Source organism: Passer domesticus, chromosome 6 (assembly GCF_036417665.1).
Source record: "Passer domesticus isolate bPasDom1 chromosome 6, bPasDom1.hap1, whole genome shotgun sequence".
Classification (NCBI taxonomy): domain Eukaryota; kingdom Metazoa; phylum Chordata; class Aves; order Passeriformes; family Passeridae; genus Passer; species Passer domesticus.
The window spans coordinates 56,366,114-56,417,114 of record NC_087479.1 but is presented as its reverse complement, the minus strand read 5'-3'; the positions used below and the strand labels follow the sequence as shown (position 1 = coordinate 56,417,114).

The 51,001-nt window shown below is 47.3% G+C and overlaps 2 protein-coding genes and 1 long non-coding RNA gene across 22 annotated transcripts in view; 2 read left to right on the top strand and 1 right to left on the bottom strand.

The window, feature by feature from the left end:
• The window catches only part of ELP4 (elongator acetyltransferase complex subunit 4), a 135,343-nt gene extending 122,629 nt beyond the window's left edge, over positions 1-12,714 (top strand). For both annotated transcript variants that reach the window (XM_064426005.1, XM_064426004.1), the window contains exon 10: positions 12,158-12,714. In XM_064426005.1, the coding sequence (XP_064282075.1) occupies positions 12,158-12,289 (132 nt within the window). In that variant the 3' untranslated portion in view covers positions 12,290-12,714. The remainder of the gene's footprint in view (positions 1-12,157) is intronic.
• Positions 12,715-23,455: 10,741 nt separating this feature from the next.
• On the bottom strand, positions 23,456-48,295 carry PAX6 (paired box 6). Of its 19 annotated transcripts, XM_064425988.1 has the most exons (14): positions 42,109-42,303; positions 41,862-42,004; positions 38,383-38,459; positions 37,972-38,026; positions 35,275-35,405; positions 34,346-34,387; positions 34,037-34,252; positions 33,306-33,471; positions 29,052-29,210; positions 28,203-28,285; positions 27,799-27,949; positions 27,561-27,676; positions 25,427-25,577; positions 23,456-24,562 (listed from the first exon to the last, which is right to left on the bottom strand). In XM_064425988.1, exons 4-14 carry the CDS (start codon positions 37,979-37,981, stop codon positions 24,477-24,479), a joined length of 1,311 nt encoding a protein of 436 aa, XP_064282058.1. In that variant the 5' UTR covers positions 37,982-38,026; positions 38,383-38,459; positions 41,862-42,004; positions 42,109-42,303; the 3' UTR covers positions 23,456-24,476. The 19 variants fall into 19 exon arrangements, with proteins under 19 accessions (XP_064282058.1, XP_064282055.1, XP_064282062.1 ...); XM_064425985.1 differs by lacking the exons at positions 37,972-38,026; positions 38,383-38,459; positions 42,109-42,303 and adding exons at positions 44,208-44,306; positions 48,158-48,295; XM_064425992.1 differs by lacking the exon at positions 34,346-34,387.
• Positions 42,498-43,551, top strand: LOC135303820 (uncharacterized). Its single transcript, XR_010365204.1, has 2 exons — positions 42,498-42,586; positions 42,929-43,551. It is a non-coding gene; the product is annotated as an uncharacterized LOC135303820 (long non-coding RNA).
• Positions 48,296-51,001: the final 2,706 nt, after the last annotated feature.

Sequence of the window (51,001 nt, the reverse complement as noted above, 5' to 3'; positions counted from 1 at the left end):
AACCTTTCCCCTTCTCATTCTGCATTTAAAGTTCCTTAAAAGCACGAGTTTTCCAAAGGGTGCGCAGAATGACTGCTTGCAATTTTTCTCTCCTTTCAATAAGTAATATCAATCACTGAATAAAAATATGAGTTTTCGTAGCAAAAACAGGTTGAGCCAATATTACAGAGATTAAATTACACTTCAGGGGTTTCTGAAGTCCAAAGGTTATTTGGAAGTAACATTACAAAAGGCTTTGTTACCTGGAGTTTTAAAGTGAGTCACAGGGGATTAGTGCTGCAGAGATATTAGAATATGAATTATGTAATGTCTGCATCCTTACCTGGGAGTTACAGGAACCGAACAGGATTCATGATAGTAGAAATACCTTTTGTTTTTTCCCTCTTCTGGCCTGCTTTTTGCCTTAGCATGAAGTGTCTCCCCGTGGCATTTGCCACTAGAGAGCTGAAGTTTCTAGCATATGAAAAGCTGCAAAAATAAACTGGTTATCTGTTTGTAAATGTGCAGAGTTTTATAAGCCAGCAATACATTTATCTATCTAAATGATACTTGCTTTTAAAAGAGAGCTTAGTAGCAGTAGTGTGCACTTACACAGCCCTTTTTCACTTCTCTCTCACTGTTTTAAGGTGGTTGAATAATTTGTGTTCCTCCACTCATAACAATCCTGCAAAGCAGACCCAAAAAAATACCTGTAGCAAAGAAGAGCTTGTCCATGCATGAAAAGCAAAACAATAAAAAATACTTAAAAAAAAAAAAAAAAAAGGATAAGAAGCTCCAGAAAATTAGCCTGCTTCAAAAAGCTATTAAATTGTTCCTATCCCTGAAGCTTTACAAATGTGATAATTGTTGTGTTCTGGTCGTGCAATATGTTCCTGCACCAAGCTGAGGAGCCAGCCCTGTGTCTGGAGGAGGGAGCAGGGGCAGGGAATCCTCCCGTGGGCTGCCTGTGCTCCAGGTCTGAACGCCCAGAAATGCTTCCCAGCCCCGCTGAGCTGCCTAGCACGGGAAAGTTTCTAATTCCAGCTGACTTTAAAAAGTAAATACACAGCGCAGGGCTGTTCCTGCTATAAAACAATAAACCCCCCCACCCCTCCCCAGCTAACATTTACTTTTTGAGTTGGCAAACCATCATTGAAGTGCTCTTGGAATGGAGACTTGCCAGTGTGGGTTAGCTGTCCTGGAGCAGAGCCTTTCTGTGAAGAGTTTCTGTGAACTGGATGATTTTATCAAGAGGCAGGATACATTTGATCAGTTATTCAGTGCAGTTGCACACCCTCAGTAATGGCTTTTAAAGGAGGGTGTTAATGAGTTTTCTGAAACGTGACAGGAGCTGAGACAGAAGCCTGGCAAATTACAGTGAACTTTAGATAGTTTTGGATGCAAACTCAAATATTTGTTGAGGTTTTCAATTTAGCTCAGATTTTCAAGGGTGACAGTAACACTGTAATCCTGGAACAGATGCTTCTGCTCTGAATGCTGTTTCTCCCTCCTCCCCACATCCACAGCTTTTGTTTGCACACACAAACAAAAAAAAAGTGCCTCCAACACTCCTCAAGCTTCCCAGTAGAGAGACTCAAGTTGTTGTAGAGCATCGTGGGCATCACCAGCAGCTCTGGAACGTTTCCAGTGAACCATCTGTGGTGTGACAGGAAATCTGTGCTCCGTGGCGTGCTGCAATGCCATTCAGAGAAGGAGCAGACACACTGCAGGCACTGATTCAATGAGAAGCTTCACGGAGTTGTAGGCCTGAATTCCTCCCCTTGACCTCTTATAAGGGAGTCACTCAGGTTTCCTGAATAATCAGCAGATATGGCCAAGGAGGGTTCATCCCACCCTGATTTAAAATGTGGCTTAGGCTGAGTGGCTGACTTGTAGACAGCTGCAATTAGGTTGAATGAATCCATCAGGGAAGAGAATGTGACATGAACATCAGCATCCACCCGGGCTGTCCTGAGAGCCCTGGAATTACCCAGGCTTGCATCACGGGGCCCACACTGCTCTTACGTAAGCTCAGGGAGGAGATCTCCAGCAAAAAGAGCAGATCCACAGCAGAAATGCCCTTGATAGCATCAGACTCATGAACTACTGCTTGAATTTAGAACAGTATTTCCTTTCAGGATTTAGACAATATATTCCAATCTCAACAATATATTCTCAATCTCATGCCTAGATTATATTATAGATTATAGAACTAGATTATATGAACTCCTGGCCTCCATCTTTCCCTTTCATCACTCCCATCTTTTCTTCAGCCATTTGTTACTTAATTTCTTTCCCTATGGCTGTTCTCTTTCACTCACCTTTCTGAACATTACTTTTTTAGTTAGAGGGGGAAAAACCCTTTAATAAAGCATTAATGCAGTATTTTTATATCATGACATTTTTCCTTCTGCCTTGATATTTTGTTGTTTTCCTTTTTACCCATTTTGTGTATTCAGACCATAAACTCTTCCAGACAGGGACATTCTTTCCATTTGTGCCTGCTGAAAGCTGTATCAGTATTACTAATAGTGTAAGTATTTAGCCCAGTTCTGCTTGTGAGATTACCACAATCTGGGTTTCTCTGAATTTTGGATCAGACAAGAGGTTGAACACCTGCAGTCCTTGGGCAGCCTATAACCATTACTGATGGATCCAACCCTTTTTAAAAGACAGGGAGCTTTTTCATTACCCAGAGACTTCAGCTAGAAGGTAAAGGCTCTGTATTTTTATCTTCCACCTGAGTCCCTTCACAGGCAACAAATCCACCTGTTGGAATTTTTCTTTGGAATGGGTTTGTTTGGACAATTGTCTGTACTTTCCTTTCCTGACACTGAAAATAATGACTGGAGCTGCACATCCATGAACCCACCCATCTCTACTCAGTCTGGAACTGGAACTTCTTCAGCCACCCAAAATACCCCAGGGATGCATTTTCACACAAACGTGTGCAGAATTGAAGTGTACTGGTACAAGCAGGTATCTCTGAATGACAGCCAGTGTTATAAAACCAAGCTTTAAAGTCAGACTCAGGAATCCAGATTTCTGGTCAGAAAACAGAAGCAGTACCACGTGGCACATCCAAACAAATCAGCAGGGTTTGAATTTAATTCTCCTGGATATTATCATATCCCTTCTGTAAAGCAGACACACTGGAAAGCTCAGTGTTCTGGAATGTTAAAAGGATTTTTGCAAAATCTATCATTAAAGGAAGTAGGTTTATTAATGGTTTTTAATTTTGCTGCATGTCCTTAAAAATACTGTTTAAATAATTTGTTTGTGCTATTGGAAACCCACAATAAAACATCACTGTTCTGCAGATGAAGTGAAAGTGAGAGCAGCCCTGGTGTTATTTTACATTCTCTAAGTGGTGGAAAATAAGAGCTTTAGAATTGTGTTCAAGTATTCTCAGTGGTATTATCTGTCCTTCAGCAGACAGACTTATGCAGGTAGAAGTTTATTTCTCAGTTATTCTTACTGGAAGCCTTCTCTCAACACCTGGTGTTAGCAATAGTTAACACCATGATGGCTTTAAAAAAATAAATAAATAGGACTTGCCTATGCTAGATGTGATCATTTTAACATGAGTTGATATGGTTGTAATTTCTCATAAACCCATCACAGTTACCTGAAATGTAGAAAATTTTAGAATGCTCGTTTTAAAAGTCAGGTCTTTTGTTCTTTAAGACCAGTTTAGAAAATGTATCTATTCCTATGATCTGAAAATGGTGATGTAGTGCTAATGAATGTAGCAGAACGAGAAGAAGCTGAGCTCATGTCCATTGTATAGAAAATAGTTACCAACTGGTTTATCTCCTGAATTTGTTAAAATACTGAGCAAAATGTAACATGAACCTAAAATATTCATAGTGAATGGTTTAAGAAGAGTTTGTGTGAGACTGAAATGCAGCTATGAGAGAATAGCTTGGCTCCATTCTCTCCACAAGCTAAATGTTGCAGTTTGTGAGACCCCATCATTATTTGTGAGCCAGATTTGACAGCAGCCACATGATTTCTGCCTGACACAGGCCTAGGCCAGTTGGAATGGCTTTTCTGTTCCTTGCTGAGAGAGCTGTTAATGTCTTCAGTGGCCAAGTGCTTATTGCTTAGCCATTGAGAAGTGAATTTATATGAACTCAGAAGTTGTGTTACTGTCTGGCAGGAATAATATTCTTGTATATTTTCATTGCAATGTTTTGCTATGTAAATAATTACAAAGTTATGCCAATATAAGTGATATGTCACTCCAGTAGACCACATGTCCTATAAAAGAGAATTAATTTCATCAGAATACAGATATCTGGTGCCCCTCAACTTGTGAGCTTAGTTAGAGAAGAACCCAAAACTTGTAACTTCCACGTCAAATATTTGAGAAAAACCTTTCTCTTTAGAAGAAATTTAGTCTTGTACCTGCACATCTTTGTGTTTACATTAAACCCAAAGGTAGAAATTACTACTGGTAATTAAAAGTTAGGTGATAATAAATAGACATGAAGTGGAAAACATCATGCAAAGCATCTGTCTTGTGGGGGCTTTTGGGGATGGGGAGAGTTCTGCTTCAAAGAGAAGCAAGTGGGACATAAAGCTCCCCAACTAAGAGTCTGCATCTTTCATTTTCCCAGCATTCCTAAAATTCTTCTCCCCACCCCCCCTCTTCCCCCTGAACCAAATCCCTTCAGCTTTGGTGACTTCAGTCTTCATGGACTTGTAGCAAATGGAAGTAGAAGGGATCTGGAGAGGTCATTAACCCATCTCCCTGCCCCAAGGCAGGGCTGCAGCCATACTAGACTAATAAGCTTCTTTTTTCTTTTTTTCTTTTTTCTTTTTTTTTTTCTTGGCCAAAGATCCAAATAAATGAATTGTAAAGATTTTTGGGAAGTTTGGGCCCAGCTGTTAAAGCTCTTTGTGTAACTGTTAACAGAGCCACAAGGTTGGCTTCAGTGAAATTAATATGAATCAAATGAAGGACAAACTATCACCTCGTTTTTAATGAGATTCAGTGATTTTGCAACACTCATGTTATTATGTTCGGGTTTTTTTGCTACAGTATGACACTTAAAATAGGTATGAAAATATAAGTTGAACTAATGTACAGAATTACTTGGGGTTCAGATTTCTGCCAATACACATTTGTCTGCTTATCACATTGTTGCTAAAAAATGGTGGTATTCTTCATTGTTTAAAGCATTTTACAGAATATGTGATTTTTGTAGCCCTCTCTAAAACAATCCCCTTGATAGAGTAAGAGACACTGGCAAAAGCACTTGCTAGTATTTTTGTATAGCAGGATTATTTTAAATAAATTAAAAATATATATTATTTCCTAAATAATATTAAAAATACAATTATTTTAATAAAATTAATTCTTTAGTTACAAAACTATTATTTAATAAATATTTCTTTAATAAATAAATAATTTAAATAATTGTTTTAAAATAACTAATAAATAATATTTATTTAATATGTAAACCAAAAGTAGCAGCCCACTGAAAGCTCCTGGAAAAGCCATGATGTAGATCTTTGCATCCCAGAAAACCATCAGTGAGTATTTGCCCTTCTGTGCTGGGACTGGACTCACTGATTGCTCTGTGTTCCTTCTGAGCTGTCCTTTTCCATCATCTAATCTTCCACTTCTGCCTGGGTTATTTTTTCCCCCAGCTGAGAACAAATAAAGTAATTAGAAGTTTTCTTCAGGCAGAGGGAGGAGCAGACACAAAGTATGTAATAAGTTTTGTCTAAACTGTTTTCCTTTGGTAATGCATGCCCTAAAGCTGTGTGCTTAGCTGGCTTCAGTGGAATTGTTCCTACCCTGCAAAGCCTTCCTGAGTGCCCAAAACAGCTCCAAACTCCCACCAAGCCCCTTCCCGGCTCTGCCCTGCTCCATCATTGCCTTTTTCTTCAGCCACTGAATGAAAGTTAGGAGTCTGATTCTGTAGATCCTGAGTTTAAGATTTTGTGATCATGTAATTAAACACACTGTAATGATGCAGATACACAATTACCTTTGCACAGAGGGAGTTTACTCCAGCATTCCCTAGTATTTCACTGATAAACTTTACCTTCCTTTGATAAACTGAGAAATACCTTAGTATTTCACTGATAAACTTTCCTTTGATAAACTGATAAATACCCTAGTATTTAATTGATAAACTTTACTTTCCTTTGACAAAGTGATAAATACCTTAGTATTTCATTGATAAACTTTACCTTCCTTTGATAAACACTGATAAATACCTTAGTATTTCACCGATGAACTTTACTTTCCTTTGAGAAACTGATAAATACCCTAGTATTTCACTGATAAACTTTACTTTCCTTTGATAAACTATAAATACTCTAATATTTTACTGATAAACTTTACTTTCCTTTGATAAACTGGTAAATACCCTAGTATTTAATTGATAAACTTTGCTTTCCTTTGAGAAATGGATAAATACCCTAGTATTCCACTGATAAACTTTACTTTCCTTTGATAAACACTGATAAACTTTACTTTCCTTTGGTAAACTGATAAATACCCTAGTATTTCACTGATGAACTTTACTTTCCTTTGATAAACTGGTAAATACCCTACTATTTCACTGATAAACTTTACCTTCAACTGATATATTTCTAAGTTATCCCAAGGAGGGTGATTATAGGATCCTATTTTCACTTGCACATTTACTTTTGCCACATTATGGCCATTTTGCCTTAAAATATGGTTGCCCTGCCAGCTTGCTCTCGGCTACAGAAAGTTTTGTGGTTCTGGAATATTTTAGTGAGAATGTTAAATTATTTAAACCAATTTTATGTCCAGCATTTGTGCCATGGATGGGTTTTTGCTGTCTTGTGAAAACCCACCTGTTTGGCACACTCAGTGCATTAAAATTGACTCTTCTCCAGGTGTTTTCCTGCTTTTAGGAGCAGGGGAGCCATGTGTCCACAGTGTGGGCTGGGGAGAGGGGCAGGAAGCAGGAATGGGAAGCAGTGCCAGCAGGGGAAAGGAGGACACATCCAGAAAAGGTGAGGAGAAGGAGAACAAACAAACATTCTGGAAAAGCAAGTCCTAACTGCCTGGGATTCTGCGTCTGAGATTAGGAGATACCTTTTGTCGTGTGTTTGATGTGCCTCGATTCCCTGCCTCTGAAATGGAGGTAACTTTGCTGCCTTCTCTCACAATAATATTTGGGAAATAACACAGATGGTGTTTGTGAGAGCAAGGGAGGCAAGGAAGGGGAGCCTGGTGCTGAGTTTGAACTGAGGATTTAGGAACAGGAGCAGGTGGAAACAGAGGCAGGAGAAATGCAGGAATGCCAGGGGCAGGAATGAAGAGCTTCGGTGCAGAAAGATGAGACTGGGGACTGCAGATTACCAGAGAAGGGACATTTTTGGCATGAAAAGCAGTTGTGGGATGGAAGGCCTGGGCAAGGACTGGGGTTGCCAATGTGAGCAAAATCATCCTGATTCTTGCCAGGCTGATCAGAGAAAGAGAGCTAGAAAGGGATGGAGGACAGAGCCTCAGACATAGCAGAGAAGTCTGTCCACCAGAAAACATTTTGTGTTTAACTGGGGCTTTAAATGTGATTGTTTCTCTGTGGCCAGCAAATATCTGTGAAAATGTGGTGCTGGTGTTCCAGGAAGATCACAGCCTGTTCATAGCATCTCTTACTGCCTTAGCTCAAGTGACCAAAATGTCCTTATTGGTACCAAAATTAAAGGCCAGTTCCTTAACCTATAGATGTCTGTATAGTGCCATGCCATGAATTTCCTCTTTGTTTGTGGCTTAACATTTAGAATATTTTTAAAAGGTGTTAATGTATTTATTAGGATTATTTTCAGCCCTGTATATGGGCACACCAAAAAAAAAAAAAAAACTCCCCGCATAAAACTTGTCCACACAGAAGATATAAGGAATGATAATTTGAAATACCTGTGCAGGGAAGGAACATGTGTGTGTCCAATGATTCTGATCTTAATGACAGGATAATATTCAGCTGCTTTCAAAGGACTCCGGTGTGGTTTGTTGTTCAGAATAGGTCTGGTCTAAGGATGAATGTGGTAGATGCAGTGAAATGTGCTTCCTGGAGAACCAGCAATTTTTTATAATGTTTGAAAGTTGGGATTGTAGAGGGATGGATTGTAGAGGAAAGGCTTGCAGGAGGCATGGTCTCATAATTAAACATAGAAGGTGTGGTGTGTGTCTCTGCTAATGCCACTGAACTTCTGTGTGGTCATGTTGCTTCAAAACAGCATTTTTGTTTCAATACTTTTATTTTGTGTCTCTTGCTTTCTAAGTGCCTGACTTGGGGATTCTTGAAGAAATTCTAAGCACCCAGTTGCAAATGAAGTTAGCATTTGCACATGTGAAATTCTGTAAAACGCTAAACATTCTGGAAAAGCAGCTCCTAACTGCCTGAGATTCTGTGTCTGAGATTAGGAGACACCTTTTGCCGTGTGTTTGATGTGCCTCAATTCCCTGCCTCTGAAATGGAGGTAACTTTCCTGCCTTCTCTCCCAAGAATATTAGGAAAATAACACAGTTGGTATTTGTGGAGCATTCAAGTGCTATATACTGACATGTGCTATTGAAAAGCCATTCTGTCTTCAGAGCAAGGTTTGAATAGTGCACAATAAATATGTCAGCAAAGCTCAGAGTAAACAGTGACAAGAAAATACAATACTGGCTAGCCAGTCACTAAGGAATGGCCAGTCACTAAATGAGCACTGTGCATCCTCCTCACTGAAGAAGATGGGGAAGGAGAGTGTAAGGCCTGTATAATGAAATTCTGTATCAAAAACAATACATCTGTAAAAGCCTATCTCACTTCCAACATCCAGTCTAAGGATCTTGACTTTTTTACTTTTCCCATCTAAATCTTGGCAAATTTTAGACATTCTTCTGTCTATTTTCTGAAATAGACAGTATTATAGTAGTACATATTCTAAAAATATATATATGTTTATATATATACTATTATAGTATATATACTATTATCTACTACTATATATTCTGAAAGTATATCTTTATTTATATTTAAAATATATTAATATATATTCTAAAATATTTCTTTTAGAATAAATATTAGGAAAGGAACGCAGTGTTGACATAAAAGATGTTTTTTGTTTTCTGACCACAGTTTAAAGTCCAGGGTGGTGTGTAAATAGACAGCATTATAGTAGCATATATTTTTAAAGTATATATATATACACACACTATAATAGTATATATTCTGAAAGGATATATATTATTATATATATAATTATATATACACACTATAGTAGTATATATTCTGAAAGGATATATATTATTATATATATAATTATATCTATCATATATATTATAATAATGTTATATATACTCTATTATAGTACTATATATTTTAAAGTATATTTATATTATATATATACTGTTATAGTAGTATATATTGTAAAATATATATTTACTTATATTTAAAATATAGTTGTATATATTCTAAAATGACATCTTTATTTTGTACTAAATATTAGCAAATGAACACAGCATTGACATGAAAGATTTTTTTGTTTGTTTTCTGACCACACTTTGAAGCCCAGGGCAGTGTGGCAGGGTTTGCAGTGGTTCCCTGGCTGTGATATTTAGCCAGGGATATTTAATCTCTGAGTGAGATGAGTTTGCTGGGTCTTGGTTCTGTTTGCTCCTCATGACAGAGATGCCAGCAGGGAGCGGGAGAAGGTGGGATTCATTCACTTGTCTCTCCACCTCCCACACCCCCATGCCCACAGCAAAGTACAGTGCACTTTTTCAGAAAGAAAATGAGATTGAGGGATCTGCCAAGTGCCCCCCTGTACTTCCCAGCTTCTCCTTCTCTGCTTTTCAGTGCTTACATCCCCTCCCACACCACCCTAGTCATACCTTGACTCTTCCCAGCAGACCTTTTGCTCAGCAGCCAGAGGAGAAAGGCTGGTGCCCTGTGTGCGATGTGTTGAGGCAGAAATGAGGCATCATCAGCCACAGCCAGAGCCAGGCTTAACCTGCCTTGGAGTAAGGGCAGAGCAGTGGGTGCAGGATTCTCTGCCACAGCACTGGTTTAATGCAGCTGAAATTCAGAGCTGCACTCACTGTGTGGTGTTTACAGGTGTGTCACCGTCATATTTTCTGGAAAAATCCCCTTGCCCAGTATTCTTCTCCTGGGAAGCTGAGAAGCCTCAGAGAAAATGAAAACTATTAGTATCTCATGTGCTTCTCCTGCGTTTTGCTGCTTTGGAATGTGTTTGAAGATTGTTTACCCACAGGTGATTGTTTCATTGGGTTCATGTGAATTGTTTTGACTTAATGACCAATCAGGGCCAAACTGTGTAGGACTCTGGAGAGAGTCACCCGTTTTCATTAGTATCTTTTAGCCTTCTGTAAGTATCCTTTCTGTATTCTTTATTACAGTTTAGTTTAGTATTCTTTAATATAATTTAGCATCATAAAATAATAAATTAGCCTTCTGAGAACATGTAGTCAGATTCAGCATTCCTCCCTTCATCAGGGCACCCTGCAAATACAGGACAGGTGTGTGGGTTGTGCTTCACAGGCAAGACACTGTCAATAAATACACACCTCTGTCCTTTTCCAGCACTGGGCTATGGCATCTCGCCCTGGGCACAGGCTTTCCTGCTCCTCATGCATTACTTGATGCATTTCCTTGCCTTGGAGAAAATAACAGCACAGTTCTTCTGCCAGTGCTGCCCACAGCCAGGAGTGGCCAATGGTGGGAAGCCTTTGGGAGCATCTCTCAAGTTACACCCAGCTGCACAGCCTCAGAGCCAGCAAGAATTCTGCAGGCAGCTCACTGAAAATTCAAAGATTTCCTATGCTTTTTAATTGAATTGTTATGGTGCAGAAGTTACAAAAGTATTGAGGAAAAGGAAGCAGTGTTTAGGTGTGATAAAATCAAAAATGTAGCAAAAGATGAGTATGAGGATAGCTCACAGAGCCTCCTAATTCAGTTTTGCAGCCACTGCTGTTCTCCTGTTCCCTTTAGGAGTGTGTGCATTTTAAAGGAACCACCCAGTTTAGCCTTTGCCTACTAAATCTTTCAAGAAATATGTTCCTTCCATGGTACCAGTTTCATAAATTATTGCACTGTGCAGAAGATGCTCAACTGTCTCATCTGACCCAGCTTGGGTCCAAAAGCAAGCCAGTCATTAACCAAGAAAAGCCTCAGTTTTACATTAATTTTCACCTTACTTTACAAAAGCTAAATGGTAATGTCATGTCTTTTATATGTCTCCCTCAGAGGGAAGGTGGAAATATTTTTGCCATAGTTGGAAAATAAGATTTATTGTACAAGGACCATGTGCTTGTGGGCAGCCATGTAACCTCGGTCTGTTTCCCCTTCTGTAAACTGCATTTAATGTTCCTACAACTCACTGGGGAGGGCAGGCTTTGATTAACATGTATGATTGCCTTCTACAAATGCAACTACTGTCACTGCTTGGTTTTATTAGCCACCACCAGTAGAATTTGAGGAGGAAACATGTAGCAGAATAATGTGCAGCCAGGGTGAGCCCTCTGCATCTTTTGACCATCAATCTAATTTTTTTTCAGACTCTTGTCACCCTGTGTGCATATTTAAAATAAAACTCTACTTACACCGTAGTGCTGTAGAAATCAAGTAATTGGATGTAGAGGTTGACATGCAGAGGAGACACTGGTTTTTAAAGGGAAAATGCCCGTAGATATAATTAAATACCTTGAGCAAGGTATTTAATACAAAATTTGTATCTTATACAAAAAATTATACAATTTTTTTATTTTGTTTAGAAAATTTTCGTAAGGAAAATTCTATTCCAATTTACAGAATCAAATATATTGAAAACACGAACCTGATCCTTACAGAAATTGTGACGCACGGTCAAGAAAGCAGTAACAAAATTTAAAACGTTGTGCCTTTAATATGTCAAATAAGAATTCTTTATATCATTCCTGTTGTGTTGAGGTTTTCAAAATATAAGTATTTAGAACATGAGAAGAATATTAAGGCTGATAAGTCTTTTTCTCTCTAGAAGAGTGTCAGGGAAGTGTTTTATTTGTGCAAGTAAACACAGATCAGTCAGGGAGAAGACAACATTTCGAAATGCGCCGTGCAAAACGAATTCATCTTTTTTTTTCTCCATGTTTTTCTCCCTCTCTCCCTCTCTCTCCCCTCCTGAAAACCTCCTGCCACAGCGGCTGCATTTGCCTCCAGACTTGTCAGACACAGTGAGCCGCGCGAGCAAACAGGATCTGGCAGGATCCGCCAAACTGCTGAGCTCAGGATGTGGCGCCATGGCCATCGGCGAGAAGCACCTGGACTTCTAGTGATTTCTGCTTAGCAGCTTCACTCACATTCAGCTGACACTCTCATTAGGAGTGTTAATGACTTATATAAATATTTTTCTTAATGATTTGACCCAGCAGTCTTTAAAAATACGTGTTGTCATATGATGCCTTTTTTTTTCTTTTTTTCTTCTTCTTTTTTTTTTTTTTGTGTCTGTTCTCTTTCTCTGTACTAAATTTGGTCTTGTTTGGGTTTTGCTTTTCTGTTGAGTCCTGCCATTGTTCTGCTCCACTGGAAACAGGTAGTATTTTGTTCCTTTACTTAAAATACAAAAAATTGCAATTACCCTTTCTTTTTTTTTTTTTACATTGAAAATAAAGGGATGTTTTTCCCAAAAGATTTTTTATATACTTGCATATAATATTTTGTATCAATAATGGGTTTATTGAAATAAAGGAATGGAACTAAGAAATTCGTTGTCATGTGTTATTCAAACAGCAAAACTGCACATTTTTAAAAACATTCATTTCTGTAATGGAAACACCATTCTTAAATTTCAGGAAATCCCTACCTTGTTTTATTAAATATGTTATAACAAATTTGTAATATATAAGATAGTTTTTATTCTAATAGGCCAGTAATTGAGGATGGGGGGTGTTTAAATCAGAATATATTATAGATAATTACTTTGCCTTGTGGCTTACTACATGCATTAAAATGCACTTGAACGGAATTTCCTAACCAGAGAGGAAAGAATTGATTTCCTTATGTAGTTCAAAACAGTAATCCTAAACAATTGAAGTCAGCACTATGAAATTATGTCAACAGACATAATTCAAGATGGAAATTCAAACCGACAGCTACATTAATGCTGGGAAACCAGAAGAGTGCACTGGAGCTGGGGGAAGGATATCACAGCGAGCTGGTCTAAAGCAGGGCAGAATACACAAGTAATTCAGCCTTTTGTACCCTCAGATACACAATTTGTGAACTCCTAACTCTTCTGCACGTTTCCCTGTGTCTCTCTCATCAAACAAAGGAACAGGGAAGCAAAGCTGACCTGGGAATTAAAGTGGTTTGCATTCTTTCTTCTGAGGCTGACTTCCATTTTGAAAGGTAATATCTTCTTCTCTGTAGAACTTCTAAGCCACCCAGCTGTAACATTGCATTACAGTTTCAAAATTTAGTCTTTATAATAGTGTATTACATGGCTGGAGTGAAATTGAGTCTTCAAAGAACGTGTTAATAGGATGCAATAATGGTAACATATTTTGATGGGTTTGGAAAACCAAGACTTGGGAAAGTGGTTTGCTTTTTTTTTTTTTCCCCTCTGCAATCCAGGTTCTACTTTATTTTTTTCTTGACAACGCTGTGTAAAACAAAGACATAGCTTTTAAAACTGTCTAACTAATATGATGAATGTCAATCACTTAAAAAACTCCACTGTAGCATAAACACATACTGTATACAGCTTTTATTCTGAATTAGAATAATTGAATCAATGACAGTGATTTGCCAGGATGTCAAATCTATCCATCATATCCTGTCACTACCAGTTTATTTTTTGTGATCAAAATCAAAAAGACTACTATTTTGTCATCAGCTATTTCATTAGTAGTAACAATCAGGTTTTCTCTTCTATATTTTTTAGATATGCCTGTTATATTTTTTATTTCTAAAGACACAAATCCTTTTTAAATCTTTTCAAAATAAAGTTTCAGAACTGAACTGTCAGTTTAGTGAAGAAAAAAGACATCTACTTTCCTCTGCCAACATATTTAAAATATTATCATTGATGTCTCAAACATTTTTTCCCTTTTTGTATTATGAGTAACACTGAATGGAAGTTCTCATTAGATACATAATTGTGCCTTTTGAAACGTGAAATAATTTAAATACTTAGGATAAAGTGATTTTTAACAAAGGTGAAGTTTTACATTGTATGTCTTTTTAATGTAAATAACACAAAACACAGTATTTCTTTGTCGAATATAAAGTCACAAGGCATATAAATTGCTGCCAACATATTTAAATAGGTCATTGACTTAACGTACAGAGGAGAAAATATCATTAAAGTCACAGGCCCATTTCTAGCTAAGATATTACCTGATAATTGTTGGTGTGCATGCCACGTGTGCATGTCTGCCTGTGTGTGCCCTGTGCATCTGCAAGGCTTCAGTTTCCAAAACTTCAGCAGGGTAATATTAAAGCTGACAAACAGGTTGAGTAATAAAAGGAATTCCTACAAATCTGCAGTAGTTTGGGTTTTTTCTGAGTCACCAAATGTGCTTTGTAAAGTTTTGCAGTGTTGTTTACCTCAGGCAAAGACATGGAGTGCTGGAAGATTTTTAGTTTTATAAAGATGGGGTAACTGAGAGGTGTTTCAAAAGATTTTATTCTATTATTAGTCTCATAGAAGGGTGAGATGTAAGAGATGTAATCTGTTTAATCTCTCTCTTCCCAATGCCATCTCTGTTCTGTAGTCCTCTTAATACACTTTATCCCAGTATTTATATACAGATATACATAACCATTCAAACTTTCAATCAAGTTTTAAAAAATCTTTTACAAGTCCATTTCTCACAATGGAGCAAAATTTCTCTTCTTTTCCTCCAAAATCTCCAATATCAGTTACAACTACACGTGACAGTGAGTGTGCTAATCCAGCAAGCTGAGAGGTGAGACAGAGCTTTGGGTGTGCTACCTGATAGCAGGTGGAGCGAGGGTAGATTTGGGTAGATATGGGGCAGATAGAGGGTAAATATGGGGTAGAGAGAGGGTAGATAAAGTGCAGATAGAGGGTAGATGAAGTGTAGATAAAGTATGGCTAGAGTGTGGATAAAATACAGATTTCAGTCATTGCACCAGCAGCAGTTTTGACTTGGGAATCCAGAGAAATGTTCACCTGGTGATTTTCTGTGCCTTTTCCCCATGACCACTCTGTGCCTGTCAAGCTCCTGTGTACAAAATATCCTTTTTCAGTTCTGTCTTCCCTTGACTTGAAGGCAAATATTTACCCAAGGGGAGCAGCTCAGGTAATCGAAGAATGGGCACAGCCTCCTCTGCCAGGCTGTGGCAATGTGCTCCCTGCTCCTCTTGGCACCTCCAGAGGCCCCTTGCTGGCTTGGAGGGAAATCTGTGCCATGCTCACTCCTGCTCAGAGATTGCAGAACGAGGGGGTTTTGTTTATTATTTGTTTTTTAAGCTGAATTTCCTACTTTTTAGCAGGCTACAAACTGAAACCACCAAACTCGGCAGGGAAACAATGGATTCATCCCAGTGAAGACATTCCCAATTCAGCACAAGAACCTGATCTTTACAGAAATTGTGACACACAGTCAAGGAAGCAGTAATGAAATTTAAAACATTGTGCCTTTAATGTGTCAAATAAGGATTCTTTATATAATTCCTGTTGTGTTGAGGTTTTCAAAATATAAGTATTTGGAACATGAGAAGAATATTATCGTAGGTAAGTCTTTTTCTCTGTTTGTAAAGACATTTCAAAAGCAATTTCCAGGGTGCAGCTGAATTCAATTTTGTGTAACAGTAGCTACAAGAATCTGGAAGTGGGCACTCAGCTACTCCAGATTTGATATCTGTGGTAGTACACAACTGGTTTAATATTTAAATTTAATATTAAGTAGTGATGCTGTTCCAAACACAGATTTGGGGAAAGTGGAAAAGTCTTAAATAAGAAAATAATCTTAAAATAATCTTTTACCATGCCAGTATTGGAAGGTGAGCTGCTAATCAAGTTTCTCTGAAACCACAAGGTTAATTAAAAATTAAGATTAAAAATATGGCTGTACTACCAAAACTAAACTCAAACACACACTCACATGTATTAAACAACTATTTCTGCAGGATCATCTATTAGAAATTTAGTTAAAGTGTTCTTCTTTTGCCTGTGCTGGAGAAACATCATAGCTACAGAGCACAACAGAAATAGGAAAGAAGATGCTTTTATGCCTTTAAGAGATGGTAGAAGCAAGTCCTATCCCCCATGCCATCTCTTGGGATTTCTGTTTTCTCTTGTGAGCTACATGAGTGCAGGACCTGCCTACATTTCTTTTTTTAATCACACTGAGCACATGATCGTGCTTATTCAATAATAAATGTACCTGTGCAGAAGAAAAGAATGAAAGTGAATCCTCTTCATCCTCAGGAAAAATGGCATCTCACATGGCAAGGGGGTAAGAAAACAAAAATTCCACCACTCTTTTTTTTTGGGTTCTATTTAAGCAAATAAATGAGGAAAAACCCCTGTATTTCAGCACCTGAGTAGATTAATATTTCAGGACTGTTGGGCATCAAGCATCCTGGAGCATCTGCTGGAAACTTGGCTGCTTATTTAAACTCTGCCTTTAAACAATTTTGAAAGTTATCAGACACATCAAATTAATTTACTCCTGTTCATATCAAAACCAAGACACCTTTCAGGTTTTCAGCATTTTATTGCATGAGAATTTTCTAGACCTGCAGAACTTAATCTGAAAAGTCTTCCAGAGAAGTCAGTGATAGTTTAGACCAGGAGCAATCTGCTAGGGTAAGGTCCAGAGGATCTTTTACAATTTAGCAGATCTAGAGAATTTTTAACTGCATATTCCTATATATATTTTTAAAATGCATTTTAATGTCTTCTGGCATTGAAGATAAATGTAAAACCCAACATATAGCAAGATTTTTTTAAAAGGTGTTTATGCTGGCAGAGTTTGAGTCTGAACGTTCATAGCCTCAGAATCTTCTCAGCACTTGAAGTCTCAGAGGCATTCTCTTAAAAGTCCTGAAATGGCACTTTCAGATATTTCCTTTGAAGTCACGTTGAAGCAGGTGCACTAAAGAAACTCTTGCTGGAATTTCACAGGGCTGGACTCAGAGAAGAACAGAAAGGATGAATGGAAGTGATTTAGGTATGAAATCAAGCAGTTTTCCGTGCCTACATTTTGATATCGTCTATTGTGTGGAGAAAGAGCTGTAAATCTGTTTAAAATATATTGCTTGAGTGAAACTTTTCAGCAGTTCTTAGAATGCATTTATTCAATGCAAAGCAAGTCAGAGCTTCTACTCATAGGCCAGGGCTGTTTGTGCAGGGCATCATTCTTGGCCTGGAACTTGCATGACTACAAAACAAATTTGTCTTCCTGACCTGTTTTAAATCAGGACAGGGATTCTTCTAGCAGGGCTTGACACCAGTTCTAGCTCCACTGTCTCCAGCTCACAGCCACAGCTGGGAACTGCAACTGCAGCACTTCATTCCTGACCAGGAAAGTTTTAGTGCATCCCTTTCCTTCCTGGGCACGTTCAACTTCTCTGTGGATCCAGCAGGTGAATTTGTCAGACACAAAGATTCCTCAGCTGTGTAATGAAACTCCTGCCAGCAGCAAGGCCTGGCACTTGGAAAAGGAGAGCTAAGCACAGGAACAGGATGGGTCAGGCTGGAAGGGACCACAGGGAGCCAGCAGGTCCAGCCAGGGCCATCCCTGAGCACTGGACTGTGTCCAGCTGGGTCTGGAATATCTCAGTGAGGGAGACTCCACAGCCTCTCCGGGCAGCCTGTTCCAGTGCTTCATCAGCCATGTGGGAAGGAAGTTCTTCCTCATGTCCAGGTGGAGTTCTCCATGCATTTCAATTTCTGCCCGTTGCCTCGTGTGCTATTGCTCAGCACCACAGAAATGCCTCCCTCCAAATACTGACAGACACTGGCAGGGCCCCCTCTCAGCCATCTCTTCTGGCCCAGCTCCCTCAGTCCATGCTCACAAGAGATGTTCCATCCCTTCATCATCCTTGTTACCCTCACCTGGATCTGCTCCAGGAGCTCCTCGTCTCTCCTGTGCTGAGGAGCCCAGAGCTGGGCACTAACAGCACTAATAAATAAAACAGCTCAGCCAAGGCCAGATAGGGAGTGACAGAGAGAGGAAAGCACTTGGAAGAATTCTCCAGCACGATGAAATTTCCATTTGTGGTTCTTCCCAGCCTATGTCCAGGATAGTTCCGCAATTTTGGAAGATTACTTGAGTGAGAAGGATTTTTGACAGCACGAGAAGGATTTTGACAGCACACTCACGGAGACAGTGGAGCAGTGAGTCCATCTGTGAGGGAGATTGTGTGGGAGCCTTCCCAGGAGCCAGCTCAAAACCAGGGGGATCATCCCAAATCACCAGGGTTCATGGCTGAGGAGCTCCAAACATCATTGTGGATTCTCCAACTTCGCACAAGCAAGTAGAACTCGTCCAAACAAAATAGAGGGGGAAAGGATTGAAGCACAAGCAGAGTGGGTGAAGGCACAATTACTTCATGGGAGTGATTTTGCAGTCCTTGACTGTCTAACTCTCAGTGAAGTTTTAAATATACCCTAGCCCAAACAGGTGTAAACCAGCAGAAGTTCACTGAGAGGAATTGAATCAATTGAATCAGAAAATCATCAGAACCAACAAAAACTTAGTTTAAATAAGAATCTAAGGGTTTGAATTTTATTACTTTGCTTTGCAAAGTAGCAGTGTTGACTTAAATTCAGAGAAATCAAAATGGACAACTTGCTTCTTTAAAAGCAAAAAAAAAGTATAAAATTTAAATGGTGAGGTTTTACTTAATCCAGTTTGACAGGGGAGTTTTAAAAATAAATAAACCCTCCCCTGCAGTATTTGAGGCACAAAGCTGCAGAATACAGACTGAGCTTGAATCCATCTTTTCCAAGTAAAATCTAAAGGGTAAACCATACACAGTTACAGAGAGAAATACATGTTTTCTTCACTCATTACAAATTAACATATTTCTTGTAACGAGCTGAACATGTTTATCTGCTGTATGCAGTTCCATGTAAATCAGAGCCCTTCTGTTGCCCTGTAGGTAATTTCTGTGGAATAACTGTTCATAAACTTCTCAAAATCCACTGGTGTAAGCCTGACCTGAAGGAGGTTATCTGTGAATCTACAAACTTCTCTGGTGCAGCTGGAAAAGCTTGTATGTCCCAGGAGAGGAAGAGCTGCAATTTGCAACCCTCACCAATTTTAGCTGCCAGAGAGTACGTGAGGTCTGTCAGGTGCCTGGAGGCAACTGCAACCTCTGCTGGAGGATTCCAGGAGACTTCCAGCTCCTGTCAGGCACCTGAAGGTAACAGGGATCCTCCTGGGGCACTCACAGACCTTCTGCTCACCATCTGACCCACCTACAATTTGATCTGGGCAGTGAGGCTCCAGCACCAGAGACCTCTACCAGCCCAGCAAAACCAGTGTCAAAGTCCTTTGTGGGGGCAAACCAGCCCTGCCCCAGCACACAGCCCACCAGCATCAGACACACATTTTCAAAATCATGATCCTCTCACCAGGGATACAACCAGGATGGGGAAAGGGAACAGCACAGAAGGCCCTGAGATTCTCAGTGTGCAAAAACACAGTCAAATCTTGAAGGAAAGCAGGTTTCTTGGAGACTCCCACCACCTTCCAGAGATACAGCAGGGGTTCTGGCAGCTGGGAGGATTCATGGAAATCTACAGCACGTCAGCAGCACATATTACCAGACTGATCAAATGGCTTCATTGCTTTGGGGTTTCATTTCTGCAGACCCTATAAAAGCACCTTCATGTTCCACATGACCACTTTTGCAAACTATCTTAGGATAGTGAATTACCCAGGGTAAGCTACCCTAACTGTCTGCTGATGCTCTGGGGTTTTCTTTCTTCACAGCTAAGAAGAGAATGTTGGGGGAGGAATTAATTTAAGCTACGTTCTAAAGCACAAACCTGCCAACCTGGCTCCTGTCCAAGCTGTGCTATCTTTTTACTACTGTGCACCTCGTGCAGCTTCCTCCAGCCTCTGTTTTCTCAAAGAAATACTGAATGGTAACGTATGTGGGAGACTTCCCTCACACCATTCTCCAGCACTAATCCAAAAGGAGCTACATTCCATGCTTTGTTTTCCACCCAAAGAGGAGGAACATGCCTCTGCCACTGGGCAGTGCAGGGCTTTAGGGAAAAGAGAAACACTCCCACAGTGCCTTCTCTCCCTCTGAGTAGGACCAGGCAGCCACCACAGACTCCCTCCCACACCTGTAATTCCAATTCCCTCCCCTCTTTCCAGCTGAGGAGGGTGCTGTTTGGGGTGTCTGTAGGTGCCAATCACACTCTGACCAAAAAGAGGGCTGCACAGAAGAATTATTTTAAAAGAAGACCCTACACCATTCCCAGAGTGGAGAAGCCTTATCAGCCACACGTGGCACAAAGCTGAAACTGTGCGCAAAAGCAAACAGAAATGAACTCGGGGGAAAAAATTTAAAAGAACCACAAATTTTCAGTTTTTGCAGTGCCGTTTTACCATGGGAAAGTGGAACTAATTTAATCCTTAGCGTAGCTCTAAACTGCACATATTAATTACCCAGAGAAGGGGAGATAATATATTTTAGTCGGTAACACCAGAAAAATCAATGTTAAAAAAAAAAAAAAAACAAAAAAAAAAAAAAAAAAAAAAAAAAAAAAAAAAAACAACCAGACATGTTTGGCCATTGAAAGGGAAGGAAATGGGACTTCCAAATGGCTGGAAAGCCTGGGGGGGGGGGGCAATGTCTGCTGCTGTAATCTTGCCCCTACAAATAAATCCCGTGTTAGGCTGGCATTTTGCTCACTTTATAAATAAAAAGCCTGGCTAAAAAGAAGAGGGGAAGCCCCCTTCCAGCGCTCTACCCCGGGTGAGAAGGCAGCTCTCCCCGCCTCCTGCGGCAGGGCACAGGCTGGCCGGTGCTTACCTTTTAAAAGCGATTAAAGGCGGTGTGTGCTCGGTGCGAGGCGGCTCCAGCACGCGTGTCACCCATGCATGTCTGCTTCGCCATCAGCACGTATGGCTCATCATCTGTCTGCTCTGAACAATAACTGTTAGGTTAGCCGCCTTTTCACTTGTAAATGTAAATATTGTATCTAGAACACAATATTTGAAACACAAAATACAGTGTTATTAAGACAGCACTCACACATCAATTCTTGTGTGACTATAATTTGTGAAATGCCTTAGAAGGGGCTTATAAATAAAGTATAAGGTGTTATTATGAAATACATTTTAACCAAATGCACAGAAATGTCTCATTCCTATTGAAATCAATAGCAAAACTCCCACTAATTTCAGTGTGAAAAGAGGAGACCCTTGGAAATCGCTGAGCAAACAGATCACAGCAGATTTCAGTCTTCACAAGTAACACAGCTCTGGAAGAAAAAAGCGGGTGAGTATGGGTGTTAGAGGCTGTTTAGGTCACGCTGAAGATTTTCGTGCCCCGCTCCTGCTGCCGGACGCGGAGCCCGGCGAGGCAGCGCATCCCCAGGGAGCCGCGCTCCATCCCTGCCCGCTGCCCCCGGGAAGGGCCCGGCATCCAGCGCCGGGGCTGGGGCCGAGCCAGCGGGGCTTCCGTGCCCGGGCCCGCCCGGGGAGATGCCCCTGGGCTGCGCTGGGGCCGCGGGAGCAGGGCACGGCTGCCCGCGGAGCGCACGGCTGCGGCCCCGAGCGCTGCCCCGCTGCGCGGCCCGCCGGGCGCTGCTCCCCTTCCACAGGGCACGGGAAGGAGCCAGCGGGCCAGGAATGCCTCCTCTCCTCCGGCCGGCATGCCGCTGACATGATGGTCCACTGGTCCATCTTTTCCCCCCCACTGCGGGGCCGGGAAAAGCCTTGGGAAGGGCAGGGAAGGGCTGTGGGGAGCTGCCTCTGCCCGCCACCGGCACCTGCAGGAACAGCGAGCGCAGAAGTTGTCGGGTGAGGAAGGGATGGGAAGCTCTTTTTCGTTCCTGCTTGAGCAGAAGTTGGCATTTCCATTACGAGCTAGTAGGTGTAAACACGGTGATTAGCCGTTGAAGTGCTGGGCTTGTACCTGTAATTAATTGTTCCCGGATTCAAGTTAGCTGGGTGAGGAGGGACCTGCCTGTTGTGGTGTTTAATGCGGTTTATCTCTGTCTTATAAATACATAACATGCAGGTCTGATAAAAATATGTACCAAAAAAATTTAAAGCTGATGTTTCTTTGACAATTTGTGGGTTGATGCCATAAAATTTAAAATATACTTAAAACTGACCAGTATCAAAATCAAAGCTCGTTTTTCCTTGCTTTAAGCTCTTCATTTTAATAACTATCATCTCATGCTTTGAGCAAAGCTGCTCTTTTCCCCGAGTTTAAGTGCATTTAATCTCATCTGCAGCACTGCAGCCACCTCAGCAGCACAGCCCTGCTGCCCCAAGTCTCCAGTGAAGTGCTATCTGCGGTGACAAATATGCCAAAAGGAAAGCATAACCAGCCTAGATGGTATCTGTGCTTTACAAAGGCTGCTTGTGATGCCTGTGCTTTGACTCAAAACTCCCCGCACACTGGCTTTTTAATCATGAGATCCCTTTTTCAGCACAGCATCGAGAGTAACAACTGCAGCACAATGAGCCAGCTTCATAGATATGGGAATGTTTAGATTTCCCTGCCAGTGACTAAAGGCCTTTAGCTTTCACTAGCCAGTCCCAGCTCGCATTGTTGCTGCCTGTTGATTTGTCTTCTCTCATTATTCCTTGACATGCAGCTCTCCACCCACGCCCACACTAACAACCCTCACACAAAGCGCATTGAGGTATTAACCAGGTTACAAGTTCAATGGAAAATTACACTAAGATTGTGCTGTGTGGCAATATAAAGGGATGGCATTCACTCTCCCAAAGAGCCTGTTAAAAACACAGCTGGGTTGGTTTTTTTCCCCTTTTAAGCATCCTAACAAAAACAATTTTTAGAAGTGGGGGGTGTATATCTGGGTGTACGTGTGTCCATACGTCCTTTAGGTACAATGGGGACAGACAGACACAGGCCTGGCACGGTGCAAATCCCCTCTGGCAATTCTGCTGGATTCTGGAGTTCGTTTAGAGCATCCCCAGAAAACCCAGCTAAATAAACAACCTCCTCCTGCTCTCACTTAGATCCATGAACCTATCTTCTTTTTGTTAGCCCAAATTACAGGCTGGTGGAAGGGATGAAAGTCTGTAAAAGTGTTCCTTAAGAACCTCTCCTTACTGAAAATAAAATCAAAATTAAACTTAACATTGTCTTCTTTTTGTTAGCCCAAATTACAGGCTGGTGGAAGGGCTGAAAGTCTATAAAAATGCTCCTTAAGAGCCCCTCCTTACTGAAAACTGAAAATAAAATCAAAATAAAACTTAATGAGATTAACCTAGCACAGTAACAAAATTTGCAACACCACACTATAAGGTTAAAAAGAAAATAGTATAATAAAGGAAATACAAAGGCTTTGGCATGGTTTTTACAATCAACAATGGTTAATCTTGATATGTAGTTGTGAACAACTTCAAAACACTTAAGTTTAAAACTCTTGCAAGCACTTTTAATTGATTAGGAATGAATTCTAGATGCACAAAGATGATTGGACTGTGAACAGTAGTACAACTATATCTAAGAACAATTAACTCTTGCCGACCAAAAAAGAAACGTATGATGCATGAAAATGTGTATAAAACATCTATAGAATATTCTTGTCAAATATAAATGAAATTAACTTTATTATAGAAATCATTCTGGGAGATTTCTAGGGAAGACAAATACTTACATTTCGACATAAAACAAATTGGATTATATCGAAGACACAATCTACCTTTTATCTATCAAACTCTTTTCTTCATCGCAGCTCTCTCTTAACCCCTGTTTGCACATAGCTTCAGCCGTTAACAACCTTTGGAAATACCAACAGATATTTTTCTTACATAAATCTAGTGCGCATTGTTCCAGGTTTAATTATATGCAATGGAATGATACAAACTTGGAACATCAATCCATAATCTATGAACAGATTGGTAGAAGTATTCGATATATCTTGATAAAACTCTTAAATTCGTGGCAAAGCTTGTTGATCATGGCTTCTTTTTTTTTTTTTCCTTTTCTTTTTTTTTTTTTTAAACAACTTCATGACCAACACAGATCAAACATCCATCCAGTCTACATTGTTCTTTTTTTTTTTCATTATAACATACAAATGCCCATTTACAAATAATACACCAAAATGAATAAAAGTTTGGATACCAAAATGAAGATTTGTTCCAACTGATATAATGCCTTCAGTGTACAAAGGTCCATGTGAAAGTCTTTTCCATGTGTTACAGCATAGGGCACAGTTGCAGTACAGAAGTACTCTGAGAGCCATTCTTCCTTTATAAAATACTGCTGAACATCCAACTGTTGTCCATATAGTCATTTACGGAATTAACACATGTTTTACTGTAATCTTGGCCAGTATTGAGACATATCAGGTTCACTGCCAGGAACTTGAACTGGAACTGACACTCCAGGGGAAATGAGACCTGAAAATTGAGAGGGAAAGTGGATATTTTAGTTTTTCTATACATAGCTCAATTTTTGCTTTACAGTTTCACAGATTTGAGCTTGTATTCCAGTAAACATCAAATCTCACCCTCTAGCATCCTGTGGGACCAGGGGTTGGGGGTGCATATATTTTAAAAATTATGCACATCTCACTGATTGTTGTGATAAATAAACTTTCATGCTTTGAGATAAATGCCAGAGCCTCGACTCATTTGTATCAGCTGAGAATTCAGCCCAAAATACACTGAACAGTTCTATTATTTTGAAAAGTGCCTGGATTGCTTCTGTTTCTGCTGACACTTGCCCTTTTTTACCCTGATTTGCCTTTTTTATGCATGGGCTAATATTTCTGCAGGTTCCCTGCCTCTTTGATAACTTCAAACCTTTAGCAATAAATACTGTCTGACACAGACATGGTAAAAATGTGCCCAGTACTACAAACAGTTTCACATACACTTAACCTCACCACTGTGGATATCTCTGCTGAAGTTTAATGCTGAAATAAATGCTGATTTAGAATTTAATTATACAGGGAAGATTTTTTTTTTTTGAGGGATGGGGGGCTCACTAAAGAACTTGCCTCTGTCCTGCTATTTCCACACCACCTCTCTTAATCAGCTTTCTTTCCATCTAGCCTTCCAAGAAGCAGCTTAAAAATCAGAATTTTTTGCTCTAGTTTGCAGGGTTCTACATTTTTGTCTTCTGCCTGGTATGGCAGCAATGAATCCCAGCGGAGAGACCTCCCCCAGCAATGGGGGGAGACCCCTCACAGGGAGCACAGGTGGAAAGCCTGATGCTGGAGCAGAGAAGGAGGCTGGCAGGGGGAGCAGGGGGTCACTCACCTGTGGAAGTGGTGCCAGAGGTGCCCATGGGCTGGCTGTTCATGTGTGTCTGCATGTGAGGAGGGGTGTATGTATCATAGCTCCGTCCATTCACCGATGGACTGGTGGGCAGCATGCAAGAGTAGGAGGAGGTCTGGCTGGGAACCGGGGGCTGTGGGGGCAAAGCACAAAGTGGTCAGTGGCCCTGCAGGAAAACACAGCATCACGCTCTTGGGCATGGACGTGCCAGCCCTCAGACAGCAAAAAATGAGCTTCAGCTTTCAAATTCAGGCAGCACGATGTAAAGACCTATTTAGGAGCCCAACCAAGCAGGCCCTTCCTGGAGGCTTTTGGGCTAGAAACCAACATGGATGGTTAATGGTGCTTTTTCAGACGTGCTTGGCAAGCAGATCCCTACATCCAGATGCTGGTGGAGGTGTTACATCCCCAAGCCTGAGTGCTGCCCTCCTTTATACCCACGTAAAAGGAAGATGCCTTTTTTTACCGTTTGCAGCCAGAGACAGGGTCAGCATCTTACCTCGCAGTCCATGCTGTAACTAAATTGTAACTAACATTTTAGTTACCTCACACTCCACTGAGGCACAGAGGCTGGACCTGCATCTGCCAGCGTGGGGCACATACACACAGACCACATGTGGGGTTGGGGGGGACCAAGGCTCTGAAGGGGAATCCCCTAACCCCATACATACATGTGCATTGATCCCCATCAGAGCCTCAGCCACCCCAAACCTGTGCCAGCACCATCCCAGAACAGACATCTCCATTCACCTCAACTCCAACCCCTAAAACCCAGTTTGCCAGGGGGAACAACAGCTGGGGGCAGGGGCTGAGGGAGGGACCAAGCAGGGGCTTCTCCTGCTGCAGGCTGCTGGGTGAGTGGGGACCAGCGCAGCCTTGACCTGGGGACGCAGCGAGGGAGCAGGAAGCAGGATGAGTAATTCCCACCCCGAGCGCACAAGACCCAACACGTCTGCACATATTTCCTGTCTGCACACCCCTGCCACACTCCTTCTGCAGCAGCACTGAGAGCCCCACTTGCTTTGGGAGAACACACGATGCTCCGTGCACCCGCACAGAGATGCCAGTGGCTCTCCCTCTGAGCCCACATGGCTGCCCTGCCACAGTGACCACGTAGGCAGTGTTTTCCAGCGTGGCTCACACGTGCTGTGTCCCTGCCCAGGTGCCCAGTGGTGAATCAGGGGGCCTCCTGCTTTCCCAAGGGTCCCCTCCTGTATCAGCCTTTTGATCTTTTGTCATCTGCTCCCGGCCCGCTGCTGGGGACGGCGCCGCCGGCTCCCAACGTCACGGAGCAGCGACCTAGCCAGCGCCGTTCCTTTCCATAGACTTGCAAGACTCTAACTTTATTTGGTTAATTTTGGTTCAGCAATTAGTAACATCGTAATTGCCGCAGCGAAGGAGTCAGGCTCTCTAATCTGCTCGCCTGTCTCTAGCAGTGGTCAATGCTGTGTGCCTCAGACAAAGATGTAAAACTCCCGTAATTGGCCAGCACCTTCCTAGGCCAACCCCACCATTAAAAAAGGAGGAATTTTGCATCTGAAAGGTCTATAGAAACAGACCCCAAAGGAATAGATTTCTTCCTAACCCAGCTGGTGATCAGCTAATGCTTTCAGGCATGAGGATTGACAGCTCTTGCAATTCTGGCTTAGCTGGCATAACCACTGATGCTAATCACATCCTTCCCTCTCTCAGGTGTTCCTAATGTGCCGCTGCCACGTTACCTACATCCAGAAGGTCGGATCCCTCCAGCAGCTCGTTCAGGCAGCAATTTCCACAATATGGCATCAGCAAGTTCCAGAGGTTAACCACATTTTTTTTCCCCAAATGGCATTTTTTTTATCCCAGATTTGTTGCCTTGCAAATCTGAGGACTTTTCTCTTTGAAAACCTGAGAAAAGTGCTTGTTGGCCACCACATCTTTCAGCACCCTTTCCCTTCTGATTCCCCCAGTCAGGGCATCTTTTCAGATGCCAAGGAAGTCGTTGGGTGCAGGTTTCACAATTTGGGTCTGTAATCCCTCATGGCATGGAGGAAGGGTCCCCAGCCACACTCCCACACAGGCCAGGCTCTGCTGAATCCCCAAGGAATGTCGTGCCCTGGCGTGGCGCTGGACTTACTTGCATAGGCAGGTTGTTGGCCATGGTGAAGCTGGGCATGGGGGGCAGCGCGCTGTACGTGTTCGTGAGCGCCGTGTCCGTCCTGCCCAACATGGAACCTGATGTGAAAGAGGAAACTATAATAGAATAGACAGACAGATGAACACATTAGTTTAACCACAATTACAACTGGCAGCACAGCCCCAGAGTCTCGTTTGGCCCGGAGGATGGACGGACGTGAGCGGGTTGGTGGCATTACCGGGGGTGGTTGGTTGTGGGATCGGCTGGTAAACGCTTGTGCTGAAACTACTACTGATGGGAATGTGGCTGGGAGTGTTGCTGGCTTGTCTTCGCTGGTTCCTCAGCTTCTCTTCCCTTCTCCACTTGGCCCTTCTGTTGGAAAACCACACCTGGAAATACAGCATTTGAGAGATGTGAGTGACCTGACAAGGACTAGAGGCACGGGGCCTCCCCCACGCTGCTCAAGAGCAAAGCAGGAGATGAAAGCAAAGCCAGCTGTTGCTATTTCCCTGAAAGAGGGGTATGGGCAAATACCTGATCACAAATAAGGGTTTGCCCCATGCTTTGAGAAGCCAGGAGTAACAAAATCAGAGGAGTAACAGTAAAAATAATAGTAGTTAGAATTGCAGAGCAAATCAGTACCTGTATCCTTGCTTCAGGCAGGTCTATTTTAGCAGCTAGTCTCTCTCTTGCAAACACATCAGGATAGTGGGTCCTCTCAAATTCTGCAGAAGGAAATATTCTTGCATTAGCTGCGGAGTTGATGTGGCTGACTGTAAAACCAGAGCTGTTCCTGTGCTCTAAATGCTCCTAAGAAGCATCACTGTAAGGGCTAAGCTGAGCTTTCTGCCTGTGTGCTAGCAAGGAGGACGCCTTGCCTGCTGGGGAGCATTGCCATGGGGATGGGCAGGCTTGGGTGCAGTGCTGCATCTCTCAAGAAGCAGCGGGGGCTTCTCTCTCCACTGAGGGGGTCCCCAAGGCAGCTCTGACCCTGTCACCAAGAAGCGAAATGGCACGTCGCTGAATAACAGCGCAAAATGAGGACAAAGCTCCGCGGCGGGTCAGAGGCGAGTGCGCCCGGGCTGGCCAGGGATAAGGGCACCTGCTCCCAGCCCCGGGCACTGGGGATGGGGAGTGAGCGTGGGGGCAGGCGTGGGGGACTCTGCCAGCCCCCTGCCTGCCCTCACCTCCCAGCAGTGCAGCACAGAGGAGAGCTATCCCCCCCAAGAGAAGCCCGGGGTGCAGCTTCGGCGTGATGTGTGCCCTGAACGCTTCGCCTTTGAAAACCATTTTAACAGCTTTTCAGGGCACAGCACGGCCAGCAATGAATATTTGGAGCTCTGTGAATAAAAGAGCACGGAGGGAGCCACAGAGTTTAAATATATACATATATATAAGGCGCAGGAATGCCGTGCTTACATTCAGCTGGCGATGTGGTCGGGGCACATTTTGTTTTCTCTCCTGCTTCAGCCGTAGGAAAATGTCACTCACCTTTCTCAAGGGCTTCGATTTGCTCTTGGGTAAAGGATGTCCTATTTCTCTGCAGCTTCCTTTTCAGCTGGAGTCTCATTTGGGCCTCGTCTGAGTCTTCTCCATTAGAGCTGATGGAGTTAGTGTTCTCCCCTCCTCCCTCCTGTTGCGGACAGCCATCTGCGGAACCAAGAGAGTCGGAAAGTGAAACGCAGGTACCCTTGTTTGAAGATCCCTATCAGAGAAATAATGCAACTGGAAACGAGTTCAGCCATGTTTGCTGACACCCTCCCTTGAAAATGTCTCAGGTATCAAAGCAACACGGTGCTAATGACACAGGTAACACGGAAATATTTCGGTTTCCAGCCTTATGTAAACATCGGAGACGAGGAATTATGATCACCTGGTCTTAATTTCATTTTGTTTTCCCTCTGGAATAAAACCTGCATAAAAATACTTTCCCCTGAATGTGATTCTTTCCATGAATCCCTGCTGGAGTGCCATGGCAGTCTCCTCCGTCTGCTGCATTTATTTACCTATTGCTATATTTAAAATAGTGATGTTCAGTATTTCAGATTATCTATAATCAGTAATTCCTATCTAATCAATTAGATGTTGATAGGTTTGCAGAAAATGCTATTAAGAAACCAAACCAAGCTTGTAATCTTTTTAAAAAAATATTTATCCAGTTTTTATTTGAATTCTGCACAGTCAATTTCATTTTAAAGGTTGTGAATTTAGAAGTGCCTGCATTGTTCTGCAGTTTTATTCAACTATTGTATGAGTGTGCATTGCCTTGACACCTATTACTGAGCACAGCTGTAATTATATCATCACCAAGAACAGGCTATAATTGCTGAAAATGGAATTTTATATTTAGATAAAAGGACTGTCCATTCTTTGTAATGTGTTGCACCAGAGAAAAGTAAGATTTCTTTTAAATTTTTAACATGTAATTTTAAAAGAAATAGTAGCGAGTTCACTAACTAGCTAAATACGCCGTTCTGCAGCTGAGCGCTTGGCATATCATTTAAGTGGTACATTTTTAATTAGGGCATTTCCACCACTTTTAATGCAATTTCTGCCATTAAACAGGGGAAAGTTTCATTGTGCTGGGCGCCCGGGCGGAGGCGGCTGCGGCCCGGGGCCGGCTGCTCTCGGGGGGCTCCGCGGGCACCCCCGGCCGCCGGGCCCGGAGGGACGGAGCCTGCCGGCGAGGCACAGAAGTCGTTGTCCTGAACGAGCTCTCCCTCTCCTTTCAAAGCATATTTTTCGAAGCGTTTTGATGTCGCATAAAGAGGGAGCCGGGGTGAGGGACGCATGGGCTACTTATGCTAATTCCCTTGAAAAGTTACGCCAAAAATAAATAGCGACACTCCCGCGACATCCTTTAAATATTGTGGGAAATCAACTTTAAAGTAATATCATTTATAATCGGCGAACAATGGCCCCGGCCTTCAAAGCTCGGGGGGAATTGTGACAGGATCTGGTGGGACCCTTTCAACCACTTTGAAATGTTTTAAAACCCGAACTTTCTCCTCCATTTAAACACGGGGATTCAGCGGCCGTGGTCACCATATGGGCGGCCGCAGCCCCATTGAGGCGGCCGGCGGCGGGTGAATAGCGGGGGGGCGGGGGGAGCCGCCTTTCAGGGCACACAAAGCCCCGGGCCCGGGGACGGCCGCCGCGGCGGGGCAGCGCCCTGCCAAGCGCGGGTGGCAGCGCCGGGGGCCGCGCCCGCCCGCGGAGGGGCCGCGCTCACCTCCGCCACCGCGCTCATCCATCACTGTCCGCCCGGGCCGCGCCCGCAGCGCCCCGGGGCCGCGGGGGAGCCCGTGGGGGATGGCCGCGGCCCCCCGAGCCGGGAGGGCTCGGCACAGAGCCCCCCGACCCGCCGGGGAAGCGCGGGGAGCCCGCCCGGCCGCCCCCGAACCGCGCGCTTTTTTCTCGGTGCGCGCTCCCCGTCTCCCCAAAATCTTTCAGCCAAGCTAAAGTTTCGCCTAAACTCGCTTATGGTCGCTGCCAACCCCGTCCCGGACAATTAAGATATCTTCTTTTTAGGCACACACCCCTTCTTTTCTTTTCTTTTTTTTTTTTTTTTCTTTGAGTTTTGGTTGTTTGGTTTTTTTTAAAGCCCCTAAAAGAAGCTATCTCAATAGGGCTGTTCCACCTTCCAGACCTAATCCGTAAGAAAGCAAGTGAATGTCCGTCCCTATTATCCTATAGCCAGACCATCTGACGCTGGGTATAGGATTTGTTTCCTGGAAAAAAAAAAAAAAAAAAAAAACGCTGGGAAATAAAATCATTCCTTAGTTTCTTAGTGTCTTAATCAGTGAGGCGGAAAACAAGCAAAAAAAGATAGCAAACCAATTGCAGCACCTCTCAGCTATAGAGCCGGGATCAAAACATTGTAGCATCTGTTGAAAGAGAAAGTGTCTAAATCCTATAGAAGGCTTTAGTCTTATAAGAGAGGGAGGGGAGAAAAAAGATAAGAAACAGTGTCTCGGTGATCCCTAAAACCACTAAATCACTGGAGAATTTCTCCCGGATAGAGATGTCTCTTTTTGTTCTGTCAGCCCTCATGTATCCATTATTTTATTCACTGCTGCATGGCGTTTATCAGATTGAGACCATATTTGTACCCCTCTGAGACCTAACCTCGCCTTATGCTTTTTGAGTAATGGACTCTTAAAACCCAGTAACATACCCCTGCAAGGGAAAAAACATTAGAGGGAGCATGAATATTCCAGAGGAAATCCATTTTATTAATTTTAATTTTGCCATGCGGATGTTTTAAGTGCCTGCCTGCCTCCCCCTCGCCTCTGCTGCCCACGCACGCCCGCGGCCCGAGCAGCGCTGCCCGCTCCGCACCGCATTTCGGACCGGGCTCCCGAGGTGCTCCGGCCGCGCACCCTCCGCCCGGCGCCCGCCTTGCCCTGCGGAAGCTGCGCCCGTCCCCACGCCGCGGAAAGGGGCCACCACCGGCCCCCAAAGAGCCCCCGGGCCCCCCGGCCCGGGCACAGGCGGCTCTGCCGCAGCGCGGGCGCGGCCGGGAGCCGCCGGGCCCAGGTGTGCCCGCACCGCACCCGCGCAAGGGCTGCGCCTCCCGGCACCGCTCTGCGGCGGGCAGCCCGAAATTCCTCCATTTAACGCCTTTCCTAAGAGGAAAAACATGAATAACAACGCCGAAAGCGCTCCCCGGCTGGAGCGCACGGGCGGTGGGTGCGCTCCCCGCGCAGCGGCGCTCCGCGGGTGCGGGCAGCGAGGGAAGGGGCCGGGCCCGCCCGGAGAGCCCGGGCAGGGCCGCGGAGCCGCAGGTGAGGGCGAGACCAGGGCGGCCCCGGCCGCTGGCGTGGACATGGGGCAAAACAAAATGCCAAAAGACAACCCCGCAACCGAACAACAAAAAAACACCAAAGTGGGGGTGGGGGGCAGCGAGGGCTCCGCTCTATCTTTCTAGTGTCCTTCATAGACTGTTTTCTTCTCTTAAAACTGACATGTCTAATTGGCAAGCGGTGCCATATCGTGTCCAGAGGTCTCCTGTGGAACATTTCTACAGCTGTCTCCTTCAACTAGACGCTTATTCATGTCGCCTTAATGAGAAACAAAACGATCTCTAATGAGCAATTACATAGCGACAGAATTGTTCCCATAACAAATTCTTGCGTGTGACAGAAACATCCTTTGTACCAGATATTCCGCACACTGTTACCGATTTTTTTTTCCTTGCGGGGTGAAAACAAAAAGCAGGTTGTTGTATATAGACACCTCTTCTAAAGGAATGACCAGAGCCGGGGAGAGCCGAGCCTCAACAGAGCCCGCATTCAAAAAGAAGCCATTAACCATCTTAAGTATGTAACGTAACATCCCATTATCCTTCATATTATCCCCTTGTCATTCCTACAACAAATACCTATTAATCTTCAGGATAAACAGTTTCCTATATTTACAAAGTTGTTTCGGGTCCATTGAGGAGGAATTACAATCAGCCCTACGGAGGATAGTCACCGATGGCCCCGGCTCTGGGGACAGACCCCGGCGCGGGCAGGCAGCGGGAGCCCCAATTGCCGGGCGATGGGCGAGGTTAAGGCTCAGCCCCGGCTCCCGGCACCGCAGCTCGGCGGACACGGCTTTGGCACCGGGGCTGGACGCCCCCCGTGCCGCCGGCCCCGCACCCCCCTGCCCGCGGAAGGACCCGCGTCGGGGCCGCCTCGGCCGGACGAGGCCGAACCGAGCCGATCCGGGCCGGGGAGCGGCCGCCGCGTGGTCGCTTACCTTGTGCGGGCTGCCCGGGTACCGAGGTGCCGGGATACCAGCCGGGCCGGGTGCCCCAGGTCCCCGTCTGCCCGTTCAGCATCCTTAGCTTGTCGTACATCCCGTCGGCACCCATCTGTTGCTTTTCGCTAGCCAGGTTGCGTAGGACTCTGTTTATCGACGACACCTGGAAGGCAAAGGACAGGAAAGGCAATGGTAGTGCGGTAGCGCGCTCCCCACCAGGCACCCGCGCAACCCCCGCGTCCCCCCGCGCAGCGGGCGGCTCGACCTGGGCGCAAGTCGAGGCTTCCCTGCGCGCTGCGGCCGCCCCGCACGGCCGAGTCCCTGCCGCCCCGACTGCTGCTGGTGGTGGTGGTGGTGCAAACAAACAAACAAACCACGGGGGAGGGGGGGAAGGAAGAAAAGGAAAAAAAAAAAAAAAAAAGCAAAGGGCAAAAAAAAAAAGCGCCCCAAACCCAACCCTGCAAAACCAGAGTGATGGCTCCGACTGATGCTTGCAGTCCTGAGGCGCCAGGCGCAGGGGTGACCCGCATATTGTTTTTTATTTTTTTTTTCCCCTCCTTAAAGGCATTTGTCAGATTCTGTATGAAAAAATGCGCCTGACCCTGCCACATGCAAATGATGTGAACCTGCTATCCTCTCTTCTGATACCAAAACAAAGGAAGCAGAGGCTCGCTACGGCTACCCAGCATTGTACACGGCACACGGGAAGGTTTTTTTCATGAACTTACACTGGGTATATTATCGTTGGTACAGACCCCCTCTGATAGTAATCTGTCTCGAATCTCCCACGCAAAGATGGAGGGGCACTCTCGTTTATACTGCGCTATTTTGCTTACAACTTCTGGAGTCGCTACTCTCGGTTTACTACCTCCGATTGCCCTGGGTCTGATGGAGCCAGTTTCGTAATACCTGCCCAAAATTTTACTCACACATCCATTCGACACCTGGATAGGGAAGCGGACAGAAAATCACATTATTAATAATTTCAAGACAAAAATAAAATTGTTTAAGTATGCATTAAACAATGACAAGCTTACGTTTTGATTGTCCAGCACTTGGACTTTTGCATCTGCATGGGTCTATAACACAAAAATATACCTTAAATGGTATGAGAACTTACTTAGAGAGTCTTTTTTTTTTTTTTTCTTAAAAAAAAATTACATTCGTGGCCCTACCCTCTACAAAAGTGATACTTTAAAAACATTTGGAAGGAAAAAAAATCATCTGGTCAAAACGTAATTCTCTTAGTATCAAGGTTAAAATACGCCTTAAATGCGAACAATAGGTAAACCAGACTAGTCTCCATCCTTCTCACTGCTCTTAGCCAAAGGACTTGAGGGGGAAGGGGTGAGTGAAGGGTTTTCAAGACCTACGTTTACAAAATACCCCTGAACTGTGCCAGATTGCGTGAATGTCCGTAAGGACAGATTCCAGGCTAAACAGCGTGGCTTTGAGGGGGGGTCTTTTATCTCTCTCTCTCTCTTTTTTTTTTTTTTTTTTTTTTAGGTATTGTTCCGCTTTTTGGAAGAAAAAAAAAAAGGTAAAAATTAAAAAAAATAAATAAACCAAACAGTAAGCCACGCCAAATGCATACAGATATCACAAAATCATAAGTAAATACGGGGGGTACGGAGGGAAGGAGAGGAAACTGAAATTATGCCGAGCCGTATAATTCAGTTTATTACAGCAAACTAACTGTAACGACAGTGCAGGTTATCACCGGGTGGAAATAGGGGGGGAACGAAAAGCAAAAAAAATTCCAATATTCGAAAAGGCATATATATCTATATATACGCATCGAAAGGTCTATTTGCAGCAGCAACCGAGCAGACGGATCGTTTTATTAGGCTGGAAGGCGGGTGCTGGTGGTGGTGGGTGGGTGTGGGGGGTCGCATCAGCGCCCGGCGGTGACACAGCGGCGCTGGAGCGGAGCGCTGGGAGGACGGGGGAGCGCCGCCGCCTTCACCTGCAGGATCCGGGAGATGTCGCAGGGCCGGGCGCCGCTGTGAGCGAGTTCCACGATCTTCTGCCGCGTGGAGTCGGGCAGCGGCCTCCCGTTGACGAACACCCCGCCGAGCTGGTTCACGCCGCTGTGACCTGCGGGAAGCACAGCGCGCACCATAGCACCCTCCGCTCCCGCGGAGCCGCCGGGCGCCCCGCTGCCCTCCGCCCCGCCGGGGCCGGGCGCTCCCGAGCCGCGTCCGGCCCCGGCCCCGCCGCCAGCCTCGCCCTCTGCTCGCCCGGAGCCACCGCGGCTCCCAAAACGCGTCCGCGGCGTGCTGCCCCTCTGCGAAACCCGCGGTAGCCGCGAACCCCGAAACCCAGCCCAAAAGCCCGGAATATTCCTAGCCGGATCGCCTTGGGTTGCTCTTTGCTTTGCCGTTTTTTTTTTCTTTTTTTTTCTTTTTTTCTTCCCTCCTCCCCACCGACAAAAAAAAAAAAAAAAAAAAAAAGCCCAAGCCCAAGCCCAAGCGAGCCTGCCTGCCTGCATCCGCACAGCCGCAGCTCGCTCGGCCAAAAGCAAAGCGAGAGGCTGCCTCGCCAGTGCCCAACCTGAAGCTCCAGGCTCTGAGGGTCTCCCTGGAGAAGCTCTGCTCTACGCGCTCTCCGCTCTCCTCTCTTTGGAGCCTCCTGATAAATTGACTCCAAGAGCCCAGGCTTCTTAGCAATAAATAAGCTCCAAATATAGAAGAGGGGGAAAATATGATGAGCCTCTCTGACATTTGTCTTTAAAATAAAACTAGCTGCACGTCAAGTTTGAGCTTAATTTCTGGAAATAGGCGGAAGTCGCCCCGGATCATGCATGGAAGGCTAATTGAAAAGATCAGTTGGAGCACTTGTGGCAGGCGTGTCACTTTATGACAGTACTCTGCTTTTGAAAATTGCATCGTCACGACAAATAGTAGCATGATAAAACGACCCTTTCTGTCCGCATTTGGATATCACTCAGACTAGATTGAACTCTACTCGCTCTCCCTCCGAGGGAGGCTGCGGCTTGCGGTAGCCGGGGGCTCTGCGCGGACACACCGAGGGGGCGCGCTCCCCGCGCAATGGATTCGAAGTGACATCGGGGCTGGGGAATTTGCCGCCCCGGCCCAGCAGCGCGGCCGGAGCCGCGACCCGCGCTCCCCACCGCGGGGAGAGGAGCCCCGCGTCGCTCTCCGCCGGTGCCCGGGAGGCGGAGGGGCTGCGCGCCCGGGGGCGCAGCCCCGCGGCTGCTGCGCGTCCCCCCCCGCTCCTCATCCCCGCCAATGCGCGCGGGGGGACCCTCGCCGACATAAAAAATGGCAGCGGGGAAAGCAAAATCAAAGTTTCACTTAAAAGGTTAAGCCTTAATCATTATATAATTTCCCTGGAGAGCGGTGTAGATCTCGCCCAGTGGCAATGATTATGCGCCTTGTATTCTATTGCTAGTCATCTAATAGGAAAACATATGGTGTCAATTTGGATGCTCTGCACCATATACACCCAGGAGTTATTAACACAAAGCCTGAAGAGCCCGCCGCGACCTTTAAACAAAATAAAGGCTTCACCCGAATGATATCTTTTCTGCGTTTTGCAGTGGAGATCCCAAACGGCCGAGTGAAGGCATCCCCCATTACCATAAACCCTCGGCACGCCACGGCCAAGGGCAGCCGCCGCCGTCCCTGCGAGGCGCAGGTAAAACCCTCCCCGGGCTGCCGAGGCTCAGTTTTTGCCCCGGATAAATGAAAATACATCGCACGCACAAGCACGCAGCGGCCCCGGAAGATACAAGAAGGAGAAAACACCCACAAAGTAACATCAAAACAAACCAAATTTTTTAAAAAAATAAATAAAAAAGAAAGAAAAATGAAAAAAAGAGCTTCACGCAAGAGATATCTGAAAAATCCCTAAAACCTCTGCTTTTCCAGATGCTCCTCACACGGGGGGACAACTTATTAATGGGTTTCAGGGTGGGATGATAAAGGGGTCCCGGAGCCGAGCATCCCCGGTCGGGTTCCCTCTGGGGTGGGGGCCGCGCTCCGCGCAAGGGCCGCGCAACTGGACCTGCGCTCCTCGCCGCCGCTACGCGCGCAGAACGAGAGGGCCCGCGGGGTGCGGAGCCCACCCCACGGAAGATCCGCGTCCCGAGGAGATGAGGCCTACTCCGGAGCGGCCGGGACCTGCGAGCTCCGCGCAGCGCCTTTCTCCGGGGCGCAAACCGAGGCCGCCTCTCCCGGCCGCCACCGCCGGCTCGGTGCCCGCGCTGTCCCCTCTGAGAAGGGCACAGGCCCATCCACGAGGTCCTCGACAACAACAGCAACCCCAACAACAGCAACACCACCACCACAAAAAGCCTCCCCCCAAAAATTAACGATCCGCGGAGACATCAGAATGGGGAAGCGAGCAAACCCCGAAGGCGGCGGGGAGCCGCGCCTGACGCGGAGCTCCCTTTTGCTGCGCATCTCCCGCGGCACAGAGGGCAGGGACGCCGCCGGGTCCCGGGCCATGCGGCGGGCCTGGCACAGCGTCCCGGGAGCCGTGACAGCGCTGCCGGGCCCGTCCCCGCCGCCCTCGGAGCGAGCCGGCCCCGACGGGGCGGGCGGGCGCCGCCGGGCCCTGCTCCCTGCCCGGCCCGTCTGAGCCCTCCGCCCCGCTCTGCTGCGCGCCCGCGGCCGCGGAGGGGCGCGGAGTCACTTACTGTTCTGCATGGTGGGCTGAGAGAGCGGTATCCCACGGGGGTCGCCTATAGCCGTCTATCAGTGACAAAATAGGCGTTAATCAGGGGAGGCAGTGCACGCGGTTAAGCTGCAGAGAGGCTAATATCTCACCGGCTAACTTTGTTATCCTTAAGCATCTTCCCCCCCCCCCCACCCCACCCCGGTTCGTTTAAGGATTTGGGGGCTTTAATACCTCAAGGCAAAAAATGTTCATATGTATCCCTAACTCGCAGGGGGAAAAAATTAAGAAAAGCAGCCCGCCAAGTGGTTTCTCGTTTTAATTGCATGCAGGTGGCGTATTGCCTCGTCCTTAGTGCTCTTCGCTGAGGTGGTGTATTAAGTGGAGCGACAACAATCACAAAGAGAGTCCGAAGTCATGTTTTTAAACTTGCCTGAAAGCGGGGTGGACTGTCCTCTCATACAATTTAGGGACTCGCACATCTGCGTGTCACTAGTTAAAGTCTTCCCTCTAGGACAAAGCAGAAGAGGTACATTAAAAAGTGTGCACGGCGCCGGGAAGGTGTGCGGGGCGGCCCGGGGGGAGCGGGGCGGGCACCGGCGGCGGGGGGGGCACGGCGGGGGGAACCTTCCGCCGGCTGCCCTGCCTGCTGGGAGCGGGGCTCCATTTTTTACCTCCGGGTATTTCCCCGAGGTTTGGTTTTATGGTTTTTTTTTTTTTTTTGTGTGTGTTTTTTGTTTTTGTTTTGGTTTGTTTTTTTATCTCTCCCCCTTTCCGCGCGGCGCTAGCAACTTTTTCTCCCCCAAACTCCCCGTCTTGTGATTAACTTCTTTTTTGGTCTTTAGATCTTCCCCCTTTTCACTGTACTGTGACACACGCTGTCTACCTCGCCTCACTGCTTTAAAAAGTAAGAACAGGAGGGGGTGAGAACTGTTAAACAAAGCCTACAGAAAGCGAACAATGGCCTCCATTCTGCTCCTCTACCCAAACCCCGAGTGCAGAAACCCAGGCTCCTTAACCGGCCGCGCAGCTTCCCAACTCAACGGACCAACAACCCTCCAACTTACAAAGAGCAGAGAAACAAGCCCCTTCTCCCTTCATTAGTGCCTGCCTTGACCCAGCGCCTGGACAGTCCCCAGCGCCTTCCCCCCCACTCCCCCCGCTCGCTCCCTCCCTCCCTCCTTCCTTCCACTACTCCCTCTCTCCTCCTCTCGCCACCTTCCTTCCTTCCCTCCCTCCTTCCCTCTCCCACCCGCCCCCCGCCAACCCCCGGCCCACTTATTTATTTATTTATGCGTCCCCATGTATTTATTTGAAATCGTCGCGGGTGAAAATGGAAAAGTAATTTCTCGTTATAAATATCTGGCGGTAATTGTGTTACTGGTGCGAGTTGTTAGGGGTTGTAAAAAGATACAACAGCTCAGTGGGGTGCTCAATTGGGGAGGGACAATTACAATAAAGAGCCCATTCAAGGGGGTTGCTAAAAAAAAAGGAGGTAAAATAATGAAATAGTCGCAGCCTTCATTTTCTCTCCCTTTTTTTTCGCCTAAAAATACTCATTCTCTTTCTTTTGCGCCTGTAATGAATATTAATTTTACTCTTCCTGCATATGATGGAGAAATCAAAGAGGCACGTTTCCCCATTCAGGACCAGCCACGGTATAATTTATTAAGTAGCTTTTAGTAATCTCAAATCCATAAAAATAAACATCAAACAAGTACTTTCTCGCAGCGTGAAGACTTTAGCTGGTAAATATTTACTGCTCTTTGGAGAGCTACCTGATTAGCAGCAGAGCAAGCTACACTGTACTTCAATGGGGACGCGGTGCTATCTCCTTCAGCTGAGCTGAACGTGGAGTCATCCCTTTAACACACCGAACACGTCTGCATGGGCACACACCGAACGGGGAGCCCACCGCTCCAGACACTATTTCCTCCCATATTTCACGCACAAATCACAAACGCGCGGCCTACGGGGTGAGAGAAGCCACCCGAAAAGGCACCAGCAAACTTCCAGCTCTCGGCTCTGCCCGCACGGACATAGAAACGACACTGAGTGGGTTTAAAAGAAAATAACGGGGGGGTGGGGAGGAGGTTGGGGGGAAAAAATAAAAAGCCGCTAAACAAAACAAACCCAAACACGGCCGAAAGCGGTTTACAATAGAGGGTAACCGGGGTCTTCAGCAAGGTAAGAGGAGGTGCGGGGCGAGGAGCTGCGTGTCTGCTCAGCAGCTCGCCACCGCCTCCGGGCAGCGGCCCGGCAGCCCCGGCCAGCCCCGGCACCGCGAGCGAGGGTTCGCCTCCCCTGCCGTGCCCCGCGGCACCCCCGGAGCCCGGCCGGATCCCTCCGGGAGCTGGGATGCAATTTGCCGTGTCCTACTAGGCCAGGCCTAATCCGCAGCTCGGGGTTTAATCTGGAAATCTTCATATAATCTCATGGCAGAAAGCATTTTTCTCCCTCTCCCGGTGAAACCGGCGTTAAGGGCCAAGTTTCGTCTTCCCGGGGCAAACGCGAAAAAGATAAAAACCAATCGATTTGCGATGAGTTGCTGGTGAGGGTCAGCAGCTATAAACATTTATTGTCAAGGGCCACTTTTATTATTTTATGCCCCTAAAATGGGGAAGATGCACTCACTTTTCTTCTCTAGTGCGTTGTTGTCATTTTCCAAAACAACCTCTGCCAGGTACATTGAATCATTCGGGAAAGTTTGTTTTTAAACTTTCCAGAAATTATTCCTGCTCTGCGTGCCCATGTAGTCCCTCCGTGCAAAGCGTTACAAGGTTAAATTCAAACCCAGATTTTTCTAATTTTATTTAATTTTTTTTTGCAATTGCACTTGCGAGGGAAAATGGAATCAAGTTTATTGTTGTGCTTCGCTAGAGCATTTTTTTTTCTTGCGTAGTGAAGAGTTTATAACTTCTCTAAAAATAAATTTAAAAAATATATTTCAAAAAAAAAGCTTTGCTGTAGCCAGGGATTGAATCAAAGGGGGTCTTGTAGAAATAAGAGACGTTAAGGGGTTTTAAATTAAAAAAAAAATAAAATTACAGCATATAGATTTAAAAAGGAAGCAAAAAAAATTCCCCAAAGCGGGAGCAGGACGAGCCCCGGTGCCGAGCAGGGACGGGCGCCCGGCGGGGCCCGCCGTGCCCGGTGCGGGCTGCTCCGCGCCCCCGGCGCTCCTCCCGCGCCGGAGCTGGGAAAGTTGCCGGCACTAGGGACAAGTTGGGAAGATCCCCGGGTGGCTGATTAAAGCTGACAGCCCTTCAGCTCCGCTCAGCTCCCCGCCTGTACCGCGCCTGGGAGCTGACTTGGCCTAGGATATGGGTTCTTTTTTAAATTATTTTTTTTTTCCCCTCCCCACGCAACTCTCCCGGCCGCTCTCCCTCTGTTTTCCTCCACCGTCAGGAGAGAGCCTTCCCTAACCCAGAGCGCAGAACACAAAGCACAAGTCGGGGACGGGGCCGCCCCGGGGGCAGCGAGGCGCCGCTTCCCTCCCTCTCCCTCCCTCCCTCTCTCTCTCTCTCCTTGCCTCCCACGCGGCGTGGCGTGGGGCCGGAGCCCAGCCCGGCTCCCGCCGCCCCTGCCAGCCGGGCACCGGCAGCACCGGCACGGCAGCACCGCCGCTGCGGTTTCCCCGAGCAGCAAACGCTGCCTGGGAATTGCTGCTGCTGGTGTTGGCAGGGGTTCCCGAGTCAGATGCTTTAGCTTTTCCAGAGGACACGGGCTTATGTGAAAGGCAGAAAGTTTGTGAGCTCCTGGGCTGGAAAGTTCCCTGGGAAGCTCTCCGGAATGCAAATGGGAATATGAGAGAGAGAGAGAGAGGGAGAGAGGAGGGGTGAGAGAGAGAGCCCTGCCTAAATATTAAAATGCGAGGAGGGAGAAGTTGGGAGAATAAATGAACAGACTCACCTTTATGAGGCATCCTGTCTTGTTGTCAAAGCTCCTGTCAATAGTTTAAGAGCGCACTGATTTGAAATGATGGTGCTTTAAAAAGAGTTGCCAGCAAAATAGTTTTCCTCCACTGAAGCTGCTGGTTGTGTGATCTTGAATTCCTGGGAAGGAGACAGAGATTGACAATAAAATGGGCTGTCAGTGACTGGAGAGCGAGAGATAAAAGAGTGTGTGAGTGAAGTGGGGAGAGAGAGGCAGAGCACACCTATGCTGATTGGTGATGGTTCAAGTGTATTAATGTGTGTGTGCCTTGGTCTCTGCCTCGCCTCCACTGCTCTTCACTGGCCCATTAGTGAAGCCTGACCTCTGTCATCATCTTCCAGCAAAACACTTCCTCCCTGCGCCCGGACCCGAGCGGGAAATGCGGCGGAGCCGGGGCCGGCGGTTCAAACCCACTAATCACTCGGCACCGTGCAAACGCCGCCCGCTCCCACCCGAATATCGCCGTATGCAAAGCGCCGCCAGCGCCTCCCCGCCGCCCATTGGCCGCCGCCGCCCGCCCCGGCCCAATTGGCCCAGGCGTTTGAATATGAATGCGCAGGGCCCGGCGCCGCCGCCGCGCCCGCTGCCCGCGCCGGCCCCGCTCTGCTCCGCAGCCCCGCTCCGCTCCGCAGCCCCGCTCCGCTCCGCCGGCCCCGCTCCGCTCCGCCGGCCCCGCTCCGCTCCCAGCCGCGCGTCCTCAGGTCGGGCTGGGGGAGGGGGCCGCGGTGGTGATGGCGGGGGGAGACCAATTTGCATTTAAACAGTTCGCTCCGACAATGGGAGATAAGGGGGAAATAACATGCGAATGGTAAGGAGGTAAATATTTGGGAGACGGGCCCGCAGCTCTCCTTCCCCGCTGCCGGCGCGGGGAGAGGGAGGCTCTGCCCGGCCGGGAAAGAGCAGAGCAAATACACCATTTACTTTGTGTATTGAGGGCTCTTGTGAAAGGCCCTGAAGAGTCCTTTACCAAACACTCACCAACTTCTCCCACGTGCCATTTGTTGACTAAGGGCTGCCCGGGCTGATTTTTTTTTTTTTTAAAGATCCCACGGAGGATTTGGAGAAAGGGAGAGCCAGGCGCTGGGCAGTGCTGCCGCTTTGTGCCCGCCCGAAGAGGCTCCCCCCTCCTTCCCTCTCCTTTTGCAAGGGACCCCCTTCACTGGCTGCCAGAAACTCAAGGGGGAAAGTAAGTAAATGACTTTGCTGCTCTGACCACACACCACAAGTACATTTGTTGAATGCCGGACTATTAAGACACACCTCAGTAAACTCTAAAGCAACCCCTCAGCGCATGCATTTAAGGTTACACTGGGAGCACCAGTCCGAGCTCAGGGTGTCCCAATCGGTTATGGCGAGTGCTCCGGGGGAGGGGGAAGGGGGGTCTGCATCGGGAAAAACAATAAAAAGAAGAAGGAAAAAAAAAAAGGCTTGGGGAAAAGAAAGGGAAGAAGGAGAAGAGACAGGAAAAAGAAATTCCAAGAGCCACTGCGGAAAGTGGAGAGTATGAACGCGCAAAGCATAAAATGAAGTCGTAGCCGCATACACTTGACTTCTCTTGACATGTGAAAAGTGCTAAAAGTCAAAGCTCATCAATAAAGTATCTTGAAATTGAATAAGAGCCCTGACAACCATTGCATTCTTAAATAAAGTACAATGAGGAGACAAACGACTCTGCCAAGGAGTTTGCATGTGAGTGAAAGGGCGCCTCAATGGGAGCGGGATAATGGGCTGCTCGGCCGTCATGCACTGTCATCCCCTGTCCCGCCGAGAAGCTGCCACTGCTCCCTAATAGCACAAAATGGGCTCTTAAGAGACTGCTGCCGGTGCCTCCGCCGCTCCCTACCCTTCCCCCGAGGCCGGGGTGCCGCGGGGAGCGCCCCGCTCCGCTGCCGAGGCACCGTGCCCGGCCCCACCTGCCGCGGCCAGGGGCTCTGCCGCCCTGCTCGGGCCCAGGGCAGCCTGCGGGCTCCTCTCCTTTGGAGTCCTGCCCCGAGCCGCGCGCTTTTATAGAAATGGAGCCGGATATCGCCATGGACGCACTGGAGCGTTTGGGTGTGATGGGATCCCCCCCTGAAGGTAAGAGCAGCCCGGCCGTGGGGCTCGAGGCACCCCCAGGGGGGCTCTGCCAACACCAGGGGCTCGGGCAAGCACCTCCCTCACCGGGCAGCCCCCAGCTCCTCTTGTCCTCCCCAAAACTTTCCGAAGTACCGTCTGCCGCCAAGTTAACCTGCCCGCGGCCAGACATCCTTTTCCAGGGGCGCCGAGGAAAAAATTCAGAGCGGCAAAAGAGAAGAGAAGCGAAGTCCAAAACGAAGTACGAACCTGTGTGCCTGCCCCGGCCCTGTGTGCCAGCCGTCCCTCGGAGGAGCCGGTCCCTCCTAGTTGCCGCTGGCCGAGGCCGGGCGTCCCGCCGCACGCATCCTGCGGGCGAGAGAAAGAGGCTGCGGTTTGTGTGCTCGCACCACTCTCGGAGGATCCAAAGGGATGTTAAAAGCTGGGATCTAGTCCTTTTTCTGGAGTGAAGTCAGTCGTGTCCGTGGCTTTTGATTTTTTTTTTATCCTCCTCTTTCTGGTGTTGTTGTACGGTTTTTTTCCCCCTGTTGCACTCCCTCTCTAGCAAATAAGAGTTTTTTGGTGGTTTTTTTTTTTTTTTTAAACTCTTGTCCACAGGGCGTTAAAGGGGGAAAAGAGAAAAACCACTTTGTCCGAAATTGCAGGCAAATATCATTTTTACAAGCTCTCAATTAGCCATCCCTTGGATTAGCACCTTCTTACGCCTCCTCGCCAGAATAAAGCAGCCGTAATCTTGTTGCTATTTCCCCCTCGGGCGCCGCGGGCTTTGTGTTCCCTCCCCCCAAAAAAACTTTTAACGCCCCCACCCATCCGAAAAAAAAAAAAAAAAAGTAAAAGAAAGGAAAAAAAAAAAAAAAGAAAAAAAAAAGAATCCCTCCCTGTGCGGGGAGGGGAGGGCAGGGGTGAGGCGGTGACGTCACGGCGGGGTGCGGGGGGGCGCGGGGAGCCCCGAGCCAAAGTTGGGAGGAAGAAAGAGCAGCGGGCCGGGCCGGGATGAGCCGAGCCGAGCCGGGCCGGGATGAGCCGAGCCGGGCCGGGCCGGGCTGGCGGCGGGGCCGCCCCGTCCTGTCCCGCCCGGTCCCGGCGGGCCGGGGCTGTCCCGGCGCGGAGCCCCACGGGCCCGCCGCCATTTTGCCTCCGCCCGCCGCGGAGGGGCCGTGAGGGGCCGTGAGGGAGCGGGGCCGCTCCCGCTCCCGGCCCGCTCCCCTCGGGCCCGGCGGGGGCAGAGGGACCTGCCGGGACTGCCGTGCCTGGATACCTCCCAAGGAAACGCTGTGCTTTTTTCTTTTTCCATTTTTCCATCTAGCAGATTGCCACTCGCCGCTCTCCCTCCCTGCCCGGCCGGCATGGTTTTCCTTTTCCTTATTTTTTTTTCTTTTCTTCCTTTTCCTTCTTTTTTTTCCCTTTCTTTTTCCTTTTTTTTTTTTTTTTTTTTAAGTGAATTTTCCGCTTCTAAAACGACTCCGCTCGCCTTTGTAGCGGGGGGAGAGGAGCAGCAGGGCTGTGGGGCGCCCGGCGTTCCCCTCGCCCCAAAGCCCTGCCCTCCTGCAGGCTCAGACCGCCCCCCTTTCCCCCTTTCCCCCTTTCCCCTTCTCCCCTTTTCCCCTTCCCGGGGCGAGGGCTGCGCCGTGGGACCCCTCGGCCGTGGGACCCCGCGGCCCCGGCTCTCGGCATGGACTTAGGCACTCTTTGAAGATTTCTACTTTAAAATCCGCACGGGATTAATGTAACTAGCATTTTTCCTGCATCTGATTCGGGTTTGGTGTTTTTTTTTTTTTTTTTTTTTTTCTCCTCCTTCCACTTTTTTTCACCCTTAACTATTCCAAACAAAAAGAAAAAAAATGGGCGTAATATAAAAATGGTATAAAAACCAAAGGTAAGTAATTATTATACGTGGCAAGACGCGCCTTTTTGTTTGTTTTTCCTAATTAAAATAATTTTCACTTTTTAAATATGATCTCATGCCTGGGTATCGATTTGTGTCAAACAGCGGCGTTCGCTTCCCTTTCGGATTTTGTTAGGTGTCGAAAGCAGAAAGTGCTGAGTTAGAAACTCCACTATCGTCTCGTTGTATTAATATCTGGACTGCAAACTACCTTTTTTAATACCCAGAAAAATGCTTAAAGTCCTCTTGTCCAGTTCGGTCTAAAACTGAAGAGATACACAAATCCTGACGTCTTAGACTACAATGCTTTTGCCTCCAGGACACTTAATGCCTATTTGTATATGTAGAGACAGTGTTTGAAACCTATAATGCGCAGGACACTGAGTTAAGTGGAGCTTTTCTAGTTTATAAACAATCCGCAAAAAGTTTGGAATCGATTTAACCTCTTTTATGTTGGCCTTTTGCACGAGGCACAGCTCCGCATGGCAGGATTAAAAAAAAAAAAAGGCTTTCTGGACCTCGCCGAAGTCGCTCTGAGACTGGAAGACGGACACACATCCCTCCGTACGAGAAAGCCTTTGATTATAAATATGGGAAAAGTGTCATGCAAGCAGACCCGCTCGAAAAGCCTTCAGAAAAGGACGGGGGGGTGAAAGCTTAGCGCATCCTGACGGGCTTTTTAAATGCTATTGATTGGGACAAGCTGTTCAAAACCCCAGTAACAGTTAATCTGCCTGTTAATCAAGCCACTAAGGAGCTCAATGCGAGTTTTATTAGCAACTGGAGAGCGCAGGCAGCAGAAAGGATCAAAAGCCTACACCCTTGATATTTGTAAAACCGGCCTTTCCCAAAAATATATTTTCAATTACACAGTAATTCGGAGCTTATCGGGGCTCGCTCGCAGCCCCGCGCAGATGGCTCCGCAGGCGCTGCCAAAGCCAGGAAAGCCAAGGAAGCGGCATGGCCGGCCCGGCCGAGGTGCGGGGCTCGAAAAGAACGCGTAAGGAGGTGTCCCTCTCCCGTCTCGGACCCTGCTGGCCTCCCGAAACAGCAGCAAAACCTCCACTCGGCAAACCACGAGCAACCGAGAGAAAAAACTCCTCGTATTCACCTCAATTGTGTTGTTAGGCTGAGGGGTCCAGGGCTCGTTTTCTTTTAGCTGGCGTATTTGATTTATTGCGGCAAGTTTGCAGGGCATATTTCCCTCTGCCCATCCTTTTGGTAGAACCTCTCGTTTAATTGTTAAAAAAATAAAGTTTAAATAGCGAGATTTGTAATTTGGAGAGCTTGAAAGTTGGATTTCAATTAATTTAATGACCAGAAATATTATTAAATCGGCTAAAATCAACATTTGATCTTGTCATTTTTTAAATGCAATCCGATTCCTTTATATGTCAGCGAGATATGCATATAAAAGACTATCTGGTCAGAGGTAATTATGTCACAGCTTTTTCTCGGCATGACAGCTGGATAAACACCATCTCCAATAAACATCTCTAATTAGGGAGGAGGATCTGAGATAGATGGTGTTTGATTTATTACTGAAGGAGAATGTCCATTTACCGGTATATTACAGTGAAGCATCACAGGGAGCGTTCCCGCTAACGCGCCATAAGGAGTATTTGGAGGTGCTCGAAGACAGGTAAGCGGTGTTTTAGGTTTTGCGCTGTTATTTTGTTTAGCGTTATTTCCGAGGAAGAGCGGCCTTTCTAGGGTACCTCTCTTTCCTACCGACGCCCCGACTTAGCAGAGGCACCCAGGGCCGGGAAGGCGAGCCTGAGTTTGGGCGCCGAGCATTGGTCGCCTCTGGGCGACCGGACCCTTCCAACCCGAGCGGGGCGACCGGCGTTCGGCGGCCAAGAGCGGCGGGGACGCGGCCCCCGACGGCAGCTCGGAGGGATAGGGACCCTCCCGGGGCTCCCTCCCGCAGCCCCGCCGCCGGCCCGGCTCTGCTCGGGTTAGGGCCGGGCCCGCCGCGCCCCGCTCCCGTCCCGTCCAGCCGGCCCCGGGGCCGAGCGGGGTCCTCGGAGGGGCGCGGTAACCCGCGGCTGCCCCCGCCACCCGAGACGGGTCACGGCGAGGGAGCGGGGCCCGGGTCACGGGGCGGGGGGAAGGGGAGGGGGAACTTTGGGAAGCGGCTCCAGCGCCGGCCGCCCCCTCCGACGGGCGGGCAGCGGCCGGAGCCGCTCCCTCCCACCCCCACCTGTTGTGCGGGGCTCCGGCCCGCTCCCCTCGCCTAATCCCGCGGGGTGGGGGTGCCGGGCGCCCCGACCCCTCCAGTCGGGAGCGGCCCGGGGGCGTGCGGACTCGTTACCTGTCAGCGGGAGCGGAGGCTCCGGGCGCGGCGGTCCCGCGGCCGGGAGGAGGTACCTGGCGGCTCCGGTGGCCAATTTCCACGCGAGAACCTGCCACACAGTTTAAATGTCAATGACAGCAAAAGAGGGGTGCTGCCTTTGCACTAACTTTCCCTTAATATCCACGCCAGCGCCTCCCCCATTGGCTGGGCCGCCCCGGTGACGTCACGGCGGACAGTAGTTAGCTAATGAGACATTTTAGGCGACACGAGCCCGGACACCGCCCGCCCCGTCGGCGGGCACGGCCCGGCCCGGCCCGGCCCGGCCCCGCCCCGCCCGGGGCTCGGCCGCGGGACGGGACTCCCTTGGACCGGGGCGCCCTCGGGCAGCGGCGGGGTCGCTGCATCTTCCCACCGCCTCCCGGCAAACGGGGGCTACGGCCCGACGGCTCGCCCCAGCCCAGCCTCGCCGGCAGCCGGGTCTATCCCCGGCCTCCCAGGCCGAGTTTTAGGCTGAGGTTTGGCTTCTTCCCCTCCGAAATGAAGGACGATCTTGGACGGGGAAAAGGAGGCCCCCAAAACCTGCCGCAGCCCCGTGGCTCCTCGGGGATGCCGGGCCCCCAAGCGCTCGGCTCTGCTGCGGGAGTGGGCTGCGCCCCGGCCCCTCGGCGGGCGCTGCCCGGCTCCCCGTTAGAGCGGGAGGGAGAGGCCGCTATTTGCACACACTTGTCAGGGTAAATAATTCATCGGCAAAGAGCCCCCCCCCCCCCCCCCCCCCGCCGCCGATAGTTTTATTGAACTGCACTTAAATGTTTGATGAACCTGCCGCCCGAACCGGGCTCCATTAGCAGGAGCTGCGCCGGGGGCGCGGGCAGAGCGCTCCGCGGGGTGCTGAGGGATCCGGGGCAGGGGTCCGGCCGGGATGCGGGGTGACCCTGTCCCTTAGGCGCAAGTCCCGCGCCTTGGCAGGTAGCGACGGCCCCGGGGGCGCTGCCAGGAAGGGGTTTCGCGGCGCGCTTGGAGCCGCTGCCATTAAGGGGCTTGCGGCTCCCTGCAACCCGGCAGGGTCCTCCAGGGAAGCGTTGGAAACACCACGGCTCCCGCCTGCTTATCTGGCTGTCAATAAAAGGAGATGGCTCCTAAAGCAGGGCCAGGTGCTGCCTCCCCTGCTCTCCAGCGCGCCGCTCTCCAGAAACTGCTCAGGCGTGAAGCCAAGTCTGCTTGGCCAGGCCTCGGCGGAGGCAGGCAAACAGCCCCTCGCCAGCGCCAGAGCGCTCTGTTTGCCTTTTTATCTCCTAAAAAAAAAAAAAATAGACACAGAAAGAGGGAAGCGAGGCAGGAAGGTGGGGGAGCGTTGGGAGCAGAGTCCGTATTCGGCCGAGAGGTCGCCTGAAAAGGAAAAAAAAAAAAAAATTAAAATTGTAATAATAAAGGATGGGGGGAGAAAAAAACCCTGCAAAGGCAGGCGGGGGGGCCGGGACAGGCCCGGGGTCAGGCCGGAGCGGGCGGGGGTGTGCGGGGCAGCGGCCGCCCCCGCCCGGCGCGCAGCCGTGCGGAGCCCCCGCGGCCCGGCGCGCAGCCGGGAGGCTCGGGCAGGCAGCCGTGCCGGGGGAACGGGGCCACAGAGTGTCTGTCCCCCACGCCTGTGCGCTGTGTCCGTCCCCCCGCTGATTTTTTGCTCCTGTCGCGGTCGGCGGCCTTTGCAGAGCCGCGGAGGAGGGACGCGGCTCCGCGGGGCAGCGCGGAGGGAAGCGGGGTCGGTGCGGGCGTCGCCGCGCCGGGCAGGGGATAGGAGCAGGGGCACGGCAACGTGTTACAAATTTATAAGCGTTATACATATTTGATTTACACTGTGTTCCGAAGTTGTGGGCTTTTTCTTTTTTTCTTTTCTTCTTCTTTTTTTTTTCTTTCTTTCTTTCTTTTTTTTTTTTTTTTTTCCCGAGGATGCCCCAAACCCCCGTGTTCACATAGATTGAGCAATTCTCAACACACACTGTAATAATGAGCTTTAATTCTCTATCCAAGCAGAACTTGAGCAATAATAATAAGCACATCAGAACAATTTGTTTACTGTGGCATTGCGCAGGCTGCAGGGTCCAAGACTAGCTACAATAAACGGTAAAAACCAAAGGAAAAGCACTAGAACAGGAAAAATATTACGATAGAAACGCGATTTTGGCTTTCAAGGAAAGAGGTACTTGACTAGCATTGTAGCTGGGATATTTTGCCCTTGTCCAAGGTATGTGTTTTTAAATACTTTCTTTTTATTTTCCCCACACGTTTCTTTGCTTGTCTAACATTTCTCTTTTTGCCCCCAGGATTGCGTTTAAACCTTGGTGCAAAAATGTAATTTTGCTCTTGTTTTGTATTGTTGGTTGGTTTTGGTGTTTGTGTGTTTTTTTTTTTTTTTTAATTCTCTCGTCCTGTCGGCTCAGCCCTCTCGCAGTTTGATAGAATCTGAATAGCTCCATCTCTTCGAATAAAAATTACCTGAATTATTATTGAAATGGCTTTTTGTGCGCTGCCACGTAAAGTTGGGAGAGCTTTCGGGCTGTTGTGCGGCTGGCAGCCTGCGAGGCTCTCCTGCGACCTGGTAAGCGATTGCGCCCACCCTTCCTGGGAGCGCTCGCCCAGAGCGGGCTGAGCCGGCTGGCACGGGCACCCCGCTCTGCCAACCCCGGCGAGCTGGAAACTCGCCCTAACGAGCGGGATTAGTGCGTGTTTGGGGGCTCTCATGTACGATGCTGCAAGAAACTTCTGTGAACTGAAGCGTCCTAAAGACAGAAATTTAGCAGAAAGACAACGTTTCCTCTCGCGAAGGATCCCACCGTAGCCGACTGTGTGATAAGACTGTTATTTTCAATG

Bases quoted from the DNA above. Each gene is read 5' to 3' on its own strand.
- PAX6 (XM_064425985.1), bottom strand. The intron at 27,950-28,202 runs GTACTGATTTGC...CTGTATTTCCAG, and splicing joins TGCCTGAAGCAAGGATACAG to GTGTGGTTTTCCAACAGAAG. The intron at 27,677-27,798 runs GTAATGCCACCA...ATTCTATTATAG, and splicing joins CCCACAACCAACCACCCCCG to TTTCCTCTTTCACATCAGGT.